Genomic DNA, 58,800 nt, shown 5'->3' on the forward strand with positions numbered 1-58,800 from the left:
TAGTAATCCCCACCCTGCTGAGTGGCTTCCCCAGAGGTCTGATACAGTGCCAAAGCCTCTTACGCACACTGAGACAAAGCTTATTTCAAGCAGAATTCAGCTCCTGAAGCCACCATACTGCTGCCTGACAACCTCCAATTGCACTTCCTCTGTATTTGTGTTTCCTGCTGTTTATATTTACTTGCTCCCAAAAGCCACAACGGCTACACATACAAATAGTTGCTATTGCGGTGTTTGGTGTCAAGGCAGGTAAAGTGCTTTGCTTCCCTTTTCATTTTATGCATATTGTGCAAATAGGCTTTTAATACCTTTGAGAGATTAATTTGGTAATTATAAACCAGTTTAGAAACACATGCTAAACAATTGGTCACATAATCAGCATCCTTGTTTCAGAGCATTACTGGATCTGAGGGAAATGGTTTTCAAAAGTGTAATGACACGCAAGCAGTCCATTAATTACTTCAGTATTATTTCAGTAATTCAATAAAATATAAGCTTGAACCATTAATTCTTTTCATCTGTCAGACCTCTGTTCTCTTTGGATATGTGCTCCTGTCTCTCTGGGTTTCATATTGTGGGCATATGAGTGATTTAGGTATCCAGATTTAGAGATCCTCTTTAATTGAACTCAATATACATATTTACAGGCCAGCTTTAAGAAGCTAAATGAAAAGCCGTCATTGCTCCTATTTTACACCAGTGAAATCAGTGCGGTGCTAGTGTGAACCTGGTGCAAAGCATTGAGGAGTGAGGCCTCAAAACTTTTCTTCAGAGAAATCCTCAGTTTGGCCAGAAAAAGCCTATTATAACACATGGAGTTTATTGCAGATAGATTGAAAAAAATATTTAAAGCTTAAATGAGATAAGATTGATAATTTTTTTAAAGCATCAGGTGATTTAGGAGCTTAAATCCCATTGAAAGTCAATCGGACTTAGGCTCCTAAGTACAGCTGGTCAAAAATTTTCAGACAATGTTTTTCCATTGGAAAATTCCATGCAATCGAAATTGAATCTTTCTGTGGAAACATATCCGCAAACAACTGGGAAAAAATAGTTTCAATTTTCCATTTCAAAATGTTATCAAAATGGAACATTTTATTGCCACAGATTTCAGAGTAGCAACCGTGTTTTATTGCCACAGTTTTATTGCCACCGTTTCTGAATTTGTTGTGTTTTCATTCTGATTTGGAACAAAAACAGATTTTGAAAATGTCAGCATTTCCCACAGAATGGAAATTCTGAGTTTTGACCAACTCTAATTCTAAGTTTCTTGGATACTTTTGAAAATTTTACCCTCCACCCTGTCTCTGATGTAGTTTGACAAAACTATTGGTGAAAAGCACACCGTCTCACAGAAAAAACCCTTTGGCTGTATTAGAGGGGCAAGAATTACCAAACATCCCCTCAGGTGTTTTGTGTTTGGGAACTACAGAGTGGGCAGGCTACATATCCCCCCAAACCCTGGTCCTGTGGAAGGTTGATCCCTTCCTCTGCGGCAGCACAAATGCCAAATGCTCCCATCTGCTGCAAGAGAGCAAAGAAGTGCACAGGAGATAGCAGGCAGAGGAGCATGGGCGAATGCTATGCTCCCTTCTCTGTGAGCCAGCCAAAATTCCTCTGAATGACTGCCATGCAATTGAGGCTCTGAATGCTTTGGTGGTCATGGATGGTGGGCTACATTTGTAGAAGCCTGGAAGCAGGTAGTATGATTTTCTTAGCAGCCAATGGATTTACAAGCCAAAAGTCCACATGGATAATAATGCTACTCTCGGTGTATTTATGCATTCTCTGTGGCTTCCCAAAGCTCTCAGACAGTGGGATAGTGGATAGCCACTGTGGAGAGGCTAATGATAGCACAGTGCCAATAATGATAGGAGCCAGGATGCACTGGTATGGATACAGCTCATCTCAGTGACTCCCTAGGACCTAGATGTATGGGATTTGATTTTCCTTTGAATCCAGAGGCTCTGTGCAGTCTCAGTGACAGTGTTTATTAGTTTATGTATTTACACAGCACCATAGGGATATATGATGCTTTGGAGACAAATGACAAATAGCATCGCTGTCCCAAGGATTTTATAATTCCTATCCTGCAAAGGGATCAATCGAGATGGACCCTTATGATGGTGTATGAGCAGGGGTGGCCAAACTTACTGACCTTCCGAGCCGCATACAACAATCTTCAGAAGTTTGAGAGCCAGGGCGTGTCTGCCAGGGCTCAGGGCTTCAGCCCTGTGGTGGGGCTCAGGGCTTCTGCCCTGTAGAAGGTGCCTGCTCGGGCTCGGGGGCTTCAGCCCTGTGGGGAGGGAGGTCTCGGGGCTCCAGAGGATGCAGTGCACCAGAGCTCTGAGGTGGCACTGAGCATTCTCTCTTGGATGCTTGGCTGCTGCTGGTTCTTGCTCATGTGTTCAGGGTCTACCTGATTGACATATGTGGATCAGGAAGAAAATTTCCCCCTGGGTCAGATTGCCAGTGACGTGGAGTTGCCTTCTTCTGCAGCATGTGGGTGCAGGTCACTTGCTTGGATTATCTGGATATAGCTCACTTCATCGTGTCCCTACCACTGTGGGGGGCCTCCGAAACTGGTGCACCTCGGTCCCTCCTATTTTCTCCCTGTGGCACATAACAGTTCAGTCTCCTGTGGGTTATAATTTCGGGTGCTGGATTTTGTGTGCAGGTGCCGGGGGGTGGTGGTGGTGGCTTGTGAGGAGGTCAGATGAGACTATCCGGTTGCCCCTTCTGGCCTTAAACATTATGACAAACTATGTGCAACCTGATCTGGGAAAGATGGTATCAACCAGAAAAGAAGGGTGACAGAAGGTCATGGATCACACAACATCGGATACCGAATGTGCACATATTTTTGGCTCTCATTTCTATATTGTTACTTTACTTAGAAATAGATACTATTGATTCTTTTCTTTTAAAAATGTAATTCTCTTCACAGACTGGTGCTGAGCATTCAGTGTTTGAATTCTGCCTGAAAGAAACAGGTTTAGGAGAAGGATGTGGAGGAGATGAGAGAGCTTGCAAGACACATTTGTTCAGGGAGCTTATTGCTGCCATAGGGGCAGCATGGGAGAAAGCACAGACTCTCTTGTGGAAGAAACTGTGCAGGGAGAGAGCATGACAGCTAATGGAGTTCATAATACATGGGCTGTGAAGAGAAGTAACAGAGGCAAGAGATATGGGAGCATATGACACCCTTTGCCCTACTGTTCAGCCTGTTCAAACTCCTCCCCATGTTGGGAGATCCTGTCAGGGATTTTCTGGCATAAGGCTGCAGAGTTTTCTGACCATTTTCCGACCCCTCTTTTAGAGTAACTGGTGGGAAAGTGGAATGTAGGCCAAAGGCGTTAATTAGCATCAACTAAGATTTTTTGGAGGGATACATTTTGCATTTCATTTGAACTTCATAGCATAATTAATGAAAATATAAATATATTCATAACCTTGTAGTCAAACAAAGCTCTGACTTTCTTTTTGAAATCACCTATCCGTCTGTGTGGTTGCTAATTAGAGAAGCAGATTTCATAAAGAAAAGAATTAAGAAAAAAAATTCAGAAAGCAAAAACTTAACGTAGCCATGGGTCCTACATTTAAGGAACAGATAGATCCACAGAGATATAAACTGAAATGTATTTATTTGGAAATAAATTGCAGTACAGTAATTAATGTGACATGTACAATATTTTGTGCAATTACCATTACAAATTTTGATTATTGGCATTTAAAATGATGGCAATCTGACAGGCCTTATTAACATCTATTTTGCAGGCAAGTTCATTATTTCTTGAGCTTACATAGTTATTGGTTTAAGAAACTGTCAAAAGTTTGCTGTCAAAAAAGAAACTGTCAAAAGGAAAAGAAAACTGCCGGGGAATTTCTGAAAGTTACTAGAGATGGGCTTCCAAGCCATCAGATAGGAGTCAAAAGGTCAAATTTCCAAGCTCACCAGTTCACGCTGCTCAGACCTAGGATCCCAGTTTGACCATTATAATGGCAGAAGCCAGCCATAAGTTTCAGCTGCAGATCTTGCATTTCTAGATGTTGGTTTAAGCAAACAATTAACATCTTATCATCCATCATGTTCACTATGTCACCTTTCTATCCCTCTTGCATCACTTCATTGCGTCTCCATTGCAATGGTGATCAACATCAAACTTCTAATCCTTGCCTTCAGACCTTATATCATGCAATCTCTTACCTACATCTCGGGCCTGGTCTTCTTTGGGGTGTTCCCCACTGCCCTCCTCCTCCTCCTTCTGCCTTTGCAGCCATCCTCGATGCCCCCAGTAATCTCCTTCTCTGTCACAGACATCTTCATACCTTTTGCCATGCCAACCCATATTCTCATAATGCCCTTCCTGGGAAATTGTTTTCTGGTAACATAATAAATAATCATAGTAATTAATATATTTTATGCTGCTCCTAGCCTCTGCTCCCTTTGTACCCTTGTCCACTATTCTTTCTCAGTTCAATACTGATAGGTAGCATGGAAACGGAGAAATCTGGAAGCAGTTGAAAATGGAAGAAAATCCTGCTTTGTGACAATGATCTCTATGCTCTACCTCAATTCTCCTTTAATCTTGCTCAATCCATGGTCTGCTGCTCCCTTTCCATGGCACTGTTACATTACTTTTTGAAAAGTTACATCAAATCTGAATTTGGTTCTTTAGTAGATTAATCCCAATAGAATGATAGCTCATAATCAAGAGCAATTAATGACTGCCAGCTCTAGTGCCAAATGAGGCCCAGGGCCATTCATTCCAAAATGAACACAGGCAGGCACGCATGCATACACACACACACAAAACGTAAATGACATTTATGGCTCCATTTTATTAGTTCCCTTCACAAATATAGAAAATTACCAAAAAAGTACATTTTTGTTAACATGTTGAATGGAAGTATCACACTATTGAACAAAGGGGATGATAAAGGACAGCTGACTTGTGACTAATATGAGTTCCCTTTTGCTCACTGATTCTTGAAGAGATAACATAGAACCCATTATGAAATGATTATATTTTCCCCACTGCAACCCTTCTGCCCTGTCCCACTGTGCTATCCACACAAGATAACACAGCCCTGCAACCCTTCTGCATCTGCCTTGAGTATCTATCAATCAGGGCACAGTGGCTGGGAGCTGGGGAAAGGAAGAGAAACGGAAAGGAGTGAAGACAGGAAATAAAGAAAGGTTTTCTCCTCAGCCTACACTCATTCCAATACTGACTCTCTCATTTCCTCCTTCTTCCACTTCAATCTTTATTTTCCCTGTGCTCCAGATTCCTGTTATTTTATGTCCAATGTGATAACTGGAGGTGGACAACATGGCACATTTTGTGTAATTCTCCACCAAAGACCCTTGTATAGCAACAGAACATTGGAATGTTGGATTTGCTCCAGCAAATATTCCTAGAAGATCCTGATTCATTTCCTAGACATTCTTCTCTAATCATGCATACTTCATGGAGGATAGGTCCATTAATGGCTATTAGCCAAGGTGGTCAGGGATGCAAATCCATGCTCTGGGTGTCCCTAAACCTCTGACTGCCAGAAACTGGGACTGGATGACAGATGGATCATTTGAAAGTTGCTCAGTTCTGTTCATTCCTTTTGAAGCTTCTGGCACTAGCTACTGTTGTGGAAGACAGGATACTTGGCTAGATGGACCATTGGTCTGACGCAGTATGGCCATTCATATGTTATGTTCTTCTGGTGTAGCCATCAACTCTCTTAGCTTTCTCAAGCTGCACACACTTTACTTCCTAAATCTAAGAGCATTTGAGTTCTCACACATACTTTATGCTCCTCTCCATTTCTTAATCTTGTGGGAAAGTCCTTTTTTTTTGCAAGGAACTCAAAGTGCATGCTTCATATGTTCTGTTCCCCTCACTCAGGATCAGATTTCTCTTCCTGCCCAATAAAATTAATTCATTCATTACCTTAAATTAAAGGAAACACTGAAAAATGTTTCCAGTGTGGCTTGTGTAGCAATAATGTGACAGTTTGCTTGACACCCCGCCCCCAAAATAAATGTTATGTCTTTCTATACGTGAAAGGTGCCATGATCTTATGGGGTGAGGATGTTGCTGGAAGCCAGGGGCACTTGATTATCTGATAGCTTTACATGCATAGCACTCATTTGCTTGAAAAGGAGTTACATGTGCTCTTGTGTTACTGGGCCCTAGACTTCTCATCACACCTCTGCTGCTGGCTCTGCTGCTGGCTGACTCTCCCCTATTAGCACCACAGTGCCTTAAGGGTCTGAAACACTGCTGCTTACAGGAGTGACACTGCAATGCTGGAGGCCAATGCTGTGGAACACTGTTGTATTTTTATGAGGGTGTTTATGCCTCACTGTCTGTAAAATGAGAATAATACATAACTAACAGCCACATAAGTGTTAACTATTTACATTTTATTTTGCCTTCTGAAAACACACAGTGCTTTGAATGTGAAATGTTAATAAAACAAATGTTTCTCCGACCAGAGCTAAAATGGGATTTTTATGCTAAAAAAAGGTGCCCTTTGTTTTTATTTAAAAAAAATTGAAATTTTCCAATGAACTCTAGAGATCAAGAATGTTAAGTTGAACCATGTAGGAGGTGTTCATGATGAGTGTGGATAGATGGAGGCATACATCTTTACAATAGATATCTTGAATGAAAACATTTTTCCACTCAAGGAAAAGATTATTGTCATAGAGTCTGTTGTATTAATAGCATAAACAAATGTCCACAATAGTCTTTTATTTTCTGCCTTAAAATAACTAAAGAAGGAGCCTTATGAAGCTTCTAGGGAGACAGACAAGTAGTGCAGAATAGTGTCTCTTTCCCGTCTCTGACTTATGTCACAATTCCTGTGGCCAAAATATGTTTGTTGCTAAGCAACTCTAGGTATATATCACACTCATCTGCTTCCATTTGGATTTAACATATGCATTTTCACTTTCATCTCTTACATTTGTTTGCCTTGGGTGCCAGAATGAATGGAAGCTGATATGCAAAAGAATTGAAAAGCACACAAAATGATTTATCAATGTGGATCATTGTTGTGCTGCGTAGTTCAATGGGAAACCTACTGCGTGCCATTCACCAGTGGTTGGGCCAATTTTTCCATTCAGGAACGATGCTGGTCACTGTATAGCTGCTATTGGTTCAGAAAGTGCAGCAATCTTTGGATGTCATTAAGTAATGTAGCATGTGGATGGTCTGATCAGTAATTATTGCACATGGAAGTCTTTATATGACGATAAGAGGTCTTTTATTGTGCTTGGATTTAGCATTTTGTGCATAAATTCACACTTGCCTACACCTCTCCCACTTGCTGGTGGGAAATTTTAAAAAGTCACCTTTTTCTTTTTGAATTGTGTGCAGATGATCCAAACCAGTGGCACGCATCGCTTTGATTTTTCTATGACTTAGATCTAGAAAGAAATTAAAAGACAGGGTAAGAAAAAGGAGGCAGGATAAAAGAGTTCATTTATATTTTTAACACTCTGTAACAGAAGAACACAAATATTTCAGTTTTAACAGCCACACCCGTCTGTTACTCAGTAATAGAATTATAAGAGAAAGCTATTCGTCATGTCTTTATGTTTATTCAGATTCTGTGCTCACTAATTAAATTACATGATCTGAGATGGAGTTTACCAAACCAGACTCCTTGCTGCAATGAAAAAGACCAGGATATCACTAGCTTCCTTTTGGTTTTAGTATTGTCTCTATTAATTACCATTTAAGAACAAGAAACACTGGAGGAATTCTCTCAGTATAGATGATTTGGGTTTTACTGTGCTGTACAGCTTAGTTTAATTTTGCACTGAAAACTTACTCTTCATAAATATAGGCCTAGGTTATTATCATGTATGATAAAACTCTTAAGCGAGGTTTGTTATTGTGTTTTCCCATTTTGCCTTCAGAAGCAGGATTCGAATCCTCACACATGATACCCAAACACATAGAAAAGAGACACTGCAGATATTAAATCAGATTCAACTGTTAGTTACTTTGAGAGAAGCTGAAGTTTTTGAAATAAATATAAGCAAAAAAAATCATAAAACCTAAGAGAAAGCAACAGCACAATTTGCTCTCCCATTCTCACACAAATTAAAATGCAAAAACAAAGGGGCCAAATTCTGTTCTTAGTTACAGCGTGTAAATCTATTGAAATCAACAGTAACTCTGAATGGATGTTGGTACAAAGAATTAGGGATGATTGGAATGGAGAGAAAAGTAACTCTCTGTGGCATTGTCCCCTACAGAAGTCAAGATAATGATATCACTCAGCAATATTCTACTTGCTGTTCTGTTGTGCTGTATAAACCTTCTGCACCCCACGAGTCATGTTAGGGACAGGGGAGGAGCTAGCTAGAGCATCCCTCATGTACAAGCCAGGCAGTCATGATATCTAGGAAGGGCTTTGGGGACAAGGAGGCACTCTGTAGGTTTAAAGCCTTCATAGGTTGACTGAAATCCATGTGGATCTTGGGTGATTTGCAAATCTCAGGATGTGAAACCTCTGCCCATGTTGTGGGCAGAGGGAGTCATCAGGGCAGGCCTATCTGAACCCTATGAGGCAGTGAAGTGGTGAAAACTCTCAGCCTGAACTTGAGGCTCTGATTCTCATTTACACTAGGGCCCCTTTACACCACTCTGGTGCAAGGACTTATTTAAACCCATATTAAGATCTCGTTATACTGTCATGGTAGTGGAAATGGACCTTTGTGAAATGAAAATTAGGCCCCTGGATTTTTCCTTCACAGGAGCTGAGCTGGCCCCTAGCTTATAAAAAAAGAAAAAGCTTCATTTATAAAATTGTAATTTATTAAAAACAAGCCCACGCTATTTTAGAAGACTATATCAGGAGCTAGCTCCTGGTTGAAAAACACCATGTATTTGACTAATGTGCCTTTAGTAATCACTTCCACCAACAACACCCTTTCAGTGCTGTTAATGTGGGGTAGAGAGTAGGTATAATGTAAGGGATAGATCCACAGTATTCACAATACACAGAGATTTGCCCTGATTTGTCATTTGTGCATGCAGGTCAGATTGTAGCCTAAAGCTACCAGAGATTTGTACTAAAACACCTTCAAAATTTGGAGCACGCTATACAGTTGAGGAGCTAACAGCAGCTTCTCTGTTTAACTTTTGACCTGTGAATATTCTGCTAACGTCTAAGAAATTGCAATTATTTCTGATTCACTTTCCTGCTGCATTTGAGATTTCACATTTCAAAAAGAGGTGTGGCTTGTCCAAAATTAGGAGAGGATTTACCATAACACGTAAATTATTTTAATGCCATCTTCGGAAACAGGCAGACTCAGAGTCAATGTATTAACATACAAGTTACTCTGGACCTTAGCTAGAATTGATGCTCTTGAACCTTCTTAGAAGTGTAGTCAATAAGAAAGCTGAATACCTACTTTTTATGTAAATTCAATTTTTGTTTCAGTTGAACAATGTCTGAAGGTAGGACATTCAGCTGGTGCTCACAATGACAAACTTTCTAAGCCTATCATACTTGGCCCAACACTGGAGTAATTACGTAATAAGGATTCTAAAGACGCATTGAAAAATTAGTGAACGTAACATTTCTCTTCCCTGAATTCTCCCATCTAGCAATACACCATCATTTTAATATTTAAGGCATTAATACACAGCACTATTTTTTCCAGGGAAGCCATCATGAAATGTTCAGTTTAAAGGGCAAAGTCTGCCCTTTGGAGAATATTATAAAAAGCTGAAACTAACACACATGCATGCATTCCAGGGATTCAGACAAGTTCTGCCTTTGCAACTCCAGCTGAGGGGGGATGAACCTTTGTGGCCCTTCCAGGAAGCCTGTGAGTTTTGTTGCCAAGTTCAAACAACTCTAAAATACATAAGGAAATGAGATCCCATGGTATTTATATAAATTCCCATGTCAAACATAAATGTATAACTTTGGCCACAGTAATGAGATAACCACTTTTGCATTTGGGAAAGACTCATGAAAGTTGTTTGCCGAACAGTAGACAATCTGGCAAAAAGGTACATGAAATGTACACACTGAGATTTGTGCTTTTTTGTTATGTTATGTTATGTTATATCTTATCTTACATTTATTAAAAAAATATGGCATTGTACATTTTGTAAGAGAATATTAATCAAATCTTCATTGTATATAGTGCAGTACTAAAAAGCAGATACCCAGAATAGAATTTGTACCACTTTTGGTTTAGCTTTAAAAAAATTCTCACCCAGCCTTTAGGAAAATATTCATGAGGCAAAATTGGCAATAGAAAAATAATTATTTGAAAAACATTATATGAGGTGAGTTGTTGCTTCCCTACTGGATGCCAGTTTAAATTGAGCTAATTTGTTTTACCAGTAGCTTAAGAAAACCCCAGCACAGCAGCATGACAATTATATCCAGGTGCAAGGACTTAATTCAACAAATTCTAGGTGGATCCTTCTAGTCTGCTCTGTGGGCCCCATCCTCAAACTGTAGCTAAGAACAGATGCCCTTGAAAAGACTCTGTAAACATGATCCATTCAGTCCTTGAATAAAGAAGTTGAAATGTTTCCAGGGGGGAAAAAGTGATATTCTTACGTCCAGCATATCAATTCAAGCATGAATAAGAAACAAGAGCACTGGAAGTAAAAAGTAAATCTAAAATCTAAGTAAAAACACTTCACTATTCCTTTGCATTATTTCCTATTCAAAGCATATATGTAAAAACTGTAGGCCAATGCTGCAAAATATTTGGATATGTTAAAATAAATCTCTAGGATTTTTTTTAATAACAGTGTAAAAATCAAATCAAACCAATGAACAATGTATTCTTCATTCTCGGGACATTTCAATAAGGATGGAGAGCAAATTGTTGCTATATTTTATCACTCTATATAATACAACTTAACAAAATAAGGTAATATTTTTGAAGGCAGGAATTCAGAACTAACAGGCTTGATCTAAATATTGATTTAACATGAAAAGTTTAGACTTATTAGTTTTAAAAGAACCAAAAAACAAACAAAAAAAATACAACTTACAAGTTACAAGTACAGCAATTTTCAAGCTGTGTTTCTCAGACATGCAGAAGTGCTACAGGCATACTAAGGATGCAGTTTTACAGTCCTTATTATGGCAAAACTTTCACTGGGAAGTCTTGCCTGAGTAAAGATTGAAGAATCTGGCCAGATTCTTCAAGAACACATTATTTGCATTCAGTTATTACAGATGAATTAGAACTAATTTTTTTTAAATCTATATCTAAATGTTGGGATAAGAGGTGTATAATTTGAAAATTGCTGAAATACTAACAGATGTGCATATATTTTACTGATTTGGGCATAATTTATAGTTAATTAGATTAGCGAGGCCAATAGCTAATTTATATATGAGTTCATATGTGTGTTTGTGACTACAGAGGCAGATATACATACATATTATCTGCATAGACAGATAACTCAAAGATTTGTTTTTGTTATATTTTATACTAGGGACTTTTGGATAATTTTATTGCATTGCATTATTGCCAATGTAATTCTATATTAGAATGACTAAACAAAACACCACTGTAGATGATTTTTTTTCTAGTTTTACAATCAAGAGTTTGCTAAATAGATCCCAAACAGCAACATTTTGTGTTATGATGAATTTCATCTTTAACTAACACTAATTAGAGGTGTACCAGATGACTCGGATTAAACTAGCGGGTAGTGCTTATTCAGATTTAATGTGAGCAATCTGGACATTTTGAAAAACAGCCAAGCTGGGCTCAAATAAAAACCTGCCAAAAATCCAAACTCTGAGTTCACCCAGGCATGTAAGGCTGGTTCCCATGAACATTAAAAATAAAATTAAAACCAGTTGGAAGTCTTGGTTTTCTTTAAACAGAATATCATCCCCACCCTCAAGAAATATTTTTGCCTAACACACGTTGCCTTTTTAAACCGCCTCTCTGCACTAGAACAAAGTAAGGAAGATGAACTAGAAAGAGGTTTTATTTCTGTTCAGCGTATTGACTCCTATGTTCACTGGATACTGGTTTCTTGATTGGGGGGGAGGGCAGGGGAGGGGAGAAGGGAAAAGGGCAGGCAGCTGCCAATGGAAACATTTTCTAAATGGATATACATTTCATTACTCTTATCCAGGAATCAATTGCAGGGTTTTTTCACTAGCTCTCAATTTAAAATATACTTTACAGAGGCATAGCTTATTCATCTGAATCTTTGAATTTCTGGTTTACGGTGAGTTTTAGGAGTTAAACACAGAGGGCCAAATTCACTGCTGCTTTAGAAAGTATAATTCCATTAGCGTAAATGGATTTATGGAAGCTTAGGTTTGAATTTTACTTTTCTAGTCTCAGATTTTTCTCTCAGTTTCATACCTATTGCTGAATTGAATTCATTGGATTCCTGGAGAGTTACACCAGTTTAAATAAGATGAGTGTTTGGCTCAGTGAGTGAGATGTTAGTTGTGTAACACATGCTACGGGATGAAAGCTAGGAATGGATCAATCAGTTCAGATAAACTGAGAACCAATCTAGGCCTTAGCTCAAAACTCAAATAAAATACAAGCCATAATTTTGAATTTGAAAATATTTGGTAGTCATTTCACACCGTTCATTTTTCACATTCCTCTGAAATTCTTGGGTTTGTTGGGGAGAAGTACCACCAAAGAATCATGGAAAGAGCTATAATCAAGCTATTACCAGCACTACTGAAGCCAGAAATCTGGAGAAATCCTTCTAGAGTACATATTTTCCTAAGACTGCCAGCTTGATTTCTCTCTTCATTGCAGAAGCATATGAATTTTGTGGATGCCTATCCAAATCACCAAACCTTTTCAGGTTTGCCAGTCAGGAGTGAAAATCTACCTCTGGGGTGTAATTTCTTAACAGGCAAATCTCCCATTGAAGTCGTGAGAGTTTTGCTTCCCTAAGGAGTATGGGATTGGGCCTGCAGTTATACCACTGATATCCATGTTATTACATTCATTGGGGCTCCATGAGTATAAATAAGGCCAGAATTTGGTCCTTAGGGGCTGAGCCAAGTCCATATTGAAAGACTCATCAATTTAAGTAGGTTTTGGATCAGACCATTAGAATGTAATTTGATAATAATTCCTAAACATTAGTGATTGGCTCAGGGACCTGCTCTGCTTCCAGTGAAATTAATGACAAAACTCCAAGAGTGAAATCCTTCCACATGACTGGGATTCTACCTCACATATTTTCAGTGGAATCATCAAACCCACAGTGGAGTGGAATGGAAAAATAAGTAAAAGGCATATTGTCAAGTTAAAAATGATTTATTTAAAAAAATTGTCCTACCTATATTTCAAGGTAGCACATTGGATTATTAAAAGTCAAAGCATTTTAAAAAAAAAATCTAATGTCCAACTTGGACTTCACTCAATGTGGACAACAAAATCAGGTTAATCAATTTCATTGTCTATTCAATTTCAGTTTTGTCTATAATTAGATTCTGCTTCACTGTGCTTTCTGATCCTTATGTACTAACACCAGTGTTTTTTGGTTTTAAACTGAACTGTCTTCACTTGCATAGGAAAAAAAAAAAAAGAAAAATCATGGAAACTTGAGGCTTATTTTTACAAAATCTAAATTTTGGGTCAAATTTTGCCTCACAGTGTCCCTTTAAAATAAGAACAGTCAGCAATAAAGAGAAACATTAAAACATTAAAAAGTACACTCTCCAATTCTAGGCACCACATTTTAGGAAAGATGTGGACAAACTGGAGAGGGTCCAGAGGAGAGCAACAAAATGATCAAAGGTTTAGAAACCCTGACTTATGAGGAAACGTTAAAAAAAACTGGGCATGCTAAGTCATGAGAAAAGATGACGGAGGCGGGGACCTGATAACAGTCTTCAAATATGTTAAGGGCTGCTGTAAAGAGGATGGTGATCAATTGTTCTCCGTGGCCACTGAAGGTAGGACAAGTAATGGGATTAATCTACAGCAAGGGAGATATTAAAAAAAACTTTCTAGCTGTAAGTGTATTTAAGTACTGGAATAAGCTTCCAAGGGACAACGTGGAATCCCCATCCTTGAAAGTTTTTATAAACAAGTTGGACAAACACCTGTCAGGGATGGTCTAGGGTCACTTGGTCTTGCCATAGCACAGGGAGATTGACTTGACGATTTCTCGAGGTCCCTTCCAGTCCTACATATCTGTGATACTGTGATTAAAAAAAACTTCAGATCTCTTCATGAATAAACAGAATAAATTGGTTATACACTCGTTCTTTGGCAGCCTCTTGAAGAAATGTTCTGGAAATAAAAGTGAAATATGACTGCACCATTAGCATATAGTTGGGGAAAGAGCTTACAGTATGTTTTTCTGATGAATTGCTAAAATGATTTTATTATTGTTTAACAATACAGTTTAATTTTAGCTTCAAACACACTTTTTAATTTCTGATTTTTTCTTATATTTCACAATAGATAATTACTAGTGTAATCATTATTGGTCATTGGCCATTAATTTGCTTCAGAGTATGTACCTCAGTGGGCAATAATTACTGCACAGCCTTCAATAAGATATCATTAACAAAATGAGAAGACCAGAGAAAATATGTTAATTACTGTAAGTGCTCTATTGGTTTCTCTCTGGAATAAACAAGTCTAACAATTAAGATCACACATACTTTGTGCCAGACTATGTTCTGTAGTGCAAAAAGAAAAAACTCCAATGAAATATAACAAGAAGATAAAGACTTCTTGTTATTAATGGACACATTTTTCTCTTTAAACTTTGTTTCTCACAAAGAGACACCCTGAATCATCTGCTTATTTTATGGATGCATTCACAGTTAAACTATGAGCCAGATCTTCTGCTGGTGTAAAATAGCCTAGTTCCATTGATGTCAATGGAGTTACACATACATACACCAGCTCACAATCTGACCCTAAAAATGTTTGCCCCAGAACTGGGTGGGAATCTAAAATAACAGTTCACTATAGAGGTGTTTTATCTGAAATTTTGTATTGTTTCTAAAAGAAAATATCTTCCACTAAAGGTAGTCAGGAAGAACCATGCCAACAGAGAGGGGGGATATACAGAGTTGCCTTGACTTGTACAAATGTGCATGGAAAACAAAAGAGGCACAAATACCACCAAAGTGGATATGTAAGATTCATTTTCACCGATGTTCACCTACATGTTTCTAAAGTATTTACCCAGCTCTATGAGATATCATTGAGTAAATGAACTATACTGTAGTGTTTCCTATGCAGTAAAAATAGGTGCCACAAGGCTATCTGACTAGAGAATGTACCACGGTACGGTACATGCTGCTTTGTAAACCACTGTGACCTCCTTAACGTCCTTAACAAATCCATAGATTGGCTACTTAACTGTAACCAAAATAATATGAAGTAATAATTTTTGATCTAAGAATCCATCTCCAGTTCTCCTTCACAACTGAACAGATTAAGTACCATCCGCGGGTGTCCTTTCTGACATCTCCACACTTGAATGGATCATATTGACTAAACATGACAGACTAGACAAATTCTTAGCTTTTGAAATAACTTCAGCTGAGTTTTTGAGCTCTCTGACAGCAGTCAAAATTCTATTATGATTTATGGTTTAATTTAACATACAAACCTCATTAAAATAACCATGATAAGGTTCAGACCTAATAACACAAATGCATTCTAACCACAGTCAGGACACAATTACCTTGGTATGCTATGCCTCGTCGGGATACAAATACTATTAGGTATACTGTAACTCAGCAGTACAGTACATGAGAGGATTCCATAACTTGAGATGTGTGAATTTCAACATTTTTATTCACAAAATCTTCACTGACTTTCTTTTTCCCCCTTTCGGAATTTTCTTCCGATGGTTAGCTAGGATGCTTTTTTTTCTGTACCACTTCTACTGAAGTATCGTTCTCTCTTCGTAAAGGACCAGCTGGGGTGCAGTACATGATATCTGAGCATAGTGAACAGATTGGTATTGCTGGCAAAAATGGTGAAAATACATTTGTTACCATTACAGTTACAAAAATAAAAACAGGGTACTTTTGCTCTTTCTGACCCACCTATCATGAAAGTGTAATACTTTTTTCCAAGTGAAATAATACATATTTTTCCACGTAGAAAGTCTGCCCAAAGCTTGGATGCAAAGTATATTATAAAAAATATAGTAGCATAGGGGTCTTGAACACTTCTGGAGCCCCATCTTGCCCCTTCAGAGATACCAGCTTTGTGGTGCACTACTGAGACAATTTGTAATATCTACTGGCCAATGGCCTGGTTGGAATGGAGTCTTAGTGAACTGAAGCCCTCGTAGTAAAATTAATTGGAGGTGCAGGTGGTACAATACACTACTGACCTGAAGGCAGATTTCTGAAAAGGCAAGGTAGGATCCTGTAAATACACATCCACCATTGCAAGTTACCTTTTTTCTAACATTTGCTTAGCAATCCGTTGGGGTTTCTTCATATGCATCTGATGAAAACATGATTTCTCCCCAGTTACTGTTTGCTAACAGGACCAATTCTCTGAGCATCATATTACTAACAAGGGATGACCAAACAGGCTTAGAAGACAAACTCCTCTTTCCTTCATTCTTCACCATCTAAATCTTCGTCCATTTTTATAAATTAACTAAAAGATTCTGGAATGTCCAAATGCTCAGGGAGAGATTTTGAATTGGTGTGACCCCGCTGATGACAGGCTGCCTAAAAAACATGATTCGGACAGGGCAAACTAGCCAAAGAGTGCTACAAAAGGAATGAGAGGGAAGAGGATATGTTATCCACTCCTGGGGAAAAATGAAGACCAGAAACAGACTTTCCAGGCTGCTCCTTTAAGAATTGTGAAGAGGAGTCCTCTGAGCCATCCCTGAAAGGATGAAGAAAGACAGGGATGTAGGGGAGAGCCTGCTAAGTCTCTCCTAAAAATATTGCAAGGTTGGGGGAGTGTTCCACACTGCCGCGGCCCCATCTAGTGTTGATCAAAAGTCATCAGGTTATAGGAACTTTGGCCACCTGGAGCAGAGAGGGGTTTTGAAGAGGCAATATCATGTGGAGCTCTCTAAATTTCCATAATCAAACTTAAGTGTCAGACCTTTGAAAGTTTAGATTATTATTGTGGTAAAATTTAAGGACCCCACAAAGGGCTGGATACGCCATTTTAGGAGACCCTGTAAAAATTCTTCATCAGTGCTTTGGAAAGAGTTGGAAAGTTCCTTTAAAATTTCCCCTAAATACAACATATGCTTACTCTTCCCCCACCCCAGACACTACATCATCTTCTTACACTGTTCCCACACATCATCCCTCTTTGAGTCTCTTCAATGTCTTCCACATCACCTTTTATATCGTATCATCCTCACTTTCAAGGCTCTGCACTACACAAGTCCTGCCTATGTCTCAACCTTCATAACCTCATAATCTGCATCCCCACTGGCTGTGCTCTCAGACTGCCCTCCCCAGTCCATTTTTCATACTCTTGTGCTATTTTTTAATGCTGCCACTTATACTGGGAAAAATCTCTTTCAACTCTTCAGCACTAAGCAGCCTTTTTTCACTGATTTCTCTCTATAAAACATATTTCATCTTTGAAGTCTATCCATGCTTATTCAACTAAACACAAAGTGTGTAATGGATAAAGAGGAGGATACCACCCATTGGTCAATCATACTTAATACATGTTATTATGAATGAGAAACAGGAAATGATGGTAAAAAATACCCAGCACTTTACAATTAAAACTAGGGTTGAATTTTCTGACCTTTTGGTTGACCTTCAGATAAAGACAACCACTGACTGCCTCTGGAGAGGGGGCTGTTAACATAAATGAACAAAAACAATGAGGAATACTTGTGGCACTTTAGAGACTAACAAATTTATTTGGGCATAAGCTTTCGTGGGCTAAAACGCACTTCATCAGATGCATGGAGTGGAAAATACAGTAGGAAGATATATATACACAGTACATGAAAAGATGGGAGTTGGCATACCAATTCTAAAGAGACAATTCAATTAAAGTGGGCTATTATCAAAGGTGTATACAAAGAAAAGTTAATATGAATACTAGTCCAAAGAAGCTTATGAAATGTTGAGAGGAAAGTGAAAATATTAAGACTGTAGATCTGTAGAGGTGAGGAAATTTAATTACACATAATAAACTGTAAAATAGTGGTTGTCCCAGGAATGGGACAAAGATTAACATGCTCCCAAGACATTCTATCTCAACATACATTATGGTCCTGTTGCAGAACATCATTTGCATTAGCTATGTGACTTCATGGCTAATATAGGAATGCATGTACACACCTTAAATTTTTAAGTGGCTTCAAAAACTTCTAATACTATTGGGGGTGTTGAGAGAGAAGGGGTGACAGATACAGCATGGGGTTGCTGAGATACTGTGATGTTAAGGCAAATGTAAGATTGTAACAGCATAAAGAGAATCACAGCTTGTAAGATTATTCATTAAATTGACTTAAATGTACCTACAAGATTGTACCTTATTCAGCTAAACAGTTATCCAGAGTTAGATCAGGTACAATTTTACACTCTAATTTTAGTGATTCTCTCGATTTTCTAATAGTCTGTGTTTAGGATCATTCATTGTAGTTCATATGGGGTCGAGGTAGATGATCCTTTAACTTCTGAGGACAAGCTGAACTGAAGCAGGAGGCTCTGAGGTTATCATTCAAAGGCACACACAGGGAGTTCTCAAGCAACAAGCTGCTGCCAGCCCTCTGGCTGCAGTTAACCCAAAATACAAGAGCCCAAAGCCACAGATGATAGATCAGCCTTTGGGACAAGGTGAAAATTACATTTTACAAAAATCTGCCCCTCTAGGAATTTCCACCTTCTGGCGTTTCCTTTATTTACTCTACTTATTTAGAGTCTGTCTAACCTAATTCAGAAAGTAGGTTATCATCAGTGATCATGTCTTTCCTCTGTGTTTTACGTATCAGAGGGGCAAATACCATCTCTGTCTGTTTTTGTACCTCAGACAGCATGCTCAAAGTGATCAATAAATACAAATAAACAAACATAAAATCCAGTGATAAATTAAAGCTGAAAAATTGGGAACAGACTTTATAAAATGATGGGATTTTGGCTAGCGTGCAGCAAACAGCACACACTTGGAACAACTCCTGTGTCAATGATTAACACTTCACTTAGCATCCTGAATAGACAGGGCATATGATAAGCAATAGCTGACCTTTATGAAAGTAGCAGATATATGATCTTTACAGATCTCAGGAAAAAAAAAACAGGACTGGTCAGATTTAAACTATGGCAATAATTTGAGTCAATAAATGGTCTGTGTTAGTAGCATGATTTGTTACAAAAATCCTCTGACTGATCTGACCATAACTTTAGACAAAATAAGATTCAAACACACTCCCAGGAATCAAATCTGTATACTTTCTTACTTGACAGTGATCCCATCCACATTTAAAAGCAGCTTGGAAAGCGATGGCTGGGTGGGGGGTGAACACATTCAGGGCTGCAGTGCAATGGGGAACACAACTATCAAGGATATTAAATGAAAGCTGTAGTAAATGTAAAGTATTGCACAAAATACATTGGATGCCCTACAAAATGCATAGGTGAGGTTTATGACCTAAGGATCCTTTGCTAGAGATGTGTGAAATATGGGAGTGACTTCTATTGTCCTCGATGCTCTGGGAATATGGAGCAATGCATAATTTCTGGAATAAGGTGCTAGGCAAGATTGTTGTTGCTCTAACCATAAGCATCCCATCCTCAGAAGCAGCATGCTTCTTGAAGGGCACTCACTGAAACCTAAGACATCCCCTCTGTGAATGGAGTATGGTAAACTACTGGATAATATTGAAACATTAACAGAGTAATACAGAACCAGCAAAGGAAGAATGAGTCGCATTAATAATCCAAATGGGGACGTACAATAGCCTAACATATAGACTGCAAGTCACGAATGCTATGCTTGGTGATATTTGGAAACCATTTCTAAAATCCATTTGCAGCAATGCTAGTACCCAGCAATAATGAAGGGTAGATTCCATCTCACCTGATCATTCAAAACAAGATTCTGCTTTATCTTATTTTATATTAACACAGGACCTTTCATCCTGACAAACCCCATATCTCACAATCTAGTCCCATATGGCGCAGCACCACTGAGACGTAGGCAGCGGTCTGGCAGAAAACAACAGCCAACTGTTCATCAGCGGTGGAGGTCTCAAGGCACCGAAGCACATCTTTATTCTTACAAAAGTTGCTAACATGTCTTTAATGTCCATGCAGCTCAAGACCCTGTTTATAACAGTTTTACCCAAAAGCCTCAACATAGGTCTAGATCATGCTTTTAAGTGGGTAGCTCTGATTTGGTAATGGTGAGAAGGCTCAGGGACCAGTTGTGCCTGTAATGGTTTGGAAATTGAATTAATATGCTGCCTTTCAGCCTCAAGGGAAGGAATTCATCTTCCAAATTCTGGAGTGTATTGGGATGGAAGGTGTGGTACAAAAAGCAGGTATTAAGTATATCATAATTTCATAGATTTTAAAGCCAAGAAGGAGACAAAGTAGAACATCTAGTCTGATGTCTTGTATAACACAGGCCTCAGAATTGTATCTATAGACCCCTGCATTGAGCCCAATAACTTGTGTTTGACTAAAGAATATCTTTCAGCTCATCAGTTTCCCTTTTATAGCAGAACAGTGGGCTTGCCTACTGCAGTCTGAAAGGACTGTCAGCACAAGACAGGACACAGTTGCAAATTATTTGCCTTATTTCATTGCAAATAATAATACAGAAATGTAAAAGATGTTCTGTGTCTGTAAGGCCCAAACAAATACAGCAGGGTTTCCCTCCACCAAAACTCCGAGTAATGGTATAATACATGGCTTGCTTCAGTCAAGCCTAAAACAAGGATTTAAAGTGAAGCTCACTCTCTCCAAACTTGTCTGCTTTGTGGTTCTTTCAACCACAGCTTTCTAAACAGCCCCCCTCCCTGAATCACTGCCACATCTAAAACTGCCCCACAGCACCTCCCTTTATAGAATGTTGGATGAATCAATTAAAGCCCCATAGCTGGCTACCCTGGAAATCCCTGCGCTCAGCGCAAGCAACTGCAGTCCTTTTCCATGCAAGAAGGATAGGATTAGTCCTGGCCCTGCCATATACTGGACATACTTTTTATACTACCCATCACATGCACCATCATCATTAAACCAAGAGCTTAACATCTGAGTAAAATATCAGGATAAAAATTGCCCTGTGCTATGTCTGAAATATTCTGCTGTGAAGATTCTATTCTATTCTATTCTATTGATTTCCACTAAGTTTCTAAGTTTGATAAATAGATAACGTTATAAAAAGAAAATGCAATTAGTGTGTAGCCTTGATAGACACAGACTCACTGGTATCCAGGAGTTAATAGCAGTTTATGTTAAAACTAGAAATGTTACCATAATTATGAAAATGAATGTATAATTTATGCACAGAAGATGGAAAATATGCAAGGTGTGTACAGTATGTGATTATATTACATTTCCTTGTTTCTATTGATAGATGATAAATCTTTAGAATACGGTGAAACTATGCATTAGTCTACATTACTTTTGGATGGCCATGATTTCTGGAAAAGTTTTTTGTTGTTTTTAATTAAACTACTTTTTTACAGCAGCAGCCTTTCCCCTGCTTTATTATGCCAAGGAAGCATATGGAAATATAAACTCGGAGATGTTACTGATTTATTTTGATGTTGGAGCATTTTGCTCTTGTGTAAACATTTCTTGTGACATGAATATGGATAGTTTCAAATCTTAGAAGAGTTCATTACTAAAGGTAGCATATGTTTTTGACTCCTGAACCATGAGGGAAATGAGAACACCCAGCTTGCCAAACAGTAAATTGTAAACAGTTGGTACACCCCTAAGCAAAAGACTGAAATAATTACTGTATCTGTGTTTTAGAGTAGCCAGCTCATTTTTATGTCTCATTTTTGTTTGTTTGTTTGTTTTTTCATTTTGCTGATTTAATGCTTTTCTGCAAGGTTTGTAGATGTAGACTAAATATATCCTTTGGGCCTGCAGCATCATGATTCTAAGTGTACAGATGTCACTATGGATTCATGGATTCGGTGGTATCCTACCATCATGCATCAAAGTCTACACTAAAAGAGGCAATCAGCTATTTCGCGTTTTCAGTCCTATTCATAAAATATATACTACTTGGTATCCTTGGGTCCCATCTTGTGAAGTGCTAAGGCCCAAATCCTCAAAGGTATTTAGGCACCTGATTCCCATTGAAATCAATGGAAGTTAGGTGCCTAAATACCTTTGAGAATCTGGGCCTAAGTGTCTCCTGGGAAGTTCTTAGTGCCCCTTCACCTCCACATCTTCAACTCCCATTGGAGCTAAGGTCATTCATTACTGGATAACATGGAACTTGCAGGAACTGGGCCATAGCTGGATTGCATTCATTGCATATATTTGAATATGTCTATTATTATGATCTCTTCCAAGATTTTCAAAGAAGCCTGAGGGATTTGGGCACAGATCTCAGTGAATTTCCCTAATGATATTTAGGTGCCTAAATCCCTTAGATTGATTTTGAAAATCCTAGCCATATATTGCAGATGGCCCTGATGCTAGGTGTACAAACACATGGCAAGAGAGAGTTTCTGCCCCAAAGAGTTTCAAGATAGAAGAATGGTGGGAGAGAAAAAGAGGCTATCCAAACACATACAACAGGTCAATAGTAGAGTTCGGATTTGATCCCACATCTCCAGTCGATTGTCCTAGCCACTGCATCACACTGCCTCTCAGTCAAGCTATTTGATTGTTCTCTGAGCACTGAATATGTAATCAAGTCACTGTATAAATGAAACAGAACACGTTTACACATATATGTTGGCCACAGATAGGCTTGAACTTAAGAAACCATTCACTTACCTATAATTCCACAACATGTCATAAGCATATAGCAATATGTACATTTAAAACAAAACAAACAATACCCCTCCCAAAACAAGGCACACGTCTACATACATTCCTTCTCCTGGGGTGAGGATGCGATAACAAACAGAGCATGACAGGTGTGAATCATGTCACTTAGTGTTCTACTGGAAGGCGCTCAGACACTATGGTGATGAGCATGACATAAGAACCTATAGAAATAGAATAGAAAAGAACAGAATAGAAAACTTCACTTTGGAGGGCTTCCTCTGAATATTCCCTGAAGTTCTAACCAGTGAGGATTCCCCCTACCTTTTGTTTCACTATGAATATCATGTCCAAAAGAATCTCATGTGGTGTCATAATGAAACCAGATGAAACTTTATAGCAAATTTTATAGCTAATATATCTGTTCATTTTCTCTAAAATTGGGCCAGAGTTTTCTAAACACTGGGCCCAGATTCAAATGAAAAGTTGTGACCCTTGGCAGACCTGCTCTGAAGTGATATCCAAAATCATGTATGCAGCATATACCTTTCACACTACACTAGAAAGAATTCCTTTTACCCTGTAAGAATTATTTTGTATATTTGGCCAAATTCATCTTTTGTGTAATCCAGGTGATGTAAAGGATGAATTAATCATGTTACTGTGATTTTTATAAACAAATAATGGAGACACAGTCAATGAGAAGTAAATAGGGTCCAGTACTTAGAAGCCAAAACAAGACAAAAACTGCTTCCCATATAGACTCCTTTAAATCTGTTAACAAAAAATGTCAAGGATCAGGAAAATGAACACAGCTCTGAACTGCAATATTTCATGCTCTTTCAGTGACAGAAGGAACTACAGTACTACTGAAGAACAAGAAATTGATCAAGTGTCAACATGTTCATTCTTCTGACATATAAACAGTGTAACATAGCCCCTTTGGTCCACATTTGTTCCATGCAGTTATCTACTAGATACTAGTTATCTATCTAGAATTTACTCAAGCTTTAAGTGTCATTGTGTGGACTTATTTCAAAGAGTAGGAACAGAGTGATGACACAGAAGACAACTGTCATATTTTTTTCTCTCTCCCACATACACACATAACCAGAGTACCTCCACTTGCTGTACTCCATCTTATCCTTTTAATTTGTAAAATGGGAGAAATGGGAAAGATCAATTTTAAGAGAATTAAAGTAGGAGCAAAGACTCATAGGGTGAAGATTAATGGATTTTAAATGCTCTTAAGCATTGCAGGTTTGAAATGCCCCCTAAAGAACCAAAGCACGTGAGAATTACAGTGCAGTTATCATTGTTCCTCAAATTTTAGCCTTTCAGATAGAGTTTGAATGACAGTTCAGTCCAGTCAAATTGTAATGAATAGGCTTGGCTCTTCTCTGAATGATTGATGATATCTCCTTATCTGACCATGGAATCTTCTCTGTCTTTCTATTTTCCTTCTAGCTGATCTCCTTGCTGGTTTAGGTAACATCACTGTCTGTACTTCCTAAGATCCTCAGGCAAAAGGCCATTGGACTTGTTTCATCCCATCTGGTGTATGGAGGGTTTAAATTGCATTGCTACCCTCCTAACCACAAATGGTCCACTGAGACGTGCTGAACCTGAGGTGGGGAGTGACCCCTGTGGGAGAGCTTGCAGTGTTTGCATTGCTGCCTTCCTCTGGGTGTTCCACCATGGGAGGGCAACTTTAAATTGTAGATGGAGTTCCACAGGCATCTTATTAGTGACTCTGCCTGGGAGATGTGGTCTCTGGTCTGCCCTATCCATAATCTTCCCTGGCCAGCATCATTTACTTTTTGGGTTAGCAGAGGTCTAACTGTGAGTGCCTCTTACAGAGTGAGGGTTGCATGCCCCTGCTTCACTACATCCCTTTGCAGGAGGATTTACTTCCTTTTGGAACCTGCAGTCTAGGTTAAGATGGGAAAGCTAGCTAGATCTTGCTCAAAGTCTTTAGCACTCCTTTTTCCTGGTTTGAATTTTACCTCTCTATCTGCTCCTCTTTTCATTTCAGGGAAGTGTTCATATCTTCCGCTGGTCACTGTCATTATGAAATGTCCCTAAGTTTAATTAGTTCCTTCTCTATCAATCCATCTGATATGGCCCCTATTAACATAGTATCTGACCACATCATACTCTATAAGGTGTTTATCCTCAAAATATCCCTATGAGTTAGGGAAGTATTATTATCTCCTTTTTACAGGTGGGAAACTGAGGCCCCAAAATTTTAAGTGACTTACCCAAGGTCACGTAGGCAGTCTGTGGTGGAGGAGGGAATTGGACCTAGGTTTCCCAAGTCCCAAGCTTGTGCCCTAATCAAGGGACCATTTTTCTTTCATGATCTCTATAGTTCATAGTCACTCTTTCATTGTTCTACCCTACTGGAATTCTCTGCTTCCCTCTGAACCACTTCCTTTCTTCAAATCTCATCTTAAAACCTCTCTATTCCCTTTCCATTTTCTCATTGTTATATGACTCATCTCCTTTCCATTCTTCCCCTTCATTCCCCCAACCCCAGCCCCACACATAGGAACTAGGTTTCAGGAATAATTGTATCTATGCTTCCTGTGTATTTCTGATTTCTTTAGTTTTATGCTACTCCATCTTCATAGATTGTTTTCCCTTTTTGCTTCTTTGACAGTCACTGCGGCAATATGTGTAAAACATTCTCTCTTTTCTTTTCTTTATCTCTCCCTGCAAAGCATTTTGTGCTACTTTTTATGAAGGATGATTTATACAAATCAATTAGATTCTATATTGTAAGGAGAATGAAGTGACTACAGCAGGCAGCTTTGGTGACATTGGAGGCATTATAAATAACAGGTTTCAGAGTAGCAGCCGTGTTAGTCTGTATTCGCAAAAACAAAAGGAGGACTTGTGGCACCTTAGAGACTAACCAATTTATGCTCAAATAAATTGGTTAGACTGTAAGGTGCCACAAGTCCTCCTTTTCTTATTATAAATAACAAAAGTCACTGTTTAACTACCCTTTTTTTAGAACTGGGCAGACAAACCCTCTGTTTTATTTGATATATAGGTTATAATTTATGGCTCCTCTTACGACTTAAAGTTGATTTGATTTGATACCTGTGTAGTAAAATTTGGGCTACCTTTGGGCTACCACTCAAAATAACTATTTACATAAAGGAAATCAGAGAGACAGAGATTGCCTTAACTGTTCACTATGGTACCAATCCATCTGTACTTTCTAGAAAGCTCAGCACTTTTCCTTCTGTTCTTCTGCTCATCTCACCTTAATATCTACATTATGCCTCCTCACATCCTCTCTTTAATATATGACTTCTTACATGTAGGTGCTCAGTTTCTTCAATGTCACTAACAGGAAAGGAAAATAATACTTAAATCTGTACCAGATGTATAGATTCCCCTTAGACAGAATGCACTGTAGATGTGCAAGCCTTCACTATAACATATTTTCATCTGCTTATGTGATGTACACATGTGGCAAGATAGTAAAGAGTTTGCTTGCAATGCTTCAAGCTAGCCATATATCTTTTTTCCCCATGTGGTGTTGTCTCGTATCTTAAGCATGTCAGTGTAATCTTTAATACCTATTTTACCCTTTTTGTAATGCTCCTAATATAAATCTAAATGAGTGTTTATACCTACAGGAAAAGATGTTCCTCAGTATTATGAATCAGAAAATTAGACTGGAGAACACGTTATGAAATTCCAGCGCTCTTAAAGTTGCAATGCACCTATTTTGTTTCTGAGGGAAGATGGGGTTTTGGCTCCCTATACTAGAATCTGGCTTTCACAACTGGTACTCTAGTAATGACCCTACTCATGCAAATAATTATACTGAACAACTCTAAATCATGCCGCTTGAACATATCCCGGCACTGCATTCAACATGGAATGCTAGCAGTGCACAGAGAGTACTAGGGTGCATTCTGTTGTGAAGGAGCTACAGTGCCTCTGGAGCTCCTAGGTACCCAGAAGTGGCAAGTTTGCTAGTGTATTCCTTTCTGGTGTGCACCTTATTCTCCATCATGCAACCAGCCAGCTCTGCAGGCCAGTACCTTGTGAGAGTTAGAGCCATGGCTCTGTCTGCTTTATACCTCCCCCATCCATTATGTACCTGCTTTAGGACAATTATTATTAACGTTACTGTCCATGGTGATAGACAGCACAAGCACCTGCTTAATGTCATGGGAGTAACTCACACTTGCCTACATGCCCTTTGATGTTACACAATGCTGATAAAATGTGGCACCATCTAAATAAAGATCTGTGTTAACTAGCATCTTCCACATACAGGGATAAAACCCTCAAACACTGTAATGGTGGTCTGAAAGCTCTGTGTTCAGAGAGTGATCCTGGGATTTTCACTCCGCGGACTGGCAGGCAGGTCTTCGCAATATTGCAGATATTCGGGACTGGCAATGTGAGTGCTTCAGCCTGTGCTATTACTCGGCCTCCGTTAGTAGTTTCTTATGGCTGATTCTCTTCTCAGTCACTGCAGCAACTCCCAGTTTCTGCTCTTATTTGCACCACAATAAATCTGGACTAACTTCCATGAAGTTAAGATAATTCCTTTGTATTCAAACATATGTGACAGAATAAAATGTGGCCCACTGGGCCCAGTACTGCGTTCCTTACTCAGGCCAAATGCCCACAGAAATCGATACGAAAAAGCTGAGTAAAGACCCCAAGGTTTGGTCATAGTTTTATACTTCCATACAGACACCCACTTGTATGGGTTGAACAGAAACAAAATCAAAGCACAAATATGTCTTTCAGGTAGCAACTTGAGTAACACTATAATGACAATAACCAAAATGTTAAAAAAACTCCTACTGTTAGACGCCTAAGTCCATATTGAGGACCCCAATAAAAGCAGCCCGACTTTCAAAGGCGCCGATCTCCTACAGCTCCCCCACTGATGGTCCATGGGATTTGTGGGTGGTCAGCACTTATAAAAATTAAGCCATTCTATTTAGGAGACTAATTATCAGTGTAGGGTTCTGACTTTAGACAAACAGGTTTGAACATTTTAGTATATATATTTAACTGATGACAATAGCTATTCATAGATGGTGATGCTTCATTGTATCCAGACACATGTATTTCACAGTCCTCTAAAGATGTAAATTCAGATGGGTCTCCCCAATGGCTTACTGTGTTTCTCCTGTTAATAACAAACAGTTTCAAGAACTACACATGTGTTTTTTCTCAATCTTCAGCTTTCTAGAATTACAGATGAACCAAGTCTTGAATGACAGAAATGTCATGATCTCAGAACTTTAACTTTTTTGAGCAACTATGTATTGTGAAGTACCTTAAAAACTGGCCTTCATTTATTAATCATTTACTACTCAAAGCAGTTCTAACCCATGCCTTCTTCCATGAGCAATGTTGTCAAGAGGTCCAAAAGGAGCACGCAGAATGAGTGTAGCAGCATGGCATAGTGACAGTGACTACTGGCCAATCAGAGGGAGCAGCAACTGTAGGAATAGATATAATTCAGCGTCAGGTTACTATCAGCAAACAAAATCAATAGGACTTACTAATAATACATGTTATATGCCCAAGTGCTGCTCTTGTGATGTACTAATAGGGCTGGAAAAAGTTCATTCAAATTGTCAACAGACAACTTTGAGGAAACTGTGTAATCCTGTCTATTTTTGTGTTTTCTATGTTTTTCCACGCTGTGCCACCCTCTATAGGCATTTTCATAGTGTCTCTCACTTATTTACAGCAGTTCTGGTGTCTACGTATCCCAGGCTAGAATGAATTGTCATTTGACATCTGCACTGATGTTTCTGCCACCAATAGGAGCCATAACTATGTGTGGTTTCTATAGCACTAATACCAATAGTTCTCCCTCCTTTCCTTGCACTCTTCTTGTGCCACAGGGGGATGGTTTTCATTTGTGCTGCTAAGGAAAAGGGAAATAAGGAGGATCCAGTGGGCTTTGATTTTCTTGTTTGAGAGAGATAATGAAAGAAAGACAGAGACATTCTCCAAGTTATAATGATGATATTATTATTATTGTAGCACCCTAAGGTGCAGTCAGGATCACAGCCCCATTGTGTCAGGTGCTCTACACACAAAGAAGAGGCAGTTCTTGCCCCAACAAGATTGTGGGTATAAAATGATTTTAAAAAATGGCTGTCATAAGGGGGAATAAGTTACAACATACATGCAAGGAAGTTCAGGTGATGATAGGCGCACACCTCTGCCAAGAGATTGCAAATTGACACCTGCACCCAGGTTGACTTCAGTGTGGCTCTGCACAAACATCAGGGTCTGCCCTGATGGCCTTGTTGCAGGATCAGGGCCTGCTGATTCCTTTTTTTAGGTGTTTTATTTATTTATTTTTGTTTAGTTCTTGCTTCCTTTTTACTACTTTCACTTTGTTCCTTTATATACCTTTATATTTAACCTAGCCATTTTCTATTTTTGTTTATAACTTAACACTACCTATTTTTATTTAACCTTCGCCTTTTTATTTTACAAAAATATGTATTTAACTCTAACCATTTTCACTTTTAAACTGTTTTAAAACTTTGCCCTCGTTTTTTGTGTTAAACCCTTTTAAATTACATAGTCTCGACCTTTTTAAAAAAAATTAACCCTTGTCTTTTACTTCTTTTAAACTCCAGTCTTTTTCTCAATGTTAGAATAATTTTTTATGATGAACGCTTGTTTCCTCTCCCCCTACTAAATTTTCACGGTTACAGAATGAAGTTTCTCCTTCAAAGGACAGTACAATGTCTTGATTACCATAATGTTGGCTAATTTGATCTTAAATTGACCCATTTAGCACTATGAATTCCCATAAAAGGCAATGCTGGAAAAGTGGTGTGAAAACAAACCATGTAATAATGATTAGATCTGCTACTGGCTGCCATACTTTAAGTGAAATGATGGCAATCATATGTTCAAAGCATGACAACTCAAGTGTGGCTACCGTACTTACTGTTTCAGTTTCTTATGCGATAGTATTTTTAAATATAGAAAATAACCTTTTCATGGCAACTTCAAAAACCATCAGTTGAAGAAATTAAATGCTTTATAGCCGCATATTGGAAAAGATGGAGATAATTAGTAGAGGATGACCAAAGATGATTGGAAAAATTCATCTACTTCTGAACACATAGAGACAGAGTTTTTCTGAGGGCTAGTCTATACTTGGATATTTATCAAAATAGCTGTTCCAGAATAATTTTTGGTATTGTTCCAGAATGTTTATTCTGGAATAACTATTCTAGAATAATTCTCCTATGGACAGTCTATTCTATCATCCAATCAAGTAGCAGAAACAATACCATGTGACTTCTGTGACCATTAGATTGAAATTTGTTTGCCTAAACTCTGTTTTAGAGTACAGTAGTATCTCCACGTATGTAAAACACAGCCCCTGCCCCAAACAGCATATATTCTAAAACCCTACAGATTGTTGCATGGAGGGAGCTGCTACACCCACACAGAGTGCTGTTGCAATAAAGGTATGTCTACACTACAAAATTAGGTCGATTCTATAGAAGTTGATGTTTAGAAATCGATTTTATACAGTCAATTGTGTATGTCCCCACTAAGCGCATTTAGTTGGTGGAGTGCGTCCTCACTACTGTGGCTAGCATCGACTTACAAAGCGGTGCACTGTGGGTAGCTATCCCACAGTTCCCTCAGTCTCTGCTGCCCATTGGAATTCTGGGTTAAGCTCCCAGTGCCTGATGGGGCAAAAACATTGTTGTGGGTGGTTTGGGGTACGTGTCGTCAGTCTCCCCTCCCTCCGTGAAAGCAATGGCAGACAATCGTTTCGCGCCTTTTTTCCTGGGTTACCCAGGCAGACGTCATATCACGGCAAGCATGGAGCCCGCTCAGTTCACTGTCACCACTGCTGTTGTGGTCAAGTCTACTGTGGGGGCTGCTGTGATCCAAGTAGCCAATGCAATCATTGATGTTCTGTTATCAAGGGTAGTGACTCTGGGAAATGTGCAGGCCCTTTTAGATTTTATGTGCATCATATTCCTGTCCTTTGTCACTGGTGAAGAAGTCTTGCAGCCATACATTCCAGTCCGGCTGGTGCTGTAACACCACATAGCACTTCTGTGGTTGACACATATAATAGCTCCAGGGCTCTTGCTCTTTCGCCTTGGCCTACCAGGACTGCCAAGCATTCGACACAGAAGCACCAGCAGCAGTTGGCATTGCTACACAGCAGCAGTCCTTGCCTTCGCAGCAGACGGTGAAGTAGGACTGGTACCTGTCCTTGTCGTACATGTGAAAGAGCTCAAGGAATCAATCTCGGCAAGTCTGCCAAAGGCCCTCCTCAAACTGCGGGTGGAATGTGGCTGGGTTTTTTCTCCCGCATGATAAACAACTGTCTTCAAGGCTCCTGTTGCTGTTTGTGACTTCAGAAACCATTTGCTCTCTGCTCTGGTCCTCCTCCACCCGCTCCTTGCTGTTGTTGCAGAAGTTAGTTTTTAGCCGCTTGGCCAGGGGTTCTGGGAACATCTTCCCTGCCCGGCTCCTAGCAACCTCCAGGGGATGGTGTATGGCTCATCGATAGGAGACCGGCTTATTAGACGTGGAATGTTTGAAATGCTGCCTAAAAGCCATCAGACGCACCAGCTTGTCTGCTGAAACCTCGGAGAAATTCCCGTCCCCAAACCATTGCACCCTGCACATTCTGGAGATTGCCTGATGTTTGGACGTGACTCTGTAGGAGACGATGATTGCAGGCCACCAGGAGAAGCCCTTGATCTTCCCCCATACAAGCTCCCCAATTCCAAAATCTTTCCCATCCTGGTATTCCACCACTTCCCCTTCAACTCTGCTCTCCTGCTCCCCAGTGACAAGCTCGGGGGACACGTTCTGGTCCTCCTGAGTGCTGCTGGCAGATGTGGTACTGCTGCTCTGGGAGGACTCCCTGGAATCCTCCTCAGTGAGGTCGATCGGGGTACCTGGACAGACATGGCCATCCTCCTCTTAGAGGACCGAATGGGAGCCAAAGACTCCAGGTCATTCTCTTCTTTAAGTTCGTCTCATGGAGAGTCAGTCCTGCCTGGCATATCATGCGAGCTGGAGACTTCTGCCTCAGGCTGCTCTCCCAGCCAGCAGCACCACGTGATTGCACCTACCCCTGCCTAACTCTTGCTCCCATGGCTCATGAAGCCTGGACAGTAGTAAGGAGCAGTTCAACTATAGGCTGAGCAAGTGCAGAATGGTGGCCTTTGGACATTTAAAAGCTCGCTGGTGCTGTTGGTCAGACCTCAGCGCAACCAACATTCCCATTGTTATTGCTGCTTGCTGTGTGCTCCATAGTATCTGTGAGAGTAAGGGGGAGACGTTTATGGAGGAGTGGGAGGTTGAGGCAAATAGTCTGGCGTCCGATTTTGAGCAGCCAGACACCAGGGCGATTAGAAGAGCACAGCAAGGCTCACTGTGCATCAGACAGGCTTTGAAAACCAGTTTCATGACTGGCCAGGCTTCAGTGTGACAGTTGTGTGTGTTTCTCCTTGATTCAAACCCACCCCCTTTGTTGATTTTAATTCCCTGTAAACCAACCACCCTCCCCCCTTTGAAATAAAGTAACTATTGTTTTGAAACCATGCATTCTTTCTTTATTAATTAAAAAAAATGAGAGAATGGACAAGGTAGCCCGGGTGGGGTGGGGAAGTAGGGAAGGACAAGGCCACATTGCTTATTGTAGCCACACTAAAAATCAAACTGTTTGAATGGCAGCCTTCTGTTGCTTGGGCCATCCTCTGGAGTGGAGTGGCCTCTCCCTCCGTGTTCTTGAGTGTCTGGGTGAGGAGGCTATGGAACATGGGGAGGAGGGTTATACAGTGGATGCAGCGGGGGTTTTTTGTGCGTTTTTTGCGCCTTCTAATCTGCGATAACCTCAGGGACAGAGATGATAGGGGGAGCGTAGAAACATTCTATGCTCTACGATTCTGGGGAGACTGCATGGTCACCTGTGCTGCTGAGTGCTGCTGAGTTTGCCACGCTGACCAAACAGGAAATGAAATTCAAAAGTTCCCAGGGCTTTTCCTGTGTACCTGGCTAGTGGATCGGAGTTCAAAGTGCTGTCCAGAGCAGTCACAATGGAGCACTCTGGGATAGCTCCGGAGGCCAATACTGTCGATTTGCGTCTGCACCACCCCAAATTCAACCCAGCAAGGTCGATTTTAGCACTACTCCCCTCATCGGGGAGGAGTACAGAAGTCGATTTTAAGAGCCCTTTCGGTCGATGGAATGGGGTTGGTTGTGTGGACACAGTCATTTTTAAATCAACCTAACATGGCTAAATTCAACCTAACCCTGTAGTGTAGACCAGGGCTAAGTGAAACTCCACGTGGGCTCAGCAGTCAGCTCGTGTGCAAGGAATTGCAGGATTGGGCCTTAAGATATCTCAGGAAATCTGCATTTACATAAATGCATTTTCAAGTTTGTGCCAGCTATTTCAGTGTTGTACTATTTCTAAAGAATATATACTTATAAATACCACGGTCAAAATAGAAAGCTATTGAAGAGGGGATGTAAAACACAGATGATATACTCAGTTTTAAGTATTATTAGAACTTGGCCGGATTTTATTTCATTGAATCAATTAATTAAACATTTTTGCTCTTTTGGCTAAGGCTATGCTTAGTACTACCTTAATGCTTCATGCATCCAGTATCAGAGGACTATATCTACTTATGAAGTAGAAAGGCCCACAATGACCGACTAGACCTTGTCCACCTCTACCACGATGCTATGAACTAAACGTTGTTTTAGTAGTGAACATTCTTATTGGTTTCACACAAAAATCTCAGAGTAGTGCAGGATTCAGCCATGCAGCTCTCATTAAAACCAAGAGCAGCTGTGAGGCTAAATCCTGTGTGACTCTGAAAAGCTGGAGATAAATGTTGACCAGTTGCCTTTCCTTGCAGTCTTTTTTACTAGCTGGTCTAATGTATGATAGCCTGATATGTTTAACCAGGATGTATGAGGTGTTTTATTTTGTTGTGGTGTTTTAAGCCATAAACCTATGCTTACTTTGTTCAAAAACAGCACTATAATATCAGCCCAGATTATTGCCTAAGAATCTATACACATAAGGGACCCTCTGCAGACACACCTCACCCAGCCCATGTGAAGAGGGATGTCAGCCACAGCCCATCGCCTCAGCGCCATAACTGTCTTCAGGCCCTGTGGATAGCCCTCAACAGAGCTGAGGATCTCCACATGCAGAGAAAGTGAGCAACTGGAGGTGGGAGGGGTCATGTGAAAAGTCTGAGGCTATGGTAAGCTTTAAGCCAGTGATTCCTATACCCCAAGCCCACTTAAGGAACATCCTTTATGGCGTAGAACTCCCTGCTTTCACTTGGTGCACTATTTTAGTGCACTCTCCTATTATCACTAAAGACTAAAACCCCTGGCTTAGTTAATAAGTGAAAATAAATTTGATTTCATTAAAGTCCCCATTATCCTCACTGAATAATCATGAGACCAAGTGGACAACTATGGAAAGAGATCCAGGACTAGAAGAGAAGGGTGTTAGAGGTGATAATTGTTGGCAATGACAACGTCCACCAAGATCCTGCAAACACATATACACATGCTTAACGGTTACATACACCTTTAATGCTACACATGTGAGTAGTCACATTAACTTCAATAACATTGGCTAAGAGTGCTGGTGTACGGCAATATTATTAGTCCCTCAGTACTAAGCAGTCACTTCTAAAGAAGCAACAAAAGAATATTGGACAAATCAGCCCCTTAATGTATATGCATAGCTCTCCATTTAAGTCATACGTGTGCATCCAAGAATTTGGGATACAGCTATATTTGGAATTACATTTTTAAAATGTTGTGACTATGGCATCAAACAGTGTACTTCATTTATTTTGGATGCATTTTGTTCAGGTTATTTGTATTTTACTTGAATATAGACATTTCACGCTCTGTAACCCACATCATTTTCTATGCCCTTTACTGGCCATTTTTCCCCACTGTGTGATTCTGTAAATTGAGAGGTTATAAAACAGTTAATTCTATTTAATTTTAAGCCATCATCAAGAAGGATAAACTGTCTTTCTATGTTTTATTAGTAAAATACATTATCTCATAATGGATGCATGAGCTATGCATGATTCAGTAGTGTTCAGATAACCTGTGACATTTTCTAAATGTCCAGGAAAACATATTGATTGGCTAATCAATGGTTTACACTATGACCATTGCTTATGTTTATTTGTGTAAATCCAATGGAATTATATCCTGGCTTATTTGAGTCAATTATTTCAAATATTTTACATAGAAAGACCTCAGCAGCAGATAAAAGGAATCATATTTTATTTCCACATAACATAGTCCAATAATCAGTTTGTATCCATGCATACTGTTTGCATCAATGATGAATATTTAAATATAATTTTCCATTTGTAGTTTCCAGTTTAATATTGTCATGTCTATCACATCTTCACTCTTCAATACTATGATTGTTTCAAGTAATGGCAAGCTCTTTAGTCATGTACATTTGTACATGTGAGACTCAACTTTATATTTTATTATAATGCTAAAATCTATATATCAAACCTTTGCATATTAGATTTATTAGCAACCCAGTCTCTTCAACCAGGTGTGCTCAACATTGCTTGATGTCCTGTTTCATTGTCCAAGAGTTCCTCCTGGACTATCAGCTAGTTTTACTGAGTAAGGGCGTGCGCAAGACCCATAAAAGGGATGAAGTTGCTGAATTTAACAGGAGAATTTGACCTCCCTCCAATGTCTGAAAAAGTTTGAAGACCCCCCTCCCCTATGCCAAATGTATGCCACTTCCCTTCTAGAGTTGAGAAAAGAGGTATAATAGAACTGGTAATAGCTCACCTTACCTGATCACTCTCGTTATAATGTGTACGGTAACACTCATTGTTTCATGTTCTCTGTGTATATAAATCTCCCCACTGTATTTTCCACGGAATGCATCCGATGAAGTGAGCTGTACCTCATGAAAGCTTATGCTCAAATAAATTTGTTAGTCTCTGAGGTGCCACAAGTACTCCTGTTCCTTTGTGAATACAGACTAACACGGCTGCTGCTCTGAAACCTGTCAGAAAATTCAGAGTAACTATGTTTTAGAATATTTTATTTTCAACCCATGAGTAGTACTTGATATCCCAAAAGCATTCCTCAGTGAATATGAAATTATGGGAAATCACTATATTAGCTATTTTTACATGCATTTTTCTATTGTTCTTATCTTTTTTATAACTATAAAGAAACAATAGTAGTGCATGCACTGTTAATATTAGCATGTCCGATGTATCCCTTCTATTCCTTTCATCAACAAAAAATAGCATTTCACATGTACTAACTTATGTCTCAGTCCTCTGAATACTTATGCATGTGCTTAACATTAAGCATGACTGGTCCCTTGAAAGTTTGTGGACTGGGGCATTATTCAGTACAGAAATGACATATATTTAAGGGACATCACTGCTGTGGGAAAATGATTTTATAGCTATTTTTCTAGTATACATTTAATTCTTTTAATGCTAAAATGAACTGCTTTATGTCATCTGCAGTATACCTGGGAAAGCATAGCTATGCCATAGATTTTCTTTCGATCTGGTGAATATTTTCTGTGTTTTGTGAATTTCCTGGAATACCTCAATGATTTAAATTAGGCTTTCTTTCTTCTAACATAACTAACTAGAACCATAGCATGTTAAATGCAGTAAAAATGGATCAGCCTGGTTTACAGTTAAAAATCATTTATATTTAATATTAGTATTTCTATAGTAGGTTGCTGGAGGAATAATAAAATGGTAGATTGTTACTGCTTTAGAAAGGGGGATTTTTATTTAAGCAAATCATGTCAGTGTCTGAAGCCTACTGGATTATCTTCTAACATATGGTAAGTGTTGGTTATGTGGTGTGCTGGCTTGCATTTCATTGTTGGAAAAGCATAGAAAACTGATTTTAGTATGCCTTTGCTCTTAGCAGCAGGGTATAATCATTTTTAAAAGAAATTATGGAATCAAGCATTAGCATACTGTGTAAATTTAGGATTTATGGAAGGATGTCATATATCACACACATATATTGCTTTTGGATGCCTTAGGAAATCTTCGGTAACACATGTCACTGTTTTGTAGTAGTGTAAAATGGTAACTATGCAAAAAAATGGAAATACTAGAATTGTTTTCTAGATTTTTACACTGTTAAATATTTAGTAAATATGTTGAAATTTTAAATTATTTATTTGGTAACCGTTGAACACTTAAGAATTCTCTTCTTCTAAAACACCAATTATTATTATCCATGATAATATTAGCTAATCCCCAGGTATTTAACACCTTAACACTTGCCATTTTTCTAGGATTTCAGTCATGTGACGGGAGGGTAGGAAGTGCTGTGCAAGGGATAATGGAGGGTTTCTGACAGAGAGGGAAGAAGCCAGTTGGAACTCTTGGGAAGAACTAGTCCTGAACTGATCCCCTTTCTTTCAGTCCCCCATCTTTCCTGAATTACCTTCCTAATGGCTTCCTTCCCATGCTTCCAGTTCCTGATAAACCTAGGCATGGTGGGAATGTGCAAAGGTGAGACAAATCAGGTGTCTTCCCTTCCCCTTGAGATTTTGCATTGGCTTCTGGTCTCCTTCAACACCTCTTACAAAATACTGACATGTTGGATCTCTTAAACCTTCAACTACTAACTACTCCTGGAAGCAACTGCCATGGCCAGAGGCAGTTTCAATTATTTGAAATTATAATGTGCCATGTCAGAATCAGCAATCTCATCAACTAGCTTGCTTAGTTTGAAATGACAAAGGTAAACACTGAAAAGTAAAACCCTTTCTGATGACTCGCACCCTATATGGCTCTAGCCTACCACATTTACACTGATTGTAACTCCAATCTATAGACATCCTCTCAGCAGTGACTGGGAGCGTTACAAATTAAAACTGTTATTAGAATCTGGGCATTCAAAACCCTTGGACATTCTCTTGCTTCTTGAAACGAGGAGCACTTTTTATTTTCTGGATATGCTCTTGAAGACAATAGTTAGAAGAACAACAAAAAAAACCCAGTGTATGAAAGAGATGTTTGCAATATCTGTTCTCTTGATACCCATACAGTATCTCTTCTGTTACTTCACAGGCAGTTATTTGTATCTTTTCAATAGAAGCAAATGTCTAGGAACTTGGATCAGTTCACAGATAAGTCATCAGTTTACAAATGTGACAAATATGACAAGAAATATGCAAGAAATATGACAAAAGGCAATGCTGAGGAAATTTCCCACTGTGCTAGAGGGGGCAGAGTGTTACACATCTCCCTTTGGCTATTACCCCAGCCTCACTTCTCTTCACCCTTTATTGACCCCTTCCTTGCCTCTGTCCATGCCAGCATCATGTAACATAAACAGCCCTCCACTGGGGAATCAGAAGACAAAAATTAGTCCTCATACTACCAAATTTGAATAGTAGTTTCCAACGATTAATCCGTGGATAGATGAAAATCCAGGTTAACAGGCTCTAACCCTAGGGATCATTGTTTAATGGGCAATTCTGTAACATATATCTGATATTTGCCCCAGACACAAATGTAGACATTTATTCTAATGATTGTTTAGAATTCCCCACTGAGTTATGTCTTCTAGAACAGTGTTTTTTAAACTGGTGTCTTCAGGACAATGGTCCTGTGAAGGGACTTCTATTACAGGTGTTAGATCAAGCCTGGAACTTCTTGCTGGTTATTTCCCAGGACTCTTCTTCGAGAGGCTTTTTGACTAGCTACATTCAATTATCTCTACCTCTCTACAGCCTATGTCACTGCTTTGTGTCTTTCTTTGTCCAGTGTTTTGTGGGTGTAAATTCATCTGTGCTCAATTCTGTGGACAACTCCAACATTGGAGAAACAGTTATCTCATGGAAGGGAAGAATCAAAGTGACCCAGAGGGATCAGAGAGCTGGGAAATACTATCAATAGGAAAAGAAACAATACTAATAAATGTTGAGTTCTACAAACAAAGAGAGCAAATACCCAGGACAACAGAAACACAAAATGGGGGTGTGCAACCAACATAGTCATACCCTTTACATAAAAGTGAGTTTGTTTTCATTTTGTCTCTTTAATATGCTCCTCATATTACATTTTCACATAACCAAGCACTATAGCAGTCATGGGAGAGGTGTGGAATCTTGATTGGGGAGTCAGCAGGGGAAACGGCCCATGAAAGGACTTTGATCTTATGTTACCATAACATAAAAAAGCTAAGGATCAGAGGGGTAGCCGTGTTAGTCTGGATCTGTAAAAGTGGCAAAGAGTCCTGTGGCACCTTATAGACTAGCAGACGTATTGGAGCATATATGTCTGTTAGTCTATACTGTGCCAACGGACTCTTTGCCGCTTTTATAAAAAAGCTAGAGAACCATTGTTTTAACATGAAGTGTCAGGACCCTGGAATTTTTACTGACTACAGAATATTCTTTGGATCTGACATGGTTTGCTGTTCGGGGAAAACATCCTTTGGATTCCTGTGGCCGTCTCCTGCCTCAGGTCATGAGGGTGTGGTGTTCATAAGAAGGAGCTTTCTTTCTCCCCATTCCCCCACTTTTCTGGCTCCTCACTCACACTCACATGGTCAGTTCTGCATGACCAGGAATAGACTGACACATCTGCCACTTTTCTGATCTATTAAATCATTCTGAAAATGCATTTGTATCTAATTAGAGTTCATTTTTGGCTGTCTTCCATGCTTGCATTGGTTTATTTCCATATAGTGAGATTTCAGGGTTGTTTGTTACTGCTTATATCTCATGTCCTGACTAGACAGCCACATTATGTTCCTCAAGTATCCCTGTTAATAACTGTGGTTTGACCTATGAACTTAATTTGCTGACAAATTTATCTTGGGATAGTGGATAGCCCTTCCCGGTGAATGGGTTATATGACTAAAAATGGAGTGTAGAATAATTGTTTCCCAGCTGCTCAAGAGGTAAGGCACTTGTTTACAAAAAGCCGGACAGCGTAAACTTGATCATGGACCTAGGCAGGCCTGATTTCATGTAAAACAGACCTCTTAATTTTAGAGAGGGCACAGAAAAGCCATGCCCCTTGGTTGGGTTTGTATTTCCAGTGTCACCAAGGTGCTTCATCAAATATTATTCATCAAGGGGGGCATTTGAGCATCTGTGTAGGGACCATTTAGTTTATAGATAGGCCAGATCCACAGAGTTTGAATACAGTTCTACACTTTCACAAAGTTTGAGGGTATTCTGGTCTGGGGTTTTGAGTTAAGTCCATTTCTAATTTAGTTTAGTTCATGGAGCATGAACCATCTTCCTGTACTAGCTAACTGTCTCTTATTATTCCAGCATTTCTTTTACTATTAGTCATGTCTCAACCTCTCATTCTCCATGTGACAATGTCACTTCAGGCATATGCAGAAACCTTGAAACTGAAAATCATCTGGTTTCATAATATTAAACAATGTTAAGAAACAAATGGAAATTAAACAGGGTAACAAGATAGTCACATATATATTGTCCAATAATTTATATTGCAATTTAAATCCTTCTTCTGTTAAATTATTTAAATCATTAAATATATTATATCCATTTGGACAACATAGTTGCTTTGGAAATTATTAGTACCACTTGCATGAAACATTCCTTTGTATAATTAGAGTTTTTAATATGATTTCTGGTATGCTGTATAAACGAATAATACCTTATCAGCTATGGCGAATTATCATTTTAACTCAGGATTATGAAAGCATGTAAAATTATGCATGTTCAACAATGAAAGTTCCAGGAATAGGCATTACATTTACAACTCATTAAGAGTTAATGACTGTTACGTCCTGAGATTTTATGGAAAACTGGGATATTATGATCCCAAGCTTCCTTTGAAAGTTCATAAATGATTTTATTTTAGAATTAACTGAACAAAATAGCTTTTGACTTTATGAAGCTACCAGCATTGTTGGCATTCCAATGTTATGAGTCCTACAGCTGGATTAGATCAATTAGCCCACAAACAGAACATTAAACAAGCTTTTGCTAATATTAGTTCACACAGTTGAATTCTGTTACAAAATAAATATTCGAAGGGCAAACAGCAACACATTTTGAATTTCCTTGTAGATATTGAGTCTGAAGCTGGAATTTGAAGCGTAAAACATTTAATAGTGTAACCAGTTCATCCTGCTCATTTTCCTGAAGCTCTATTAACAGTTTATTTTTCCTTTCTCATATCCTTTCCTAGTTATGATTTGTTTAACTTCAGTTATATCATATACAACCAACACTTCATAGAGCTGTGGTGGAATGGGGGAGGATGACAGATATTTTGTAACATTAAAATAATTGTAGTTGTATTAAAATCATGACAGGTAGCTTATGTATTAGCAATTTTTAAAATGTTGCACTTTAAATGATATTAAACATGATAATGCTGCAAACCCACATTTGCACCCCAAGTTATTATTGTCTTGGTTTACAGACAAGCACATGGAGCCAGCCAACTGATGGTTGCACAAGGGAGTGAGAGAGGGCATGGATCCTCTACCCTATGCTTGTTCACCCTGTACAGGGCCCAAGCACAATGGATGAGATCTAGCTTCTCTTAAAATACATGAGAAAATTACCACTAACTTAAGAGGGAGCAAAATTGGGCCCAATGGGAGCCATTAAGCTGAAGTCCAACAACTCTGCAGGGCTAAATCTACAGACAGCATGAGGAGAGGTGAGGGGATTGCATGACCACAATTTGGCCCATACACTCCTAAGACCTTCATATTCATCCTCTGCCCAAACCAATTGACACCGATTGTTTGAATGGGGACTGCATGATTGAGGCCTTTAATATTACCTTTTACTTTACAACAGGAAACTGGAGCAATACAGAGTTTTTCAGGATGCCCTTTCCCCCCTTCAATATTAATGTCCTGACTTACATTTCAGTGACTTTTAATCAGACTTACTATGGTTGAGATGCAAAATGTTGTCTTTGTCCTTAAGACCATGACAGAGAATATTATCTGCATTCAGATGCCTACTGGTTTGTGGTATTTCAATAATAAAACAGCAGGACTGAAGGCTCATGATGAGAAATCTGACTAATTACCTGTTAGATGATAGATGGTTGTAACTCGGCAGTGCCAGTCACTGAAAACAAAACACTTCTAGATATCAATCAGCTTCCTGACAAATTCAATTTCCATCACATTCAGTGGACAATAAATGTGAATTTTACCTCTGCAGCTACATAGCTTTGACTTTTAACTTTCAAATATGCATAATGATATTTTAATAAAGTAGAGATTTTTTAAAGTAAATTACTATTTAAATACCTGACATATTCATATTTCAAGCTTAAAGCTGGTAGAAATAATTAACATTGCAAATCTGTCTTGTGTTCTACTGCAGAGGGCAAGGTATAGCAGTTTTTTCTGTTTTCTCAGTATATTTTCATTTAAGGCAAATTATTCACAACAACTTTAATGGATATATTCACTCTCTCCAATTTCTTTTTTATTTTGTTGTAAATGAGTTGGGTTCACATTCTGTATCTGATTCAAAAGGCAAAATGTCCAATTAACACCATCACATACCAGCATGTGGGCAGAGTTAAAACAAAGAGGGACTGAAGCATGGAAATAGAGCATGGGCTTGAAAAAACACCTCTCCTCTTTTTTTCTTTTTCTTTTTCTTTTCTTTTTTCTTTTATTCTTTTAAGGACTGGTTGCATTGTCAGGCTTGTCCAGCTGAAAACAAAGTGCCTGATTCTCATCCCATTTGCACTGGTGTGAATCAGGAGAAGCCAATGAAATTAAACCAGTGTAAAACATAGGTAAGTGAGATCTGAACCATGCCCTACAGGTCACCATTTTGTTGCATTAGGGACAGTAAAATGAAAGTTCTGGGAGGGAAAAAACTTTCTTTAATATCCACCCAAACTTTTTTTATAATTATATGTATTATAGTAGCACCTTGTGGCTCCAGTCACGGCCCCATTGTACTTGACACTGTACATGCACATAAAAAACAAAACAGTCCCTGCCCCAAAGACCTTATACTCTTTGCATGTGGAGAGAGACACGTGGGTGGACAAAGCAGACAAATGGGTGGACAAGGTACAAGTGAAATAATTATGTTTGGTGTAGTGAGTACCAGTGTCAAAACATCGACAGTGAAGTGCAAGCAAAGCTTGGTCTCAGTCTATGGTTGCAGTGTTGTATATCTGTTATTCTCTTTTACGATGTACTACAGATATATTCCATGCATATAAATGTCACATATACGTCTTTTTAAAAAATCTAGACTGTGGCCCTTATGTGGCAGATATTCCTAGCTGATCAAGTGTGATCCGAAGGGGAGCTGTATTAGGTGACCAACCTACTCAGCTGTGTATGAGCTGTGGGAAGCTTTGTCCTGTGCAAATAAGATAATTCTCAAGTGAGTAGCATCAGGGACCTGCTTGTTTCTAAGCATATTGAGGGGAAAGATGGAAGCAGTGGTGTGAGAGTTTGGGGAGGGTTCCCAGCAGCAGGGGGACACACTTGGCATTTATTTATTTCCAAAGCAACTCTTACCCTTTTCATTTCTCCACTGCTGGAAATCAGCCTCATGCCTTACCCTGAACTCCCCACATGACTTTCATCTCTGCTTCTGGTTCTCCAGCCATCTCTTGGGCTATGAATGAGAAAGTGGTGGGTCAACCACCTGGACCATCTGACTGCAGAGTCAGAGTGGGCAGTAGTGTGAAATCAGGCCATTGGCAGTTGGCAGACAAGTAGGAAATTGGAAGGAATCAACCCATGGGCAGAAGTCAGGTTTGGATTCAGGAAGATGAGCCCCAGAAGTTGTGGGAAGAGAATTATTTGGTGCATTAAGAGTTAAAATAAGTAACATTCACTTAGTAAGTCCTAGCCATTTTACCTGAGGATGTTGGGTCATACGCATGTCAGGGTCCAAATTAGCTTGTTGAACCATAATCAGAGCATGATTAGCCAGATTTAAGAGTGGGCCACCAGCAACAATCAGCCCTAAGCCCTGATCCCACCCACATTGTATTCAGTGGCAAAACTTCCATAGACATCAGTGGTGCAGGAGCAGGGGCCCTAATGCATAGCACACCCAACAGATTAGGGCCCGTGGAGCTCAATTAAACACAACTTGCTGACTTCCCATAATGTTGCATGCTACCAACATGTATGGATCGCTTTTGGCTGCCTGATGTTAAGTTTGGTGTAAATGATTTTGCAATAGGAGTTATAGACAATTTGCCCTTCAAACCACATCTTTATCTGTATCTGCAGCCTAACATTTTGCAAGTAGATGTTCTTTTCCAATTTCTTTTCTGTCTTTTCTGAATTTTCCAGGACCATTTCTACTTTCCTTTGAGAAAGATCCGTTATTAGAACGACAAGAGCTTGTCTCTTTTGCGTATACTTTCTTGCTACTACACTAGTAGGCATCAATCTATGCAGGAAATGAGGGGTTTAGTACATCAATGAAACGGGAGATCCCCAAGTAAAGATTACTAAAGACTAGGTCACTACATACTACAGATATCCCTTAAAAAATAACAGTGGTTCCATTAACGAAATGTTTCCTTTTCTAGTATCATTACTAAACTTTATTAGATGCTTATTTCTAGTTTTCATTCTTCTTGTTAGGCACTTTTTTATTAAAAACATTCTTGACTGAACTGTGCCATTAAAATTGCTGCATGCAAAAGGTCAGTACTTCTAGGCTTTTTTTAAGGGAGCATAACATTAAAGGATTCAAAAGAAAGAAAGTATGTCCCTTTAAAAGGCCAAAAGGTCATTTATCATTTTAAATGGAGTGACAACACACTAAGGATATATTCTTCCATTGCTTTGCAGATTGAATTTCCATTGATTTCACTAAGAGGTCTACGTGTGAAACAGCTGTAGAATCATGAATCAGACCCTACATGGCAAGCAAAGACATTCTATTTTTACAGAATGTGCCATACCAATGCAGCTGTTATTTAATTACAGTTTTACAAGAACAGTAAATAAAAAGCCAAATGTCCTTTATTTTCAATAAATGAAACACACGTAAGACTCTAATTGAATAAAATGTCATTTCCAATATATTTTCATGTGATATGGTTGCAAATGTCCAATTTTTAGCCTCAGTGCACAAAAATGATAAGGTCAGAACCTGAAACATGGTGAAGTTATTGGCCCTGTTCTATGCTACCTTGTAAAAGCTTCTTCCACATGATATATGCTCTATCGTGCAAGAAGAATTGGTTACCAAATTATGTAAATTACTAAAAAAGTATGTAGATGATAAAATGGTGGCAGCTTTAATGGTAGCCATTGGTTTCTTTGGCCATTGGTTGTGCCATCACTGTGCACTCAAAGCTCCCATTGACTTCATGAGGAGAAGATATGAGTCCTTAAATTGTGACCAAATCAGATTTTCATGTTAAAAGAGACTATATATTCCAATTTTACTTGGAGAATCACAGTTTTTTATATGAGGTCTCAGTTTCCCAAGAATTTCTTCTGGAACTCTGGACATCTGCTTTTTCATTTCATCAGTCTAAACATTGGGCTTTTTATAATATGGGATGGTAGACAAATTTGCTTTGTGTTTAACAAGAACAAATAGCACAGTGGAACATTGGTCAGTCTCATGAAAAGTGTTGCAAGTAGAGAGAAAAAAAGTTCAATAAACATAGGCACTATCAATATTGTTCTTTTGCTTAAAATGAATATTAATGACAATTGTTCAGTGTTTCATGATATACTAATTCAGAGCATTATCTTCCACTTCGAGAAATATTCATGTGTCAAAGAGAAAATCTTCCATTTTGAGAAATATTCATGTGTCACTGTAGAGCTGGAAGCAGAAGGTAGCAGCTCTAGCACACATTACATATAACTATTCAAATATTTTATGGCCCTGAAAGTTGTTGCACATAAGTGTTTTCTTAATTTGAAAATTTGGTCAACTTCTTACATGTACTCATGGCCTGGAAAAATTTATGACCCATAGTTAGGTACAAAAAGATGTAATTCATTCCTCTTCACAGGCCCAGCACAAGGCCTATGTAATGTCTAAGCCCCCCTTAGAGCTCAAGTTAGGACTTATCATGTAATGGCTAAATCACATTTGAACCATACAGTTAACCTCAATCAGCTCACCCAACTTGTCCCTACCTATGCTGACAGCAAAGTCGTGTTTAACACCATGTTTAAAGAAATCTCTGTAACTGTTTATTGCAATGCTTGATAGCAACAACTACTACATTAAATGTTGCTGTTTCTCTCCCCACAATTACGTTTTCCTTTTCTATTTTTTACATTCCACCGGGACCAGTAGGCTGCTTCCCTTTAAACAAGGATCAAATCAATAAACTAGGAGAGGGTGAGTTACCCTGCACTTCTCCCTCCAATGTTAGCAGAGACATATTAGTTCTATGATCATAGAATCATAGAATATCAGGGTTGGAAGGGACCTCAGGAGGTCATCTAGTCCAACCCCCTGCTCAAAGAAGGACCAATCCCCAACTAAATCATCCCAGCAAGGGCTTTGTAAAGCCTGACCTTAAAAAATCCTAAGGAAGGAAATTCCACCGCCTCCCTAGGTAACGCATTCCAGTGCTTCACCACCCTCCTAGTGAAAAAGTTTTTCCTAATATCCAACCTAAACCTTCCCCACTGCAACTTGAGACCATTACTCCTTGTTCTGTCATCTGCTACCACTGAGAACAGTCTAGATCCATCCTCTTTGGAACCCCCTTTCAGGTAGTTGAAAGCAGCTATCAAATCCCCCTTCATTCTTCTCTTCTGCAGACTAAACAATCCCAGTTCCCTCAGCCTCTCCTCATAAGTCATGTGTTCCAGTCCCGTAATCATTTTTGTTGCCCTCCACTGGACGTTTTCCAATTTTTCCACATCTTTCTTGTAGTGTGGGGCCCAAAACTGAACACAGTACTCCAGATGAGGCCTCACCAATGTCGAATAGAGGGGAACGATCACGTCCCTCGATCTGCTGGCAATACCCCTACTTATACAGCCCAGAATGCCATTGGCCTTCTTGGCAACAAGGGCACACTGTTGACTCATATCCAGCTTCTCGTCCACTGTAACCCCTAGGTCCTTTTCTGAAGAACTGCTGCCTAGCCATTCAGTCCCTAGTCTGTAGCGGTGCATGGGATTCTTCCTTCCTAAGTGCAGGACTCTGCACTTGTCCTTGTTGAACGTCATCAGATTTCTTTTGGCCCAATCCTCTAATTTGTCTAGGTCCCTCTATATCCTATCCCTACGCTCCAGCATATCTACCTCTCCTCCCAGTTTAGTGTCATCTGCAAACTTGCTGAGGGTGCAATCCACGCCTTCCTCCGGATCATTAATTAAGATATTGAATAAAAACGGCCCCAGGACCGAACCCTGGTGCACTGCACTTGATACCGGCTGCCAGCTAGACATGGAGCCATTGATCACTACCCGTTGAGCCCGACAATCTAGCCAGCTTTCTATCCACCTTATAGTCCATTCATCCAGCCCATACTTCTTTAACTTGCAGGCAAGAATATTGTGGGAAACTGTGTCAAAAGCTTTGCTAAAGTCAAGGAACAACACGTCCACTGCTTTCCCCTCATCCACAGAGCCAGTTATCTCGTCATAGAAGGCAATTAGATTAGATTAGATTAGGCATGACTTGCCCTTGGTGAATCCATGATGACTGTTCCTGATCACTTTCCTCTTCTCTAAGTGCTTCAGAATTGATTCCTTGAGGACCTGCTCCATGATTTTTCCAGGGACTGAGGTGAGGCTGACTGGCCTGTAGTTCCCAGGATCCTCCTTCTTCCCTTTTTTAAAGATGGGCACTACATTAGCCTTTTTCCAGTCGTCCGGGACCTCCCCCGATCGCCATGAGTTTTCAAAGATAATGGCCAATGGCTCTGCAATCACATCCACTAACTCCTTTAGCACTCTCGGATGCAGCGCATCTGTCCCCATGGACTTGTGCTCATCCAGCTTTTCTAAATAGTCCCGAACCACTTCTTTCTCCACAGAGGGCTGGTCACCTCCTCCCCAAGCTGTCCTGCCCAGTGCAGTAGTCTGGGAGCTGACCTTTTTCGTGAAGACAGAGGCAAAAAAAGCATTGAGTACATTAGCTTTTTCCACATCCTCTGTCACTAGGTTACCTCCCTCATTCAGTAAGGGGCCCACACTTTCCTTGACTTTCTTCTTGTTGCTAACATACCTGAAGAAACCCTTCTTGTTACTCTTAACATCTCTTGCTTGGTGCAACTCCAGGTGTGATTTGGCCTCCCTGATTTCACTCCTGCATGCCCGAGCAATATTTTTATACTCTTCCCTGGTCATTTGTCCAATCTTCCACTTCTTGTAAGCTTCTTTTTTGTGTTTAAGATCACCGAGGATTTCACTGTTAAGCCAAGCTGGTCACCTGACATATTTACTGTTCTTTCTACGCACCTCAATAAGGATTCTTTAAAATACAACCAGCTCTCCTGGACTCCTTTCCCCCTCATGTTATTCTCCCAGGGGATCCTGCCCATCAGTTCCCTGAGGGTCTCAAAGTCTGCTTTTCTGAAGCCCAGGGTCCGTATTCTGCTGCTCTCCTTTCTTCCTTGTGTCAGGATCCTGAACTCAACCATCTCATGGTCACTGCCTCCCAGGTTCCCATCCACTTTTGCTTCCCCTACTAATTCTTCCCGGTTTGTGAGCAGCAGGTCAGGAAGAGCTCTGCCCCTAGTTGGTTCCTCCAGCACTTGCACCAGGAACTTGTCCCCTACACTTTCCAAATACTTTCTGGATTGTCTGTGCACCGCTGTATTGCTCTCCCAGCAGATATCAGGGTGATTGAAGTCTCCCATGAGAACTAGGGCCTGAGATCTAGTAACTTCCATTAGTTGCCAGAAGAAAGCCTCATTCACCTCATCCCCCTGGTCCGGTGGTCTATAGCAGACTCCCACCACGACATCATCCTTGTTGCTCACACTTCTAAACTTAATCCAGAGACTCTCAGGTTTTTCTGCAGTTTCATACCGGAGCTCTGAGCAGTCATACTGCTCTCTTACATACAATGCAACTCCCCCACCTTTTCTGCCCTGCCTGTCCTTCCTGAAGAGTTTATATCCGTCCATGACAGTACTCCAGTCATGTGAGTTATCCCACCAAGTCTCTGTTATTCCAATCACATCATAATTCCTTGACTGTGCCAGGACTTCCAGTTCTCCCTGCTTGTTTCCCAGGCTTCTTGCATTTGTGTGTGATAACTTCAATCTACACCAACCTGAGAATCAAAAATTCAAAGTCCATTTCTAAACCTCATTTTCCTGTCTACTCTAAATTGTGGCCGCTATGTCATTAAGAAACCTATAATTACCTTAATTATAATCCATTATCTCAAGTTGCCAGTACATCTCATATTATCAGGATTAGTCCAATAAAAAGGAAAATCTCTGGTTTACTGCATATTTTAAAGGACACAACTTTGTAAAGAATTATGCACTGTGGCCTTACATTGTGAATTAAGGTAGGAGAACATTATAAAGGTTGTTTGTTCATTTTATATTATAATATATTAAATAATATTAGAATACTTTGCACCGATGAACTAAGGATTTCAATGTGCTTTCCACACATTAGTTTGTCCTCACAACATCTTTGCCAAATTGGTTATTATCCCCATCATCCCCATAAGGAAACTAAGAAACAGAAAAATTAGGGACCCAAATTTGTATGAGGTTGAGCACCATCAATTGACAGTTGAGGATGCTCACAACATCTCAGAAGGTGCTCAGCAGCTAGCAGAATGAGGCCAAATTGCCTTGCTCAAGCTCAGATAGGAAGTCTGTAACAGAACAGAGCATAGAATTTAGATCTTCTGACTCCTGCTCCTGACAGGATAATCCAACCCCTCCATTATCTTGTATAATAATGAGCTCAGTGAATATCCTCCAGAGCCACATTTATTTTTTTTCCAGAAAGTCCTTCGGCGTATCCTCCCAGATCTGTAGATACAACAAATCCTGATCAGTTTTATTGACAGTTTTCCAGGACTGATGTAAATATGATAAACTCTAAGATCCTACTGCACCATAGAAAATATTAATCAGTACTGCATGTGTCTCATGCATTTAATATGCTCTAGACTAGCTAAATGACACATGTTTATTGTGGTGGAGTAAATTTTTTTATAAAATGTAAACTTTACAAGCCATCAGACTATGTAGTAATAAGTGGGGGAAGAGGGAAAGACATAAAGGTGAGCATTGCACACTGGTTATATATATTTTCAGTGAACTTTTAACTAAATCCTTGGGGAGTGATGGGGAGGGGTGAGTAACCAGAAGGCTGTTTTCCTCTATATCACAAGATCAAATACAGGTTAGAGGTGACAAAAAGTTATCATCTGATGGCTCTTTGTTGGCATGCTTGAAATGCATGGTGGCTCCTGTCCAAGTGGACAAGTAGACATCACCTGTGGAAAAGTAGACCTCACCAACTCCATCAAAACAATGAGCACTAGTTGGTAGCTTGGCTGGAAGCTTTAACAGAGAAACCAGTGACCTGAGCATGTGAATTGAACTACCATCCCTAAAAGAGGACTTCCAGTTCAGCGATAAGACTAGCAGAGTGGAGAAGCTCTCACTGTCTGAGCTGTTATGTATATAAGGCCTGATACAAAGTCAATCCGAAGACCCAGTGTCCTCAATGGGCTTTGAATAAAACACTTACAGAGTGCACAAGAAACCTGATAAGTGTCACTGTATTCATCCACAAACTCAATAACTTTCCCCAAAAAAACAAACAAAACCTGCAGTCTCACTCTCTTCTCACAAAGGATTTAATATCAGAGTACTACAATGAAGGTCTCATGTTACTAAAATGTAATTACTTTAAAAAAATATTCTACAGTATATTTGCTAGCACGCTATGAATTATTAACACAAATAATTAAAACTAACATATGGTTGTAAAAATAAATTAAAGTACATTTTGTTATGCAGATTTTTATGGTGTTCACTTGATTACTCACTAATTTGCAAAATGTGGTAATCTGTAATAGGCATCCCAGTTATTAGTGAAATCATACTATACTGTAGTCTCCAGTGCTGACAAACTCATGTGTTCCACCAGCAATAAGTACCCCTTTAAAAAAAATCAGAAAAAATAAATAAAGGGCCTGATTCTCATTTGCACCAAGACCCATTTACACCATTCTTGCAGTTCAAAGGGGCTCAAAGTTGGTGTAAAATGGCCTTTACACTCCTGAGATCCCATAAATGGGCCTTACTATAAATGAGAAACAGGCCCAGATCACTGCAGGATTTTTAGCAGCTATTTTATATTTTAGTATCTTGCATTAAAGTCAGTGGGAGTATTTAAAAAAAGAAAAAAACAGGCTATTTATTTAGGTACCTAGGTGAGTATCTAAGAGCCTAAACTTTGGCTCCCATTTTTGAAAATCTTGGCTACTGTGTATATGCAATCATAGTAAACTGGAACAGATGTAAGGGTTATCAATAAATAGTTGTCACGTCCTCTTGAGTTAAAATCAGGAGATTGCGAATGATTCACTTACATGAAAGACAAAGAATGCTACTAAACAAAATATCATGTCTAAAAAATACTCATTTTAGTCATTTAATAAATATATTTACATTTTTTTAAATCCTAAAATATTTATGATAGACTATAACAGCTGCCAAGTCCAAAGTTTCTGTCAACAACTCTGCAAATTCTCTGTCCCTTGAAATAGAGTTTTGTTTTGTAGATCTTAGTTTTTTAATTAATATGATACAAGCAAATACTTACAAATAACAGCTTAGACCCACACTGAGGATTGATCTCTACCCAACAAAGAATGAAAAGTTCACCTTTAAGTCACCTGTTGAGCTCAGGTACCAAAGAGGAATCACTTCTTTTTCATCAACTCTAGAATAGTCTATGTGCACTCGCGGGCTTGATCCAAACCCCATTAAAGTCTGTGGAAAGGCTTTATAGTCCCCATGTAAGCTGCAATGCCCAGGCGCTGTAGAGTATGTTATATACAATATATCACCATTCCCCTTAATTATGAGGATTTTAGTCAGACGCATGACATAAATGGGCCTATCCTGCATTCCTTACTCAGGCAAAACTCCCCTTGAAGACAAGGGGAGTTTTTCCAGTGTAAAGGAAGCAGCATCTGGCCTTTTATGTAATCCTTTACGTGTGGAAATTTATTTTGGGGTGAAGAAATAATACATGTATTATGGGACATTCAAACAGTTGCTGAGTAAAATTATTGATTGTCAATGCGGTGCTGAGATACTAATTTATAGAATTAACTAATAAGATGGCGTCATGTATAATTGTATTCATTTGGTCATTGCCTTTCATAAATCTCTACAAATTTACATCACCATGTGTTGGAGCAAAACTAGCTAATATTTATAATGTTTCATTATTTTGGACTACTTGGAATAAAATCTATGGACTTATATAAAATCCAGCTCGATATGTCAGGAATACAGAGTCCACTTGCAGGATTTATAGTAGGACACAAAACGCAAGCAGGCACAATACAAAACAGTAATTGCAAGCTACAAACAGCTGTATGGCATTTATTCAAAATACTTTTACATTTAGCACACTTATCATGTGGAACTTGGAACTAGATCGGTGTTTGGGGATGGCAGATATGAAATTATGTTTCTTTACTAGAATTTCAGGAATGTATACAGGACTGAATTATGAAATCCTTGCTCTGCCCTTATACAGGTAAAAATATTATTGAAATCTAATATCAGAGTACTACAATGAAGATCTGAGGAAGTTCTTCAGAAGTTTGTCTATAGATAATATATCTAAAAGTTATATTTAGAAAAGACAGTGAACCAGTCAAACTGTCATTGAATAGCTTTCATACCAGAAATGAGTTGTTTACAACCTTTTAGTACAGTTGTGTTTGCCTCTCAATATTTTGTAGTGTACTACCAGGAACACAAAGAGCATGTATACTTATGACTATTGTTATAAGTTAGAATCCAAATACTGGGCTAACAGTGAAACACTTTCCTTATAATTGGTGTGACTTTTTTTAAATATGTGTCCAAGCTTTCTACAGAGTCAGTGGAAGTTTTGCCAGAGTTTGGAATGAGGGATATGGCCCTCACTATGTGACTACTAAAAACACTGTACAATATTGTATTGTTATGGTTTTAAAATTCAATGTTCTACTGGACTTCTTAAATATATAGTGGAACCTAATTGTACCGAATACCTAAATAATGAATCTCCATTTATAGAGGAGTAGGTTAAAAGTCTTAAATACTTTCAATATACACTGCATATGAAAATTAAAATTCCAGTTATGGTGAACTTCTACATATAGTGAAGTTCTTCTGTTAAAACAAAAATGAACCAAAATGGGCACTAATGTACTGCAGATAATAAATATCATCAGTATGAGAACTATCATGGAAAAACAGAGTCTGATCCTGCTCTCACTGAAATCTTCCAATGACTCCAATGGGAACAGGATCAGCTCCATACCCAGCACACCCCAATAGAAATATTCAAATTACTATAAAAGTTTTATTGAATGTGACATCTCATAACACAAAGCACCAACTGCACAAACGGTTCCCAATATTATCAGGGAATTATTTCATTCTATTTGGAAAAGACATACATAAAGGAATGTTTTTCTCACATGTGCTAATCCTTGGCAAATATGAAAGGTGTGGAAATCTGGTCAATTTTCAACTTGTAGTCATATGGCTGACCGGGGCATCATACTGGAAATGACTGTTAGTTGGCTGCCACTTTTTATTTAGTATATATTCAAAGACACCTTTTGTGAGCCAAAGATATATATTTTTTGCAAGATGAATCAATAAACTTAAAACCATTACAAGAAATTAACCTATTTTAAGTAGCATGTAAATAATGTTATGTAAATAAAACAAAAAACAAAAAAACAAAACAGACAAAAATGCTGTATCTGTGCAGTTAATTGTACTGGGTCTGTAATTTACTATTCATGTAGGGCTTGATCCAACTCCCACTGAAGTCAACAGAAGTCTCCCCACTGATTTCAATGGGAGCTGGATCAAGCTCTTATTTCAGAGTTCATGCATTTTACTAGCTTAATACAGTTACATGCTTTGCAAATCTTTTTTCCATTGCTGCTCATGGAGACATTCAACAATTTGCTGAGAAGAATAATTATGTGAGAAAGCACAAACCACATTACATAAACATTAAATATACCCTTGTGACTACCACAAATATTTGAAAAAAATATAGTCCAACTCTGGAAAGACAGATTTCTTTTTGTTTCAAAATTTAAACTAAGCATTGCAAGCAAATTAATTGGATAGGTTCTGAATTATAATACCAGTGATATTCAGCATAGTAAAAGTTTTACAAGCAGACTGTTGTGAATAAAAATAAATAACCAAGTCCAGACTGATTTTATGACTGCCAGTAAAAGCATTTTAAGTATATAACAATGCTTTACTCACACGAAAGGTGATCCCTTTTGTTTAAATTGGGACACTAGAATGATATAGGTAATAGTTTGTATTGTAACTCTCTGCGCTAAACCCAAAATGCCAGTCTAAAACCTTCAGTCTTTTGAATACTTTAGTTTTCCACAAACTGTAAGTTCAAGACAAGGATACACAATTTAGCATGATTAATTAAATAAATATTATGTAGATACAAATAGCATCTTAAATTATATGATGTACATAATATGGAGTGTTTATAAATTACTGGTATAACATTTTGTATGTGATGCCTATATCTGACTGGTACAGTAAAGTTGGTGGAAACATATTGATATGCAATCCTTATATCATGTATGATTGGCTTTAACATATTTATTAAATGATAATTCTTTTAAATAATAAATGGAACTACACCTGCTCTGTTAAGACTGTTCCAAAATGTGCAATATTTTTTTCATCTAAAAGCCCACCCTTCCTTACGCAGCTTAGTGCCTGATCCTTGTACTTAGGCCATTCAAATGTCAAACAAAACATGGTATTTTAAAGCAGAATACTTCTTGTTACACAGAAAACCTCTGTCCAGACACATGTTCTACTTCCCTGGCTTGTAAATATGAATTATGAATCAAGTGTATTTCTAATATGTGACCAGTTTGAGATTACCACTGGACAACAATCTCTGAGGGGGTTCAGTCACCAGGCTTATTCCATTTGTTTCTGTGAACAGTGAATGTTCGCAAAATCTACTCAAAATAAGATGAAGGAGGAGATATACCGAAATGTTTGTATGTTTTTTCTCAAATCAGAAGTGAATATCCATATGCTTCTGCTGTTGTTGGAAATCTCAGCCTTACACCATCATAGTTTAAATTTTCTGACTGGATGTTAAACCTCTGAAATGTCATTCATTTGCCCTAGAAAGTGCAGATTTGAATACATGTTCACTTCTGCACAAACTTGAAGAACTTTATGAATAAAATGAACTATTCCCATAGTTTCTGAACCCTGGTCTTGCATTTAGGTAGTGACTTTTGAAGGTATAGCTCAATACTGAACTGATGAGGAAAAAAAGCTGACAGCAAGGCATGGTTTTGCATTTCTGTCAGTTTTATTTGGAATTATATCCAGCTTGGGAAAAGCAGCCAGCTACCCTTCAAATTAATGGTCAGATGATTTAGATTTATTAAATGTATAGCTGGAATCTTGTTTGTAAAATACATGTAAATAAGGAAAGGGGTTTGTGGGTGTGCCTATATTTTGCTAATGTGCACATTTTTCAAAGTTAATATTATTCATTCAGGACCAATAATTTACTAACAAAGTTATGATCTTAAAGCAAATTTGGCTACAACTCCAAATGGAATAACTATATTTAAATAAGAGGTCAAATTCTGTTCCCATTTAACTCAGTGGCCAAACTCTCATTGGCTTCAGCAGAGACAGACTAGCTATAGACGTTTTGCCTCAGTGACGAGTGCAGAATTGGGCCCATTTCTCAACCTGCTCTGGACACCTTTCCTCCATACTGCGAAGAGGGGCTGTCTGCTTATATTTATTTAGTCAGTGTACTACAGGACGGCGCACCTTAACAAATGCACCGCTCTCTATGAGCTGGGTAGCACATGTTCAACAAATGATTTATTAAAAAATGAACTGTTGTTTTCCCTTCCTTCTGACAGCAAATAAAAAAAAAAACCAACAAAAAACCGTCTCCAAAGTTGCCCGTGCCTTGTCATCTGAGTAAAGTCGTGCACAACTTCACAAGATAAACTTTGACAAACTCATAAAGCCGTGTGGAGTTTCGTTCTCCTTTTAACGCAGGACTTTAACTTGGCTGTAATGTATGCTTCATCCCCCAGACAGTTGGGAGATTGAGATTACTATAGCATGTCAAAGAATTTCAGTTAAACCCTTTAAGTAATACCAATGTTGGTATGTATATAGACACGCATACATAATTCATGTATGTATGTCTATATAAAATATTTAGTAATAAATAGATTGACACCCCCACAAAAAAATTCAGGCGCAGGATACGTCTTGAATAGCGTTTGGATATTTTCTCCTGATGGTGCAGCGCCTTTCTGATGGCTCGTTTATTAAGAGAGTTACACATTTTGCAATTAGGGAAATGTTAAAATAAGAAGAAACCACATCAAAGATACACAGTTGGATTTTGCGGAGCGAAAGTAAAAGCACATCACTCCCATTCTGCTCTTATCTTAAACCATGTGCAAATTCCATCTGTATTTTTAAAAGTGTAACCCTATTTGTTACCCCTTGTAAGTCTTTGGAGCTTTGCATTTGATGTACACAGCGCGTAACACTTCCAGCATTGCTAGAGAGTAAGAAAATAACACCACTTGTTAGCGTAACTGGGACACTAGTTTCACACACTTATTCGGTGCAAGGGCTTCTAAGAACGGAATTCATTAGAATGCAATTATTGCACGTATTTATAACCAGCACGAAGTGACAACGTGAAAGCTTTTCGAGAACCGTAAAGTGCCATGAACTTGAAGGTGCTAAACAACTACAAGGATCGGCTTCTCCATTGTGATTCTCAGTCCCCTTTCCTCCTGCTGCTCTTCTCTCCTGAACTTTGTAAAACTTTCAGACCTACAGGGTTAACTGTTTCTCTGTCAGTGGAATCACGAGGCTGGGTATCAGTTTACTCAGATAACGATAGGATCTAATTTATCCAATCCCCACTTACAACCCGTTTCCTACTAAGGTATGTCAGCCAAAGGGCAGCTATCCTCAGCAATTAATGTTCATTTTCTTAATTTAAAGAGATAGGGAGTAATTCAAATCCAACCTCATCTGAGTAATGGTGAATTGTATTAGGTCAGGGCTGTGCGTTGTGCTTTTAAAAAGAATTGACAAATGAATGTATAGGTGGCATTTTTGCTGTATCTGAATGATTTTAAAGGACAGATTTTTTAAAAAAGCGCAGGTTTTTCTTTTTTTGCAAAAATGGTTTTGATTCCTCGGATACCTGGACAGAGTGGCATCAGGGTGTGCTGTAGCTCACGAAGGCTTATGCTCAAATAAATTGGTTAGTCTCTAAGGTGCCACAAGTCCTCCTTCTCTTTTTGCGAATACAGACTAACACGGCTGTTACTCTGAAACCTATCAGGGTGTGTGTAACACTTAGGAGCCTTCATTGAACAAATCAACCCCGAATCATTATTGGATGTTCAAAAGTCCCCGTGTGGCAGCTGCATACTTTGTGTCGCTTGTTATGGTCTGATGTGTACTGAAAATTTAAAGATCAGACTCAAAACACAGCCTGGCTCCCCCCATAACAAAAAGTTGCTTTGCAGACGGCAGGGAATGGTATTAGTGCCATGGCTACTGCCTACGCCAGCGATGATTATTTGGTCTGTTTGCTCCCATTCAGAGTTAATACACGACAATAGTTTTACTCTGTGCTGCTTGACGTGAAACCACTGGGGCCGGGCAATTCTGCTCAAAACAAATAAAACGTCCACACACACACACAAGGAACAGCGAGCCGAGCTGTGCGAGTTTGCAATGGAGAAAAGCATCACTTACCAGGGCTGGATTCTAGGGCTCGGCAAACGCTGCCAGGAGGGATGAGAAGTGAAAAACTGAAAGGAAACGCAAAAGGCCGAAAGTTGGAAGAGGGGATTTCGGGCGGGTTGGGGGGGGGGGGAGAGGACGGTGAGTAGAGTCAGGGGGAAGCGCGAGCACAGCGCTCCTTGCTCTCCCTGGCCGCCACCAAAACAAAGATCCGGGAGCAAGGCTCTGCCAGATCTACACACACAGATCAACGGAGGGCCAAACCGCAGCGGCTCACTCACTCCAGCTAGCGGAAAGGGTTAACTCTCCCGCGGGTCAGGCTAGCCCCTGCCAAAGTTATTTTGTAAACAAATACGCCTAAAGGTAAAGGTTCGGGCGCTTTGCAAATAGCGAAGGGGCGAATGATTGAAAGTGGAATTTAGCATGCAAAATAATAGTCATTAATAAAAATATCGTTCCACTTGTCTGCATGTGGAAGCCACTTTCTCCCTGCTTCTGCCCTAAAATCGGGCGAATATTTTACTGTTCCCGACTTGGCAAGTCTGTTTCTGAAAAACGTGACTGTCTGAGACCAGGCGGAGTTTGGGATTAACAGGAAATACCCAGTCTAAATCAACTCGAGATGTGAATGAGGAAAGAGACAAAACTGCAATAGTCTTTACAAAGCACAAACATGGAGACCCAAGATTAAGAGGAGCTCAACAGTTTTCTTCAGAGTTAAATTAACCCGAAGTGTTTTCCTAGACATCTAACAATCACGTGACTCAGGTGTGTGGGCGTTCATTCGTGTATTTCCTCTTAAACGTCATTA

At 39.1% G+C, this 58,800-nt stretch overlaps 1 long non-coding RNA gene and 1 pseudogene across 1 annotated transcript; both read right to left on the reverse strand.

Annotated features, from left to right (window-relative positions):
- Nucleotides 1-28,047: 28,047 nt before the first annotated feature.
- Nucleotides 28,048-58,064, reverse strand: LOC141993419 (uncharacterized). The gene is made up of 3 exons (XR_012640850.1): nucleotides 58,002-58,064; nucleotides 35,803-36,022; nucleotides 28,048-28,418 (listed from the first exon to the last, which is right to left on the reverse strand). It is a non-coding gene; the product is annotated as an uncharacterized LOC141993419 (long non-coding RNA).
- LOC141993633 (DNA (cytosine-5)-methyltransferase 3B pseudogene) lies at nucleotides 30,928-34,104 on the reverse strand (annotated as a pseudogene).
- Nucleotides 58,065-58,800: the final 736 nt, after the last annotated feature.

The sequence above is a fragment of the Natator depressus genome, chromosome 9 (genome assembly GCF_965152275.1).
Source record: "Natator depressus isolate rNatDep1 chromosome 9, rNatDep2.hap1, whole genome shotgun sequence".
Classification (NCBI taxonomy): Eukaryota; Metazoa; Chordata; order Testudines; family Cheloniidae; genus Natator; species Natator depressus.